The sequence below is a fragment of the Scyliorhinus canicula genome, chromosome 16 (assembly GCF_902713615.1).
Source record: "Scyliorhinus canicula chromosome 16, sScyCan1.1, whole genome shotgun sequence".
Taxonomy (NCBI): Eukaryota; Metazoa; Chordata; class Chondrichthyes; order Carcharhiniformes; family Scyliorhinidae; genus Scyliorhinus; species Scyliorhinus canicula.
The window spans coordinates 89,256,448-89,328,536 of NC_052161.1; the positions used below are offsets into that span (position 1 = coordinate 89,256,448).

Genomic DNA, 72,089 nt, shown 5'->3' on the forward strand with positions numbered 1-72,089 from the left:
TTCCGCCGCCGCCACGGCCTCCACCATGGTGGAGGCGGAAGTGAATCCCCCAGCGCGCATGTGCCGGTGATGACGTCAGCGGAAGCTGACGCACCAGCGCATGCACGAACCGGCAAAGGCCTTTCGGCCAGCCCCAGCTCTGGGCGACGGGCGTCAAAGGCCGCTGGAGCTGGTTTGGGCGCCAGTCGGTGTGGTGCCAACCGCTCCGGCACGGGCCTAGCCCCTCAATGTGAGGACTTGGCCTCTAAAGGTGCGGAAGGCCCGACACCGGAGTGGTGGGCGCCACTCCGCTACGCCGGAACCCCCCCCCCCCCCCCCCCCCCCCCGGGTAGGGGAGAATCCCGCCCAATGTCTGCAAATCCCTGCCAGAATCCCCTCAACTTCAGACATGCCCAGAACATCTGCACATGGTTAGCTGGAGTACCCCCGCACTGCCACATCCCTCCTCCACCTCCTCAAAGAACCTGCTCATCCGGGCTACCGTCATGTGAGCCCTCTGGACCACTTTGAACTGGTTCAGACTAAGTCTGACACAGGCCGTAGATGAATTAACTCTTTTCAAGCTTTTTCCCACTTTTCCATTTCCACCTCTCTTCCGAGCTCCTCTTCCCATTCCGCTTCACCTCCCTGATTGGGTCCCCTCCTACTCCATCAATTCCTTGTATATCTCCGAAATCCTCCCCTCTCCAACCCCCGTTTTTGACATCACCTTATCCTGTAGTTCCCTCAGGGGAAGGCGAGGGAAGCTTGGAACCTGCCTCCGGACAAAGTCCCGGATCTGAAGATATCGAAACCCATTCCCACCCAGTAGCTCAAACTCCTCCTCTAGTGCCTCCAGGGTCGGAAAGCCCTCATGGATAAATAAATCCCCAAATCTCTCAATCCCTGCCTGTTGCTACCTCCTGAAACCCCTATCTCGCCTCCCCAGGATAAACAGGTGATTGTTACAGATCGGAGACCACATTGACACCCCCTCCAATCCCATGTGCTGCCTCCATTGCCCCCACACCCTTAGGGCTGCCACCGCCACAGGGCTTGTAGAGTACCGAGCCAGCGAAAACAGCAGGGGCGCCGATATAAAAGCCTCCAAACCCGTGCCCTTACAGGATGCCGCTTCCACTTGCTCCCAGGCCTCCCCATCCCCCACTTCCTGACCATCGATATGTTGGCCGCCCAGTAATAATTAATAAAGCTCGGGACGGCCAGGCACCACTCCACGCGACCCCGTTCCAGGAGTGCCCTCTTTACTCTCGGGGTCTTCCCCGCCCACACAAAACCTGTAATCGTCACATTTATTTTTCTAAAAAAAGCCTTCGGGACAAAAATCAGAAGGCATTGAACAAAGAAAAGCAGTCTTGTGAGGACTGTCATCTTCACCGTCTGGACCCTTCCCACCAGGGTCAGCAGGACCATGTCCCATCTATGGAAGTCCTTTTTCATTTGGTCGACCGCTTTGCCCAGATTTAACTTGTGGACCTGCCCACACTCTTTAGGCAATTGAATCCCTAAATATCTGAAACTCCACGCCACCACTTGAAAAAGTACCTCCCTCAGTCTCCTTTCCTGTTCCCGGATCACAAACAACTCGCTCTTTCCCATATTTAGCTTGTTACCTGAAAATCGGCCAAATTCTCTCAGTACCTCCATGATTTTGGTCATCACCCCCCCCCCCCCCCCCCCCCCTCCCCCCCGGAACCAGGTCTATAACATAAAGCAGCACATCATCCGCATAAGGAGAAACCCTGTGCTCCACCCACCCCCTCACTATTCCCCGCCACGCACTCGATGCTCTAAGGGCCTCTGCTAAAGGCTCTATGGCAAAGGCAAACAGCAATGGGGAGAGTGGGCATCCCTGCCTTGTCCCTCTCCCGAGATTAAAATATTCTGATCGGACTCGGTTGGTTCTCACATTTGCCACCGGAGCCTGATATAACAGCCAGACCCAGTTCACAATTCCCTGCCCGAACCCAAACCTGCCTAAAATATCCCATTGGTGCTTCCACTCCATCCGGTGGAAAGCCTTCTCCGCGTCCATGGCTACTACCACCTCAGCCACACGCCCCTCAGCTGGCATCATTATAACATTGAGAAGCCATCTAATATTAGACGTCAGGTGCCTGCCCTTCACAAACCCCGTCTGATCCTCACCTATTACCTTCGGAACACAATCCTCTATTCTGGTGGCCAAGATCTTTGCCAGTAATTTAGCATCTACATTTAAAAGGGAAATTGATCTGTACGATCCACAGCCCTCCGGGTCCTTGTCTCGCTTCAGGATGAAAGAGATTGATGCCTGTGATAGCGTTGGGGGAAGCACTCCCAGCTCCTTGGATTCATTGAAAACCTTGACGAATAGCGGTTCCACGAGCCCTAAAAACTTTTTATAAAATTCCACTGGGAATCCGTCAGGTCCCGGAGCCTTACCCGATTGCATTGCCCCCAATCTGTCTAACACTACACCAAGCCCAATTGGCCCCCCCAAGACTTCCACCAGCTCCTCATCTACCTTCGGTTACTCTAGCCTCTCCAGGAATTGGTTTGTTCCCTCCTCCCCCACAAGGGGTTCCGACTCGTATAAACGGCTATAAAATTCACGGAACACGTCATTAACCACCCCCCGGGTCCCTCACTACTTTCCCCCTCACATCCTTAATTTTTCCTTTCTCTCTCGTCGCCTCCTGCTTCCTCAGCTGATGCGCTAACATCCTGCCAGCTTTCTCCCCATATTCGGACACTGCCCCTTTTACCCTCCTCAGCAGTCCCTCCACCTTGCCTGTGGAAAGGAGCCCAAAATCCATTTGAAGTCTCTGACGCTCCTTCGGGAGGTCCTCATTCCGAGACTCCGCATATCTCCTACCCACATGCAAGATTTCTCCTACTAGCCTGTTAAGCTCCGCCCGTTCAGCCCTCTCCCTCTGGGCCCCGAATCGGAATATATTCCCCTCTGATGACCGCTTTCAATGCCTCCCACACCACCCCAGCTGCAGTCTCTCCCGTGTCGTTGGTTTTTATATACGCCCGAATGGCCATCCCCACTTGCTCACATATCTTATCGTCTGCTAACAGCCCTGCATCTAGCCTCCACTGTGGACGCTGAGAGTTTCCCGTGTTCACCTGTAGGTCTAGCCAATGTGGCGCATGGTCCGATACTACGATTGCTGAAAACTCTGTGTCCACTACCCCCGCTAATAATGTTTTGTCCATTATTTAAAAAATCGATCCTGGAGTGCACCTTGTGCACATGAGAGTAGAATGAATATTCCTGGAACTCGACCGGTCCATCCTAGGATCTAAGACCATGTTAAAATCACCCCCCATGATCAACCAGTGCGAGTCGAGGTCCGGGATTTTTCCCAGCATCTTCTTAACAAGCACGACGTTGTCCCAGTTTGGGACATATATATTCACCAGCACCACCGCCATTCCCTCCAGTTTCCCACTCACCATGATAAATCTGCCTCCCGGGTCTGTCTCCATTTTCCCCACCTCAAACGCCACTCTTTTGTTAATCAGGATGGCCACCCCCTTTGTTTTAAAGTCCAATCCTGAATGAAACACCTGCCCGACCCATCCCTTTTTCAGTCTAAATTGATCCCCCAGCTTCAAATGTGTCTCCTTTAACATGGCCACGTCTGCCTTTAACTGTCTCAAGTGTGCAAACACACGGGCCCTCTTGGCCGGCCCACTCAGGCCACGAACATTCCACGTAGCCAGTCTGGTCGGGGGGAGCTCTTGCCCCCCATCCCCTGTTGATCAGCCATGACTTTTCTCAGCCAGCCCTCAGCCCATGGCCCGCACCTCCCCAGATCCGCCCCTCGGCGGCAACCGCCATCTAGTCTCCACCTCCAGCCTGCTGGAAGTTCCCTCATTGTCAGCAGTACCTCCCTCCCCCCACCTCGTCACTTTTCAGCTCACCCCCTACTTTGCATCCATGAGCCAGCCTTACCAGCTAGCCTAGCAGCTCCACCCCAATGCCTAAAAGTCTACCGGCTGCTGGATCTTTACATCCCAGCTCTTAACATAAGTTTTCACTACAATAGCAACAAGCGCAAAAAGCAACCACACCATTCACTTAAGGTCCAAGCTCAACGGCCCACCCCTCCCCCTTTACAGCATCTTATCAACCCTATCCCCTTCAAACAGAGCCCCAAACAATAGAAGTGTAAACAAACAGGATAAATGGAGAGACAGAAAAAATTATGCATGCAAAAACTCAAACAGATGTCTTTCCTTCCTAGACCATCTTAATTTGAAAGCTTTTCTTCATTCCCCGCCATTCTTTTTTTTTTATTTTTCCTTTTTTACAAACACAAACAAAAAGGAAGAAACTGTACCTTAGTACATACACTGAAAGGTCAAAGTTAGATAACTCAAAAAAAAACCTTCTCTTCCCGGTCATCGCAACTCAAGTTACAGTGCACCACAGAACCTTTTGATTTAAATCGCTACTGACCAGTTTTCTCTTTTTATTAAGTCCTTATGGGTCCCCCAGGTTGTTGTCTTTCATAAAGCCCGCCACTTCTTCCGGCGAGCCAAAGTATAGTTCCTGTTCCTCGTACGTTACCCAAAGACGGACCGGGTATAGTAGTCCAAATTTTATTCCCTTCGCATTCAGTGCCGCTTTAACTTTACTAAAACTCACCCTCCTCTCAGCAAATTCTGCTCCCAAGTCTTGGTAGACCCGGATATCAACTTCTTCCCATGTGAACCATTTTGTCTCCCAAGCCCATCTCATGATGCGTTCTTTGTCCCGGATTCGGTGTAGCCTCACCACCAACGCCCTCGGGGGCCCACGACCCTGGGGCTTAGGCATAAGTGCCCTGTGAGCCCGGTCCACCTCCAACGGCCTGTCGAACGCCTCTGCCCCCATCATTTTTTCGAACATCTTCACAACATACGCACCGGCATCCGATCCTTCCTTTCCCTCTGGGAGACCGATGATCCGAACGTTCTGACTGCAGGAATGATTCTCCAGGTCCTCCAACTTTTCCAGCAGCCACTTTTGCCGATCCTGTAAAATGCCAATTTGCAATGCCATCCCAGTGGACTACTCTTCTTGTTCCGTCGCCTGCTCCTGTAGCTTCTGGATTGACTGTCCTTGGGCCATCACTGTCACCTCCATCCGGTCGACAGCATCCTTAATCGAGGCTACCACCTTGGTCAGGTCCTCCGCACACTCCAGGGTAGCATGGTGGTTAGCATAAATGCTTCACAGCTCCAGGGTCCCAGGTTCAATTCCCGGCTGGGTCACTGTCTGTGTGGAGTCTGCACGTCCTCCCCCTGTGTGCGTGGGTTTCCTCCGGGTGCTCCGGTTTCCTCCCACAGTCCAAAGATGTGCGGGTTAGGTGGATTGGCCATGCTAAATTGCCCGTAGTGTCCTAATAAAAGTAAGGTTAAGGGGGGGATTGTTGGGTTACGGGTATAGGGTGGATGAGTAGGGTGATCATTGTTCGGCACAACATTGAGGGCCGAAGGGCCTGTTCTGTGCTGTACTGTTCTATGCTCCTTACGATGCAAGGCGAACTTCTCATCCAGGTATGTACCCAACTGATCCATCAACCATTGAGCCGGCGGGGCCGGATCTCACTTTTCTCCATTGCAGCCATCAAGCTCAGATCCTCACTTCCAACCAACTTTTGATTCCTTCCTTTACGATTATTTTTTGAGGGTAATTCCAACGGCCTTCTCCTCCTCTCACTTTTATCTACTTAAGTAAGAAAATATTTCCGCGTAAATCCAGCTTAAAAGCCATCAAAAAACCACCAAGAGCAAGAGCTGCTAAATGTCCGACTGTTCACAGCCTAGTCGCTACTGGAAGTCCCCTCAATCTTCCTTCTGTACAGCAGTCCAGCCAGGTAAAATTGCGAAAGGTGAACAGTGACTAAGAATCTATCCTCTCTAATGATCCACAGCTGTGACTGGGACCTGCAACTCAAAGTGCCTCAGAGTTTCAGTTAAACCCTGTGATACCAACAACAAGACAATGAATGGGTTTATCACAACCAACTATTTCTGAACATCAAATTTGTGACTCCAGTATTATGGTAAATAGAAGAGATTTGCTCCAATGTGGCTAACATCCAGATTTGTCCCTCAAACAACATCACTCATATACAATCGCTTAATCCAGAATTCACACTCAGTTACAGAAACTATTCTGTTCAGCTGATTGTTATTTATTGATTTTGACCTTTAGAGTCGTTCCTCTGACAAATTTACTCAATCCTGACTCCACCTTTAATTGGAGAAAAGATCCTAGATTGATTTAACCTGTAGCTTTCCAAACCATTTACACACCCAGAATACACAGCAGGAATCCACGGTTATATTTATTGTGTAGTCCCTGTTTCTCTGATGAACCGGACATCAGGAGACACTAAAACAGAACCAGGCCAGTGGAGTACACAGTGTCCATGTCTCAGTTCTGATTGGTGATCCTGATGTGAACATTACGTGAGCTTTAGGATTAATCTTACTTCTCAGTATATTATTGATTTGGGTGGTATGGGAGGTGAATTTCTCCCTCAGCCGGAGTGCTAAAGGGTGATAGATGATAGGACACACATCACAATTCCTGCCTCATGGTTCTCTCTATGAATTTCACGGCAACGGAAATGTATTAAGGGCCTAAAACAGGCAGGGCATTCCATTAACACCCATTTCCTATCCCAAGGAAAAAATGATTTTCATTGCTAAAGTATTTTTATTCCTGATCTCATGTTAACAATCCCAGCGTCTACACAATTCCGATCCAGCTCATACCAGCACACACAACCAGTTCTGATAATACCAGTGCTATCCTCAATCTTCCTTCTGGACAGCAGTCCAGTCAGGTTCATTGCAAAAGGTGAACAGTCACCAAGAATCTATCTTCGCTAATGATCCAGAGCTGTGACTGGGAGCTGCAACTGAAAGTGGCTCAGAGTTTGAGTTAAACCCTGTGATACCAACAACCAAACAATGAACAGGTTTAAACACAACCAACTATTTCTGAACATTAATTCGGTGACTCCAGTATTGTAGTAAATAGAAGAGAATTGCTCCAATGTGTAAATAATTTGTCCACTGGTATTCACACGCTCAGAATGACAAATCATTCAACAAGATAACACAATAGAGAAAGAAACTGATGGGATTCAATGGACATTTTGAAGAATGCGCTGGATGGAGATTTTTAATGAGGGAAGATTGTGGTAAACAGAGATATTAACAATGTAGCTTGAAATCCTAAAGCCGATGTTGGGAGAGTGAATGTTAGAAATAACAGCCAGACCCGGCCTTAGTGTGCTGGATTTAAAGTGTGAAATGTCTGTTCTTTCTTCTTCTCAAACACCTTTCTCCGCGTGTTCTATCCATAGACTACGCCTATGAACCAGCTAAAGGTAAGGATTATGGTTTGTAGAGATATTAACAACGTAGCTTGAAATTCTGCAGTTGATATTTTCAGAGTGAATGTTACAAGCAGCAAGCAGACCCAGCCTCAGCGTGCTGAATTTAAAGTATTAAATGGTTTTTTCATTGTTGTTTCAAACACCTTTTTCCTTTTTTTCTATCAGTAGACTACGGCTATAAACATACTAAAGGTAACAATTTCTAATCTATTCAGATAACGTTGTAAAGAACCTCCCCACACACCACATGACCCACAATAGTACAGTCTGCACACCTGTTTCATTCTATATTTAATGGTCCTGGCAAAGGAAGATATGGTGGATCAGCTAAATTGTGGAAACTGTTTGATCCGGGTCAACAGTATCAACCATGGCTCAGAGGTAGCTTCTCACTTCTCAGTCAGAGTATGTTTAAGGCCACAAACGGAACTCTGAGCACAACATGAAGGCTGACACTGCAGTAAGTGCTGAGTGAGAACTCAGCTCTGGGATTACATCTAATTCCCTCAAAGGAAGGATGTTTGTGTATGATATACATTACTGGCTCAGACTAACTTTGATTCATTTTTCACTGGTCGTAGTATTGATGCTTTTGTTTCTGAAGTTAAACATCCAGATTTGCCCCTCAAACAACATCACACATATACAATCGCTTAATCCAGGATTCACACTGAGTTACAGAAACTATTCTGTTCGGCTGATTGTTATTTATTGATTTTGACCTTTAGAGTCGTTCCTCTGACAAATTTACTCAATCCTGACTCCACCTTTAATTGGAGAAAAGATCCGAGATTGATTTAACCTGTAACTTTCCAAACCATTTACACACCCAGAATACACAGCAGGAATCCACAGTTATATTTATTGTGTAGTCCCTGTTTCTCTGATGAACCGTACATCAGGAGACACTAAAACAGAACCAGGCCAGTGGAGTACAGACAGTGTCCATGTCTCAGTTCTGATTGGTGATCCTGATGTGAACATTACGTGAGCTTTAGGATTAATCTTACTTCTCAGTATATTATTGATTTGGGTGGCATTGGAGGTGAATTTCTCCCTCAGCCGGAGTGCTAAAGGGTGATAGATGATAGGACACACATCACAACTCCTGCCTCATGGGTCTCTCTATGAATTTCACGGCAACGGAAATTTATTAAGGGCCTAAAACAGGCAGGGCATTCCATTATCACCCATTTCCTATCCCTGGGAAAAAATGATTTTCATTGCCAAAGTGTTTTTTATTCCTGATCTCATGTTAACAATCCCAGCGTCTACACAATTCCGCTCCAGCTCATACCAGCACACACAACCAGTTCTGATAATACCAGTGCTATCCACAATCTTCCTTCTGGACAGCAGTCCAGCCAGGTTCATTGCAAAAGGTGAACAGTCACCAAGAATCTATCTTCGCTAATGATCCAGAGCTGTGACTGGGAGCTGCAACTGAAAGTGGCTCAGAGTTTGAGTTAAACCCTGTGATACCAACAACCAAACAATGAACGGGTTTAAACACATCCAACTATTTCTGAACATTAATTCGGTGACTCCAGTATTGTAGTAAATAGAAGAGAATTGCTCCAATGTGTAAATAATTTGTCCACTGGTATTCACACTCTCAGAATGACAAATCATTCAACAAGATAACACAATAGAGAAATAAACTGATGGGATTCAATGGACACTTTGAAGGATGTGCTGGATGGAGATTTTTAATGAGGGAAGATTGTGGTAAACAGAGATATTAACAATGTAGCTTGAAATTCTAAAGCTGATGTTGGGAGTGTGAATGGTAGAAATAACAGCCAAACCCGGCCTTGGTGTGCTGGATTTAAAGTGTTAAATATCTTTTCTTCCTTCTTCTCAAACACCTTTCTCCACGTATTCTATCCATAGACTACGCCTATGAACCAGCAAAAGGTAAGGATTATGGTTTATAGCGATATTAACAACGTAGCTTGAAATTCTGCAGTTGATATTTTCAGAGTGAATGTTAGAAGCAACAAGCAGACCCAGCCTCAGCGTGCTGAATTTAATGTATTATATGTTTTGTTCACTGTTGTTTCAAACATCTTTTTCCTTTTTTTCTATCAGTAGACTACGGCTATAAACATACTAAAGGTAACAATTTCCAATATATTCAGATAACGTTGTCAAGCACCTCCCCACACACCACATGACCCACAATAGTACAGTCTGCACACCTGTTTCATTCTATATTTAATGGTCCTGGCAAAGGAAGATATGGTGGATCAGCTAAATTGTGGAAACTGTTTGATCCGGGTCAACAACATCAACCATGGCTCAGAGGTAGCTTCTCACTTCTCAGTCAGAGTATGTTCAAGGCCACAAACGGAACTCTGAGCACAACATGAAGGATGAAACTGCATTAAATGCTGAGTGAGTACTCAGCTCTGGGATTACATCTAATTCCCTCTCCGACATTGTAACAATACAAAGGAATGATGTTTGTGTATGATATACATTACTGGCTCAGACTAACTTTGATTCATTTTTCACTGGTCGTAGTATTAATGCTTTTGTTTCTGAGGTTAAACATCCAGATTTGCCCCTCAAACAACATCACACATATACAATCGCTTAATCCAGGATTCACACCGAGTTACAGAAACTATTCTGTTCGGCTGATTGTTATTTATTGATTTTGACCTTTAGAGTCGTTCCTCTGACAAATTTACTCAATCCTGACTCCACCTTTAATTGGAGAAAAGATCCGAGATTGATTTAACCTGTAACTTTCCAAACCATTTTCATACTCAGAATACACAGCAGGAATCCACGGTTATATTTATTGTGTAGTCCCTGTTTCTCTGATGAACCGTACATCAGGAGACACTAAAACAGAACCAGGCCAGTGGAGTACAAACAGTGTCCATGTCTCAGTTCTGATTGGTGATCCTGATTTGAACATTACGTGAGCTTTAAGATTAATCTTACTTCTCAGTATATTATTGATTTGGGTGGTATGGGAGGTGAATTTCTCCCTCAGCCGGAGTGCTAAAGGGTGATAGATGATAGGACACACATCACAATTCCTCGACATGTCCGCAAGCTACCACTCAGTCTTCGGGGGCTTTGAGTCCCTCCACGCCAATAGTATTCGTCGCCGGGCTATCAGGGAAGCAAAGGCCAAAACATCGGCCTCTTTCTCCCCCTGGACCCCCGGGTCTTCAGAAACCCCAAAAATTGCCACCCCTGGACTCATCACCACCCTTGTTTTTAGCACCCGGGACATGACCCCCGCAAAACCCTCCCAGTACCCCTCAGCTTAGGGCATGCTCAAAACATGTGAACGTGGTTCGCTGGTCCTCCCGCACACCTAGCACATTTGTCCTCTATCCCGAAGAATTTTCTCATCCGAGCCACCGTCATGTGGGCCCGGTGAACGACCTTAAATTGAATCAGCCCGAGCCTAGCACATGTCGTGATCGAATTTACCCTACTCAGGGCCTCTGCCCACAGCCCATCCTCCATTTCCCCGCCTAGCTCCTCCTCCCATTTAAGTTTCAGTTCCTCTGTCTGGGACCCTTCCTCCCTCATGAGCACCTTATAAATACCCGAGACTCTACCCTCCCCTTCTTCCCTCCCAGAGACTACTCTGTCTAGGATCCCCATTGGCGGGAGGCGTGGGAAAGATGGGACCTGTCTCCGAACAAAGTCCCGCAACTGTAGATATCTAAAGTCATTTCCCCTTACCAACCCAAATTTCTCCTCCAAGCTCCTCAAACTCACAAAGCTCCCTTCCAGGAACATATCACCCACCCTTCCCGCCCCCGCCCGCCGCCATACTCGGAACCCCCCATCCATACTCCCGGGGGCAAACTGATGGTTGTCGCAGGTTGGCGCCCAGACAGACGCCCCTATCTCCCCCACATGCCTCCTCCACTGGCCCCATATCCGCAGGGTCGCCACCACTACCGGGCTGGTGGTGTACTTGGCAGGCGGCAGCGGTAGAGGAGCCGTGACCAGGGCTGCCAAGCTGGAGCCCCTGCATGAAGCCGACTCCACCCGCTCCCAAATAGACCCCGTACCCACCATCTACTTCCTTATCATAGCGATGTTGGCCGCCCAGTAATAATTAATCAGACTCGGCAAAGCCAGCCCTCCCTCGCTGCGGTTCCTCTCCAACATCGCCTTCTTCACCCGCGGGGATTTTCCCGCCCAGACAAAGCTCATCATCATCCCATTAACTCTTTTGAAGAAGGACTGTGGGATAAAGATCGGGAGGCACTAAAAAATAAACAGAAATCGAGGGAGGATTGTCATCTTTATAGTCTGCACCCTCCCTGCCAACGACAGCGGGAGTGCATCCCATCTCCGAAACTCTCCCTTCATTTGCTCCACCACCCTGGCCAAATTTAACTTATGCAGCCTGCCCCAGTCTCGTGCCACCTGGATTCCCAAATACCGGAAATTTTCCTCAACCAGCCTAAACGGTAGCCCTCTCAATCTGTTCTCCTGGCCCCTTGCCTGGACCACAAACATTTCACTCTTGACCGTATTTAATTTGTATCCTGAGAACTGGCCGAACTTCCTCAGCATTCCCAGTATACTTCCCATCCCGGCCACTGGGTCCGACACATACAGGAGCAGGTCGTCTGCATAAAGAGAGACCCTATGTTCAACCCCGCCCCTCACCATCCCCTTCCATTCCTCTGCGGCTCTCAGCGCAATCGCCAGCGGCTCTATGGCCAGCGCAAACAGCAGCGGGGAGAGCGGGCAGCCCTGTCTGGTCCCTCGGTACAACCTAAAGTACTCCGACACTTCTATGTTGGTCCTGAAGCTGGCCCACGGGGCCTGATATAATAATTTGATCCAAACCACCAATCACTCCCCGAACCAAAACCGTCCGAGCACCTCCCATAGATAGTCCCACTCCACCCGGTCAAAGGCCTTCTCGGCGTCCATTGCCAACACTACCTCCACCTCCCTACCCACTGGGGGCATCATTATCACATTAAGTAATCTTCTCAGGTTGGCTGCCAGCTATCTACCTTTCACGAACCCAGTTTGATCCTCCCCAATCACCTCCAGTACGCAGTCCTCCATTCTACCCGCCAGTACCTTTGCCAGGAGCTTGGCGTCTACATTAATCAGGGAGATTGGCCTGTAGGATCCGGCATGCCTCCGGGTCTTTACCCCGCTTCAATATCAGTGATATAGTGGATTGTGACATTGTCGGCGGCAGGGTCCCTCTGTCCCTTGCCTCATTGAAAACCCTTGCCAAGACCGGGCCCACCAGCTCAGAGAACTTCCTGTAGAACTCTACTGGGTATCCATCCGGCCCCGGGGACTTCGCCGACTGCATGGCCTTTAGACCCCCCCCCCAATACCTCCTCTACTCTAATCGGGGCCCCCAGCTCTTCCACTCGCCCCCCACCTACTGTTGGGAAGGTTAACCCGTCCAGAAACCTTTTCATCCCCTCCGGTTCTTCCGGCTGCTCCGAAGTATACAGCTTACGATAGAAGTCCCGGAATACCTTATTCAATTCTGCTGGGTCCTCCACTTTGCGCCCCCCCCGTCCCTCACTCTACCTATTTCCCTGGCCGCCTCCCTCCTCCTGAGTTGCTGCGCTAACAGTCTGCTAGCCTTTTCCCCATGCTCGTACACCACTCCCCTCGCCTTCCTAAGCTGTTCCACGGCCCTACTCGTGGATAGTGCCCCCAGTTCCGCCTGTAGTCTCTGCCTCTCCCTGAGTAAAACCTCCCCCGGGGACTCCGCGTGCTCTTCATCTATCCGACCCATTTCCCTGACCAATCTATCCATCGCTGCCCGGTCTGCCTTGGCTCTGTGGGCCCCAATTGAAATCAGCTCCCCCTGCACTACTGCCTTTAGCGCCTCCCACAGGGTCGCCGCTGAGACCTCCCCCGTGTCATTCACCTGCAGGTAATTTTTTATACATCTCCGAAGCCTCTCGCAGATCCCCTCCTCCGACAGCAGTCCCACGTCTAACCTCCATTGCGGGCGTTGGTAGCTCGCTCCCCCGATCTGCAGGTCCACCCAATGTGGGGCATGGTCTGAGATAGTAATTGCCGAATATTCCATGTTCTTTACCTCCCCCATACAGTCCCTGCTTAGTACAAAGAAATCTATCCTAGAATATACTTTATGGACGTGCGAGTAAAATGAGTAGCCCCTTCCTGTTGCCTGTCTATCTCTCCAGGGGTCCACTGCCCCCATTTGCTCCATAAACCCTTTCAGCTCCCTTGCCATTGCTGAGAGTCTACCCGTTCTGGGACACAACCGATCCAAAGTCGGGTCAAGGACCATGTTAAAGTCCCCTCCCATTATTAGCCTGCGAGAATCCAGGTCCGGGATCTTCCCCAGCACTCTTTTAATCAAGTCCACGTCATCCCAGTTCGGGGCATATATATTCACCAGCACCACTCTTGTCCCCTCCAGTCTGCCCCGTACCATCAGGTATCTGCCCCCCCCCCGTCTGCGGATATGCCCTCTGCCTCAAATTGCACGCGCTTGTTGATCACGATTGCCACCCCTCTGGACTTCGAGTCCAAGTCCGAGTGGAAGACCTGGCTAATCCAGCCCTTCCTTAGCCTGGTCTGGTCAGACACTTTCAGATGTGTCTCCTGCAACATAATTACGTCCGCCCTCAGAGCCCGCAAGTGCGCGAACACCCGCGCCCTCTTAACCGGCCCATTCAGTCCCTTGACGTTCCAGGTGATCAGCCTGGTCGGGGGGCACAACCCACCCCCCCCCCCCCCCCCCACCCCGCCGGTCAGCCATAGCCTTTCTCGGGCCGGCCCCCGGCCCGTGCGTCGCGCCATTCCTGGCCCGCCCTTTGGTTGCCTCCGCCCTCGACCTCCTCTCCAGTGCCTATTTCAAGTCCCTCCCACGTCAGCAGAACAACCCCCCCCCCCCCCCTAACCACATCCCCCGATACCCCCACCCCTGCCATCTACTGGCTGTGACCTCCCGTCCCACCTGACACCCTTGACTAGCCAATCTGCTAGCCCGGTTACTCAACACTCCGGCGCCTTCCTGTCTCATTCCCATTGTTTACCCGTCCTCCTCCCCATTCCCTGGCGCCCCAACCCCCTCTCCAACCCACTGGGCCAAGCCGGCTCCAGTGTCTTCCGCAAGCTGCACCAAAAAGTACAAATCAGCCCAAACAGGAAAAAATAGAAAAAAGTGGAAAAAGCACAACAAAGAAAACCCAAAAAAACCCACAACCCCCCCCATAAGAAACGAGAGAGACAACAGAAAAAAAAAAATGGGGGGGGGGGTTAACCCCCCAAACCAATGTCCATGAGCAAAGGAAAGAGTCCCAAATGTTCCACCTGGCCCCTTTGGCCCAGCAAACCATTCAGCAGCAGTCCAGGCCCATTCGGCGGACCTTCCCATGGTAATCCACGGGCCCTAATTCGCGTCCTTGGGGCCTCCTTTCGGGACCAGCCCCTGGTCCCTCACAAAATCCATCGCTTCTTCGGGCTCGGAGAAGTAGTGGTGTTGACCCTGGTGCGTGACCCATAGGCGAGCTGGGAACAGCAGACCAAACTTCACGTGCTTCTTGAACAGCACCTCCTTGACATTCTTAAAGGCTGCTCGCCGCCGAGCCACCTCTTGGCGTAGGTCCTGGTAAATGCGGATAACATTGTTGTTCCACGTGCTGCTCCTGGCGCTCTTTGCCCACCGCAGCACCCGCTCCTTGTCCACGAACCTGTGGAACCTAATCACCATCGGGCGGGGGGGGGTCAGCCCGGCCGCCCCTGCCTTGCCTGCACTCTGTGCGCCCCCTCCAGCTCCGGCGGTCACGGAAAGGCTTCGACCCCCATCAGCTGCTTCAGCAGGTCTACTACAAACGCTGCAGCATCAGCTCCCTCAGCCCCCTCTGGGAGGCCGACCGTCCTCAGGTTGTTCCTGCGGACTCTATTCTCCAGCTCCTCCACTCTGTCCAGCAGTCTTCTCTGCCGCTCTTTCAGGCCGTCAACTTCTAGCGCTGCAACAGTCTGCGCATCCGCCTGCTCCTCCATCGCCTCTCCCAGCTCCTTAACTTTAACATCCTGCGCATCCAGCCTCTGGTTCAGCTGATCCACCGCTTTCTGGATTGGGTCCAAGCTGTCCCGCTTCAGCGCTTCAAAACTGGACTTCATTACCTGGAGCATGTTATCCAGCGCCTGCTGGATTGCTGAGTCCGGGGTCCGGGTGTCCGCCATCTTAGGTCCCAGGTAATTTTCTTCAGGTCCTTGTCTCTGTCCCTTTTTCTACTTCATTTTCTGCCTTCTGGTCTCCCGCTGTTCCATGTGCCGCAGCCCGCTCCTCAGCACTTTCGCTGCCGCCCTCCTTCACCAAGCTCCTTAAATTTTTCCTTCTGGGCATCTGAAGTGGGTCCCAGTTGTCCTGCTTCAGTGACTCCAAAACTTTTTTTCTTTTTCTCCTGGAGGAAGGAAGGTCCGTGGGTCCGCCATCTTACATTCCAGGTAAGTTTCCTCTGCTCCTTGCCTCCGTCTCTCTCTCTCTTCCCCTACCTGCTGGCCTCCCACGATTCCATCAGCTGCAGCCCGCTCTCCAGCTTTTTAGCGGCAGCCTTTTTGCCGCCCCCGTGGCCCGCTATCGCGGGGAATCAGCTCCAAAGCCCCGCCGGAGTGACAGCCCGGCGAATGTGCGGCTCACTCGAACATCGCCGCCACCGGAAGTCCAACGGAAATTTATTAAGGGCCTAAAACAGGCAGGGCATTCCATTATCACCCATTTCCTATCCCAGTGAAAAAATGATTTTCATTGCCAGAGTGTTTTTTATTCCTGATCTCATGTTAACAATCCCAGCGTCTACACAATTCCGATCCAGCTCATACCAGCACATACAACCAGTTCAGATAATACCAGTGCTATCCACAATCTTCCTTCTGGACAGCAGTCCAGCCAGGTTCATTGCAAAAGGTGGACAGTCACCAAGAATCTATCTTCGCTAATGATCCAGAGCTGTGAATGGGAGCTGCAACTGAAAGTGGCTCAGAGTTTGAGTTAAACCCTGTGGTACCACCAACCAAACAATGAACAGGTTTAAACACAACCAACTATTTCTGAACATTAATTCGGTGACTCCAGTATTGTAGTAAATAGAAGAGATTTGCTCCAATGTGTAAATAATTTGTCCACTGGTATTCACACGCTCAGAATGACAAATCATTCAACAAGATAACACAATAGAGAAAGAAACTGATGGGATTCAATGGACATTTTGAAGGATGCGCTGGATGGAGATTTTTAATGAGGGAAGATTGTGGTAAACAGAGATATTAACAATTTAGCTTGAAATTCTAAAGCTAATGTTGGGAGAGTGAATGTTAGAAATAACAGCCAGACCCGGCCTTAGTGTGCTGGATTTAAAGTGTTAAATGTCTTTTCTTCCTTCTTCTCAAACACTTTTCTCCACGTGTTCTATCCATAGACTACGCCTATGAACCAGTTAAAGGTAAGGATTATGGTTTGTAGAGATATTAACAACGTAGCTTGAAATTCTGCAGTTGATATTTTCAGAGTGAATGTTAGAAGCAACAAGCAGACCCAGCCTCAGCGTGCTGAATTTAAAGTATTAAATGGTTTTTTCATTGTTGTTTCAAACATCTTTTTCCTTTTTTTCTATCAGTAGACTACGGCTATAAACATACTAAAGGTAACAATTTCTAATCTATTCAGATAACGCCGTAAAGCTCCTCCCCACACACCACATGACCCACAATAGGACAGTGTGCACACCTGTTTCATTCTATATTTAATGGTCCTGGCAAAGGAAGATATGGTGGATCAGCTAAATTGTGGAAACTGTTTAATCCGGGTCAACAATATCAACCATGGCTCAGAGGTAGCTTCTCACTTCTCAGTCAGAGTATGTTCAAGGCCACAAACGGAACTCTGAGCACAACATGAAGGCTCACACTGCAGTAAATCCTGAGTGAGAACTCAGCTCTGGGATTACATCTAATTCCCTCTCCGACATTGTAACAATACAAAGGAATGATGTTTGTGTATGATATACATTACTGGCTCAGACTAACTTTGATTCATTTTTCATTGGTCGTAGTATTGATGCTTTTGTTTCTGAAGTTAAACATCCAGATTTGCCCCTCAAACAACATCACACATATACAATCGCTTAATCCAGGATTCACACTGAGTTACAGAAACTATTCTGTTCGGCTGATTGTTATTTATTGATTTTGACCTTTAGAGTCGTTCCTCTGACAAATTTACTCAATCCTGACTCCACCTTTAATTGGAGAAAAGATCCGAGATTGATTTAACCTGTAACTTTCCAAACCATTTTCATACTCAGAATACACAGCAGGAATCCACGGTTATATTTATTGTGTAGTCCCTGTTTCTCTGATGAACCGTACATCAGGAGACACTAAAACAGAACCAGGCCAGTGGAGTACAGACAGTGTCCATGTCTCAGTTCTGATTGGTGATCCTGATGTGAACATTACGTGAGCTTTAAGATTAATCTTACTTCTCAGTATATTATTGATTTGGGTGGTATGGGAGGTGAATTTCTCCCTCAGCCGGAGTGCTAAAGGGTGATAGATGATAGGACACACATCACAATTCCTGCCTCATGGTTCTCTCTATGAATTTCATGGCAACGGAAATTTATTAAGGGCCTAAAACAGGTAGGGCACTCCATTATCACCCGTTTCCTATCCCAGGGAAAAAATGATTTTCATTGCCAAAGTGTTTTTTATTCCTGATCTCATGTTAACAATCCCAGCGTCTACACAATTCCGATCCAGCACATACCAGCACACACAACCAGTTCTGATAATACCAGTGCTATCCACAATCTTCCTTCTGGACAGCAGTCCAGCCAGGTTCATTGCAAAAGGTGAACAGTCACCAAGAATCTATCTTCGCTAATGATCCAGAGCTGTGACTGGGAGCTGCAACTGAAAGTGGCTCAGAGTTTGAGTTAAACCCTGTGGTACCAACAACCAAACAATGAACGGGTTTAAACACATCCAACTATTTCTGAACATTAATTCGGTGAATCCAGTATTGTAGTAAATAGAAGAGAATTGCTCCAATGTGTAAATAATTTGTCCACTGGTATTCACACGCTCAGAATGACAAATCATTCAACAAGATAACACAATAGAGAAAGAAACTGATGGGATTCAATGGACACTTTGAAGGATGTGCTGGATGGAGATTTTTAATGAGGGAAGATTGTGGTAAACAGAGATATTAACAATGTAGCTTGAAATTCTAAAGCTGATGTTGGGAGAGTGAATGTTAGAAATAACAGCCAGACCCGGCCTTAGTGTGCTGGATTTAAAGTGTTAAATGTCTTTTCTTCCTTCTTCTCAAACACCTTTCTCCACGTGTTCTATCCATAGACTACGCCTATGAACCAGTTAAAGGTAAGGATTATGGTTTATAGCGATATTAACAACGTAGCTTGAAATTCTGCAGTTGATATTTTCAGAGTGAATGTTACAAGCAACAAGCAGACCCAGCCTCAGCGTGCTGAATTTAAAGTATTAAATGTTTTTTTCATTGTTGTTTCAAACACCTTTTTCCTTTTTTTCCATCAGTAGACTACGGCTATAAACACACTAAAGGTAACAATTTCTAATCTATTCAGATAACGTTGTAAAGAACCTCCCCACACACCACATGACCCACAATAGTACAGTCTGCACACCTGTTTCATTCTATATTTAATGGTCCTGGCAAAGGAAGATATGGTGGATCAGCTAAATTGTGGAAACTGTTTGATTCGGGTCAACAATATCAACCATGGCTCAGAGGTAGCTTCTCACTTCTCAGTCAGAGTATGTTCAAGGCCACTAACGGAACTCTGAGCACAACATAAAGGCTGACACTGCAGTCAGTGCTGAGTGAGAACTCAGCTCTGGGATTACATCTAATTCCCTCAAACGAATGATGTTTGTGTATGATATACATTACAGGCTCAGACTAACTTTGATTCATTTTTGACTGGTCGTAGTATTGATGCTTTTGTTCCAGAGGTTAAACATCCAGATTTTCCCCTCAAACAACATCACACATATACAATCGCTTAATCCAGGATTCACGCTGAGTTACAGAAACTATTCTGTTCGGCTGATTGTTATTTATTGATTTTGACCTTTAGAGTCGTTCCTCTGACAAATTTACTCAATCCAGACTCCATCTTTAATTGGAGAAAAGATCCGAGATTGATTTAACCTGTAACTTTCCAAACCATTTACACACCCAGAATACACAGCAGGAATCCACGGTTATATTTATTGTGTAGTCCCTGTTTCTCTGATGAACCGTACATCAGGAGACACTAAAACAGAACCAGGCCAGTGGAGTACGGAGAGTGTCCATGTCTCAGTTCTGATTGGTGATCCTGATGTGAACATTACGTGATCTTTAGGATTAATCTTACTTCTCAGTATATTATTGAATTGGGTGGTTTGGGAAATGAATTTCTCCCTCAGCCGGAGTGCTGAATGGTGATAGATGATAGGACATACATCACAATTCCTGCCAAATGGTTATTTCTATGAATTTCACGGCAACGAAAATTTATTAAGGACCTAAAACAGGCAGGGCATTCCATTAACACCCATTTCCTATCCCAGGGAAAAAGTGATTTTCATTGCCAAAGTGTTTTTTATTCCTGATCTCATGTTAACAATCCCAGCGTCTACACAATTCCGATCCAGCTCACACCATCACACATAACAAATGCTGATAATACCAGTGCTATCCTCAATCTTCCTTCTGGACAGCAGTCCAGACAGGTTCATTGCAAAAGGTGAACAGTCACCAAGAATCTATCTTCGCTAATGATCCAGAGCTGTGACTGGGAGCTGCAACTGAAAGTGGCTCAGAGTTTGAGTTATACCCTGTGATACCAACAACCAAACAATGAACGGGTTTAAACACAACCAACTATTTCTGAACTTTAATTCGGTGATTCCAGTATTGTAGTAAATAGAAGAGATTTGCTCCAATGTGTAAATAATTTGTCCACTGGTATTCACACGCTCAGAATGACAAATCATTCAACAAGATAACACAATCGAGAAAGAAACTGATGGGATTCAATGGACACTTTGAAGGATGTGCTGAATGGAGCTTTTTAATGAGGGAAGATTGTGGTAAACAGAGATATTAACAATGTAGCTTGAAATTCTAAAGCTAATGTTGGGAGAGTGAATGTTAGAAATAACAGCCAGACCCGGCCTTAGTGTGCTGGATTTAAAGTGGGAAATGTCTTTTCTTCCTTCTTCTCAAACACTTTTCTCCACGTGTTCTATCCATAGACTACGCCTATGAACCAGTTAAAGGTAAGGATTATGGTTTATAGAGATATTAACAACGTAGCGTAAAATTCTGCAGTTGATATTTTCAGAGTGAATGTTAGAAGCAACAAGCAGATCCAGCCTCAGCGTGCTGAATTTAAAGTATTAAATGTTTTTTTCATCGTTGTTTCAAACATCTTTTTCCTTTTTATCTATCCGTAGACTACGACTGTCAACATACTAAAGATAACGATTTCCAATCCATTCAGATAATGTTGTAAAGCACCTCCCCACACACCACATTACCCACAATAGTACAGTCTGCACACCTGTTTCATTCTATATTTAATGGTCTTGGCAAAGGAAGGGATGGTGGATTAACTAAATTGTGGAAACTGTTTGATCCTGTCAACAATATCAACCATGGTGTGGTGATCTGCATCACTGTAAATACACAAGGGGTTAATGTAAATACATGTAGACTAGCTAGACACTAGAGGGAGCACCAGAGACATGACACACACACACTCAACCAATAGATCAGTTGGATAGGACACGACCAATGTGCATCCACGATACACACGGTGGTGACACGACCACCCGAGGGCATTACACCAACCCATATATAAAGGACACCACACACATGATCTACCTCTTTCCAGTGGAGACAGTCAGTGAGTACAGGGTTGATTCAATATCATTCCCACCACGTGGATTGTAGCAGTCTGGTTAGTCAGTCTGAGTAGCTGTAGTAGGATTAACAGTAGTGTCAAACCCAAGTTATAGAAGTGTATATAGTTTAATAAACGTGTTGAAGTTATCTCCACGTCTGATCCTTCCTTTGTCGAGTGCACCACAAGGAAGCTGCTTATGCTACACCTAGAGCATAACAAGACACATGACTCAGAGGTAGCATCTCCCCTCTCAGTCAGAAGAGTGAGTACTGAGCTCTGGGATTACATCTGATTCCCTCAGACATTTTAATAATACAAAGGAATGATGTTTGTGTCTGATATAGGGGCTGGTTTAGCTCACCAGGCTAAATCGCTGGCTTTTAAAGCAGGCCAGCAGCACGGTTCGATTCCCGTACCAGCTTCCCCGGACAGGCGCCGGAATGTGGCGACTAGGGGCTTTTCACAGTAACTTCATTGAAGCCTACTCGTGACAATAAGAGATTTTCATTTTCATTTCATTTTTCATATACATCACTGGCTCAGACTAACTTTGATTCATTTTTGACCGGTCGTCATATTGATGCTTTTGTTCCGAAGGTTAAACATCCAGATTTGCCCCTCAAACAACATCACTCATATACATTCGCTTAATCCAGGATTTACGCTGACTTACAGAAACTATTCTGTTTGGCTGATTGTTATTTATTGATTTTGACCTTCAGAGTAAACATTCAGACTTGTTCCTCTGACAGCTTCACTCAATCCTGACTCCTTGAATCCAGAAGCTTGAAATTCACCAGCTGATATTTTAAGAGTGAATGTTAGAAGCAAGAAGCAGACCCACCCTCAGCGTGCTGAATTTTAAATGTTTTTTTCATCGTTGTTTCAAACATCTTTTTCCTTTTTTGCTATCCGTAGACTATGGCTATCAACATACTAAAGGTAACGATTTCTAATCCATTCAGATAAGGTTGTTAAGCACCTCCCCACACATCACACCACCCACAATAGTACAGTCTGCACACCAGTTTCATTCTATATTTAATTGTCTTCGCAAAGGAAGGGATGGTGGATTAGCTACATTGTGGAAACTGTTTGATCCTGGTCAGCAATACCAACCATGGCTCAGAGGTAGCATCTCACCTCTCAGTCAGAAGAATGTTTGTTCAAGGCCACAACATGAAGGCTGACACTGTAGTAAGTGCTGAGTGAGTACTCAGCTCTGGGATTACATCTGATTCCCTCTCAGACTGCTCGTAGTATTGATGCTTTTGTTCCTGAGGTTAAACATCCAATTTGCCCCTCAAACAACATCACTCATATACATTCGCTTAATCCAGGATTCACGCTGAGTTACAGAAACTCTACTGTTTGACTGATTGTGTATTTATTGATTTTGACCTTCAGAGTAAACATTCAGACTTGTTCCTCTGACAACTTCACTCAATCCTGACTCCACCTTTTAGTTATAGAAAAGATCCTAGATTGATTTAACCTGCATCTTTCCAAAACATTTACACACCCTGAATACACAGCAGGAATCCATATATTTATATTTAAATAATATATTTATTGTCCAATCCCTGTTTCTCAGATGAACCGTACATCAGAAGTCACTAAAACAGAACCAGGCAGGTGGAGGACTGGCAGTACCTGTTCCTCAGTTCGAATTGGTGATCCTGTTATGATCTGACAGCTCTTGGGTCAATTTTATTTCCCACAATTTATTACTGAATTTGGCCGATACAGGAGAACTTTACCTTCAGCCAGAGTGCTAAAGGCTGGCAGATGATTGGACACACATCACAATTCTCTGTGAATTTCACTGGAATGGAAATTAAGGCAGGGTCTGTAACAGGTGGCCTTTCTGTTATCACCCATTTCCTCTCCCACGGAAAAAATTATTTTCCTTCCCAATGTTTTTATTCCTGATCTCATATTAATTACAATCCAGTTCACAACAGCACACATAAGAAATGCTGATAATATCAGTGCTTTCCTCAATCTTCCTCCTGTACAGCAGTCTAGCCACGTTCATTGCAAAACATCAACGATCACCGAAGAATCTACCTTCTCTAATGATCCAGAGCTGTGACTGGGGAGCTGTAACTGAAAATGGTTCAGGCTGGGTCACTGTCCGTCTGGATTTTGCACATTCTCTCAGTGTTTGCATGAGTTTCGCCCCCACAACCCAAAGATGTGCAGGCTGGATTGGCCATGTTAAATTGACACTCAATTGGAAAAAATGAATTGGGTACTCTAAATTAAAAAAAAAAAGAAAATGGTACAGGGATTGAATTAATCCTTGTGATACCAACCACCAAACAATGTGTAAAGAATTTTTCCACGGGTATTCATATACTCAGAATGACAAATCATTCAGCAAGATAACACAACAGAGAAATAAACTGATGGAAGTAAATGGACACTTTGAAGGATGTGCTGGATGGATATTTTTAATGAGGGAAGATTGTGGTAAACAGAGATATTAATAATGTAGCTTGAAATTCGAAAGCTGATGTTGGGAGAGCGAATGTTAGAAATAGCAGCCAGACCCGGCCTTAGTGTGCTGAATGGTCTTTTAATTCTTGTTCTCAAAAACCTTTTTCCATGTGTTCTATCCATAGACTACGTCTATCAACCTGCTAAAGGTATGGATTTCCAATCCTGTCAGGATAAAATTGAAAGCAGCTCACAACAATTCAAAACCAGTAAACACAGCAACATCCCATCACCCACAATATCACAGATTGCATACCCATTTCATCTCACTTTTCATGGTCTTGGCAAAAGAAGGGATGGTGGATTAGCTAAATTGTGGAAATTGTTTGGTCCTGGCCAACAATGCCAACCATGGCTCAGAGGTAGCATCTCACCTCTCAGTCAGAAGGATGTGTCTTCAAGGCCCAGAACAGACTCCAATCCCATCACCAACAATATCACAGATTGCACATCCGTTTTAGCCAGACCCGGCCTTAGTGTGCTGGGTTTAATGTGTTAAATGTTCTTTTCATCCTTGTTCTCAAACACCTTTCTCCATGTTTTCTATCCACAGACGACTACGTCTATCAACCTGTTAAAGGTAAGAATTTCTAATCTCTTCTAATTTGCACGGGTCTCAGAGAGTGGGAATGATTAACTACCCGTAGACCTTGCAGGATACGAACTCCCCCATTAGGGGCCGGGCGACCTCTAACAATGTCTGGCTCTGTATGAAAAGAGTAGGCCAGTAAGACACCGACTTGTGAAGACCCAGTAGGGAACTACTGGAGCTGTGTATAATAATAGTTGTAAAATCCACACAATCTAGGTCTCTCTACATTCGATCAGTTTCAATGAGATCCCCCTCATCCTTTTAAACCCAAATGAGTACAGACTCAAAGACCTCAACTGCTCCTTGCATGACAAGCCCTTCATTCCTGGAATCATTCTTGTGAACCTCCTCTGGACACCCTCCAAGGCCAGCATATCCTTCCATACATACAGGGCCCAAAACTGCTCACAATATTCCAAATGGGGTACATCCCTGCTCTTGTATCTAGCCCTCTTGAAATGTATGCTAACATTGCATTTTCATTCCTAACTGCCAAATGAACCTGCAGGTTAACTTTCAGAGAATCCTGAACTCTGAGTCCTGAGTCTCTTTGTGCTTCAGATTTCCAAAGCCTTTCCCCATTTAGAAAATAGTCCATGCCCCTATTCTTCCTCCCAAAATGTATAACACTGAACCTTTACACATTGTATTCCATCTGCCACTTCTTTGCTGACCCTCCTAGTCTGTCTAAGTCCTTCTGCAGCCTTCCAGCTTCCTCAATACTACCTGTCTTTCTACATATCATCTGCAAACTTAGAAATTAAGCCCTCAGTTCCTTCTTCCAGGTCGTTGATGTATATTGTGAATAGTTGCAGAACACCACTAGTCACCAGCTGCGATCCTGAAAAGGACCCCTTTATCCCCACGTTCTGCCTTCTATCAGTAAGCCAATCCTCTATCTAGGCTAGTAGCTTGCCCCTAACACCATTGGCTCTTATCTTATTTTTTAGCCTTGTGTATGGCACCTTGTCAAAGGCTTCTGGAAATCCAAATGGACCATATCCACTTGCTAACCTTTGTAAAACTTCCTCATTTCCTCCTCAAAGAATTCTAACAGAATTGTCAGGAATGACCTCCCCTTGACCAAGTTCTACTGACTCAGCCATGCACTTCCAAGTACTCCGCAATCTCATCCTTTTTTTCTCGAAATTTAGAGTGCCCAATTCATTTTTTCTAATTAACGGGCAATTTAGCATGGCCAATCCACCTAACCTGCACATCTTTTGGGTTGTGGGGCGAAACCCACGCAAACATGGGAGAATGTGCAAACTCCACACGAACAGTGACCCAGAGCCAGGAAAGAACCTGGGACCTTGGTGCCATGAGGTAGCAGTGCTAACCACTGTGCCACCCTGCTGCCCTCTCAACCTTAATAATGTAATTTAAATATGGGTGGTATGGAGCTAACCACGACCAGGGAATTTTCTTTCTTTCATCTGCATATAATGATACCCTGTGTTCCTCCCCCTGGCGAGCCGAATAAAGGTGGATTTAGTGTGGAATAGTGGTGGGATAATGTCCCATTATCTTTGGCAGGCCGGGTCCAATCGGTTATGATGAATATCTTGCCGGGACTTTTGTTTTTATTTGTGTTTTTCGGTGCTCCTGCCCAGGTTTCTTTTCCACAGGGTCAAGCCGCTTACTTCAGCTTTATTTGGGCGGATTTAGCCCCAAAGACTCAGAGGGTGGGCCCTTCAGAGTGAGAGGGAAGCATGAGGTCTAGCACTGCAAACTTGTTTTATTACTGGTCAGCCAACGTGGAGCGGGTGTTGGGGTGGTGCGTGGATCCGGGGGCTTTCTGGGTTCACGTGTAGAGGGACAAGCTTGTTAGCATTGGTAATGGCACCAATTCCATTGGCTCGCTGGTACTCGGTGAACCCATTGGTGGTATCCACGTGACAAATATGGAGGAAGCTCCGCTAGAATTTTAAAATGGAGCAGCCTCAAGGCTGGCTCCCATTTGTGTCAACCGCCTGTTTCAGCCAGCAAGGCTAGATGCCACATTTGGTGCATCGAGTGAGAATTGCTGGAGAGAGTGAGAAATTTATTCCCGGAGGAGTGGTTTGCCAGCCTGGTGGAATTGAAGGAGAAATTTGGGCTGTCAGGCTCGGACATGTTTAGGTACCTGCAAGTTTAGGTTCTACGGGAGATGGCAGCCAGTTATATTGTATTTCAGAGAGTTGGTCACTGTTAGATGGGGTGGGGGAGAAGGTACAAATGGGGGGGGAGTGAGTGAGTAAGGGGGGGCTTTTATTTCTTGGATGGATGAGTCATTTTCGGGATATGCGTTTGTTTGAGGATTATTATTTGAATTTCTTGTAATTTTGTATAAAATGTTAAAACTTAAAAAACAAATGGACTCCAAAATCTTACCAACCACCCAAGTGAGGCAAACCGGCCGATAATCCCGTCTCCCGCCTCCCTCTCTTCTTAAACAGGTGTGTTACATTAGCCATTTTCCAGTCTTTTGGGACCCTCCCTGACTCCAGTGATTCCTGAAAGATCACCACCAATGCCTCCACAATCTCCTCAGGTTTATCTTTCAGAACCTTGGTGTGTAGTCCATCTGGTCCAGGTGATTTATCCACCATCAGATTTTTCAGTTTCCCCAGCATCTTCTCCTTAATAATGGCCACTAGACTCACCTCTGCCCCCTGATTCTCTTGAGGTTCTGGTATCCCACTGGTGTCTTCCACCATGAAGACTGATGCAAAGTACCTATTCAGTTCCTCTACATTTCTTTGTTCCCCATTACCACTTCTGTAGCCTCATTTTCCAGTGGTCCAATGTCCATTCTTGCTCCTCTTTCACCTTTTATACATCAAAAAAACCTTGCAATCTTCTTATATATTACTAGCTAGCTTACACTCAAATTTCATCTTGATTCCCCTTGTTAGCGGAGTTAAATGAGTTGAGTTCTTGAGACCGTATGGAACTTTAACAAAATGTATTTTAATAACATTTGCAATGCTTGGGGGGGGGGGGGGAAGCCTGTGGGTGGGGGGGGGGGGGTTCCTTCACCAGGGCGGGCCTCCGATGTGGTTCGGCCCACGATCGGGGCCCACCAATCGGCGGGCCGGACTTTGCCCCCCCCCCAGGCCTACTTCCTGGCGCGACCAACCCCTGAACACCGACCCCATGTTGAGTCGGGGTCGGTGCGCCTAAGAAGTTCCCCACGCATGTGCAGGAAGGTGCGGCCCAACTGCGCATGCGCAGGATTGAGCTGCCCCAACTGCGCATACGTGGGTTGGCGCGGCGCCCATTTGGCACCGTGTAAGGAGGCTGGAACAGCATGAACCACTCCAGCACCGTGCTGGCTCCCTGTGGTGCCAGATTAGGTTGTGCCCGGCCCTATTCGCGCCGCCGTGAAATGCGACAGTTTTCATGACGGCATTCACACTTGGCCTCAATATCAGAGAATCGCCCCCCTATTGTCCATCTGCATTACAATGCAAAAGAATATTCTTCAGACAGTCAGTAATGAGATGGTGAGTGTCCTATCTCCCTGATACTTGCGTAAGGGTATGTGCACAATGCCCCTTCCAGACATGCCGGAGCCAGGCTGAATGTTTTCAATTAGTCCCTTTTGCTAAGGCTTGGAAATGTGTTACCTGAGATATACCTGCTTGTACTATGCTAATTTGTGTTTGTCCACATTTGGGTTTGGAGACTGTCTCATGTGCACCGCAGATTTTCCATTTTTCCTACTATACCCCTTATTGCTTTCTTTATATGTCCTCTATTAGCACCCATTTCCTACACAAAGGAAAACATGATTTCACTCCCAAAGTGTTTTTTAATTCTTGATCACATGTTAACAAGCCCCAGTGTCGGCGAAATTCCAATCTGGCTCACAGAAGCACACATAAGCAGTATTGATAATATCAGTGTTATCCTCAATCTTCCTTCTGTACAGCAGTCCAACCAGGTTCATTGGGAAAGGCCGACAGTCATCAAGAATCTACCTTCTCTAATAATCCAAGCTGTGACTGGTGAGCTGTAACTGAAAGTGGCTCAGAGTTTGAATTAAACCCTGTGATATCAATCACCAAACTAACGGGTTCACCTCAACCAACTATTTCTGAGCATCAATTTAGTGACTTCAGTAAAATAGTAAATAGAAGAGATTAGCTCCAATGCGTAAATAATTTGTCCACTGGTATCCACACGTTCAGAATAACAAATCCTTCAACAATCTAACACAACAGAGGAAGAAACTGATGGGAGTGAATGGATACTTTGAAGGATGTGCTGGACGGATATTGTTAATGAGGGAAGGTTAATGAGGTATATAGATGGGTTGGCCATGCTAAATTACCCTTTAATTGGGAAAAAAAAAGTATTGGGTTCTCTAAATTTATAAAATAAATATGAAACAATGTAGCCTGAAATTCTACAACTGATGTTGGGAGAGTGAATGTTAGAAACAACAGCCAGACCCGGCCTTAGTGTGCTGGATTTAAAGTGTTAAAAGGTCTTTTCATCCTTGTCCTTTCTCCATGTTTTCTGTCCACAGATTATGACTACAGCTATCAACCTGCTAAAGGTAAGAATTTCCAATCCAGATAATGTTGTAAACTACCTCCTCACACATCGAAACCACTAAAGACCGGTACACGCAGCAACATTTGGCACAGAGATCACCCGCTATAGGGCAAACTGCACACCTGTTTAATTTCATTTTTCATGATCTTGGCAAAAGAAGAAATGGTGGATTCACAAACATGGAGAAACTGATGCTGGTCAATAATACCAACCATGTCTTAGAGATAACAGGCTGGATTCTCTTGTCTCCCAGCCACGAGTTTCTAGCCGTTTGTCAATGAGATTTTTTTATTTATTTAGTGTAACCGATTCATTTTATCCAATTAAGGGCCAATTTAGTATGGCCCTTACCCTGCACATCTTTGGGTTGGGAGGGCGAAACCCACGCAAACTCTGGGAGAATGTGCAATTATCAATGGGATTTAACACTGAAACTACCCCACACCGCCACGAAACCCGCGGTGTGCACTGCAAGCAGGAAAAGAGAATCTCAATGTCCGGAGAATTCGGGCCAACATCTCACCTCTCAGTCAGAAGGACGTGTGTTCAAGGCCTAAGGTTGGGATTATCCTGCTGCATGTTTCTCAGCAGTGAGAGGAAGTGCACTGTTCGCTGGTGGCGGGATTGTCTGCTCCGGCTGCTGTCAATAGGAAATCCCACTGAGGCCACCCCACTCCGCCAGGAAACTCACAGATGGGGAGCATAGAATCCCCCTGCAAGGCTGAAGAATTCCAAGTTATATCTGATACCCTCTTATGTGATGTAACGCTCCAAAGGAATTACTTCAGTAATCTAACTTCCAGCTTCACAATTTTTGCTGGTTGTATCATTGATGCTTTTGTTCCTCACAGTAAAAAAAATGAGACTCGTTCCTCTCACATCTTCACTCAATCGAATTCACCCTGAGTTACAGAGAACATTCTGGATTGATTTAACCTGCACTTTTCGAATACATTAACACACCCAGAATATGCAGCAGGAATCCACCATTTTATTTATTGTCCAGTCTCTGTTTCTCTGTTGATCCGTACGTCAGGAGGCACTAAAAACACAGACCTGGAAAGAAGTGTCCAGTGAGACAGTTGATGCATTGGTTTTTAATCTTAGTTCCCTTGATACAGGAAAGCTTGCATTAGTTTGGAAGATAGAAAATGTAACTCCAAAAAGGGAGTGAGAAATCAGAACAGTTAGTCAGTTAACCTAACATATGTCACAGAGTAAATATTAGAAGCCATTATTAAAGATGTTATAGCAGTACACTTGGAAAAATTCAAGACAATCAGACAGAGTCAATATGGTTTTGTGAAAGGGAAATGATGTTTAATCAATTTATTGGAGTTCTTTGAAGGAGTCACATGTATTGTGGATAAAGGGGAAAACGGTGGATGTACTGTACTTAGCTTTGCAGAAGGAATTTGGCAGAGAGCCACATTAAAGGTCATATAGGAAAATAAAAACCCATGGTTTGGGAGGTAACATACTGGCACGGATTGAAAAAACTGAAGGGGCTGCTAAATTGGCCGACCGCTCAAAAATAGGTAGGAAAGTAAATGGTGAAGAGGGCAGAAGCAGGCTACAATAGGATAAAGATAGGTTAAGTGACTGGGGCAAAGACCTGGCAAATGTAGTATAATATGAGCAACTGTGAAATTCTACATTTCAACAAGGAGATTAAAAAAGCTTATTATCTAAATGGTGAGAAGGTTGTTGAGCTCTGAGATGCAGAGGAATCCGAGTGTCCTTATGCATGAATTACAAAAGGCATAGGTACACATAGGTTCAGCAATAATTAGGAAAACTAATTAAAGTTATAATTTATTGTGAACAGAATTTAAGACAAACATGGGGGAGTATGCTTCAGTTGTACAGGGCACTGATGAGACCACATTTGGATTATTGGTATAATTTTCCCAAAATATGGCAAACTATCATTTTTGGTGAGAAAATTGGTTCATTCCCATCGGACCCGGCGGCGCGACCCTGATTGTAATCTTTAGGCACTTCGAATAATTATTTTCCCCCACATGAAAAATGCCATGCCTGAGGCACGAAGTGGAGTTGCTGGCATTGGACTGGGGTGAGCACAGTAAGAAGTCTTACAACACCAGGTTAAAGTCCAACAGGTTTGTTTCAAACACGAGCTTTCGGAGCACTGCTCCTTCCTCAGGTGAATGGAGAGGTATGTTCCAGAAACATTTATACGGACAAAGTCAGAGATGCCAGGCAATGCTTGGAATGCGAGCATTTGCGGGTAATCAAAACATTACAGATTCATGTCGCATTACATTCACCCCCCACCATCTGGCCTGGATCTGCAAAATCCTACCAACTGTCCTGGCTTGAGACAATTCATACCTCTTTAACCTGGGATTACCCCCAATCTCTGGATCTGTAATGTTTTGATGTACTTCAGATGAAGGATCAGACAGTCGGAGGTCTGCTGGATCGAAGGACAAAACTGTGCCCAGACAGGTGCCGTGCCTCTGGACACGTTCATTCCTCGGCTGTTTCAGTCACAATGGCAGAACCAGGAAATCCAGGAGGGGTTCTCAGTGACATTCTGCGACGACAAGGCCGAATGGAGGAGTCCCAAAACCTTCAATTGCAGGAGATTGTGCCAGCGCTGTGCGGCACTCAGGCAACACTGTATGGGTGGCGACTGCAGTGGAAAACTTGGGGGGCAAGATGCCAGATCCATAACCGCTGAACTCCGAAGCATGGCTCAGTCCCTGAGGACCATGGCCGAGGAATCCAACACTGTTAAACCTCACGAAAAACATGGCGACTCACCAACTCACCCTCCCTTGGGACTCGTGGGATACGAGCACCCAGTTAGTGGGTGGAGTCCCATCAGTTAGAGCTCATAAAAATAGTCTCACAAAAGCCAGCCCAGACTGGGACACACAGGAGCAATAGTACCCGATTGGGACCTTGGGACTGTAAGCCGCGTTGTGGTCTTTACTTTTGTTGTCGAATTAGACTTCTTTTTGGGTTTACCTTTTCGGGCCTCCTGAGCTTTTATAAACACCATGATCCACACGAAGGGAGTCTCCAGGACTGGCAGCGCCAAATGACATTCAGGCTTCTGGAGCACAGTCCAGCTGCCCCTCTGTCCCATGGAGTAACCCAGGGGCCCATGAGCATCCGGAGAAAGGAGGAACAGCTGGAGCACCTCGCGGGGCATTCCACCCAGGAGAACCTAGGAGTGACCTGCCCTTCTGAATTCCCCCTTCCTGATACCGGCACAACTCAGGGGCAGCGGGCCGAACAATGATGCAGAAACATCAGGCGACAGAGCGTGGAAGGCAGCAGGCTGCCTCCATTGCTGATGTGCATCCTGGGAATACACCTAGACATAGTGGGAAGGTTAGCAACGCAATGGAATTGTAGGATCAGAGAGTGGGCACGGGTGAAGTTAGGCACAGATAGCTGGGGTCTTTATCAGATGTCACAAATGCACATATTACGAGAATATTGCAGAATTGCCAGCTCAACTAGTTCCATACCGATCTCAATCGATAAGCTGAGAGATGAACAGAGAGAAAGGATGAGGTTGGTGTCGCAGCTGCTTAGCTTCAGTGCCTCCCCACACCCTTTATTCTCCTGGTCCTGGTAGTAGCCAGAACTTCACCTTTTCTGGTGGCTACCACTCACTCACATCTCAGGTGCCCTTCTATCTCCATTGCTTGCCCGGCCCCGACTAATATCCTCGCTCCGTCAGAATTGCCTCTGGCCTCCTGCCTAGTAGTCCGCTTCTTTGATCTCTACATCCCTGGGTGTTCCGACAGGAGGTTTCAATGGTCACCCATCCTTCATGGACAGGGTCAACTGAACGGTTCTGTCCACCTTGAGGGCTACTGGTTGCTCAGTGGCAGGTGCTGCGGTCTGACACTTATGCAGTTACAGTCCCTCTCTGTTGTTTTCACCCAAAGGGTTATCCTTGAACCATGAATTATTACCCCTGTCCTTAATAACTTTGAGAATGTGGGCAGCTGACATTGTTCAGGGTTAACTCATGAGGTTCAATTAGTTTGACGGTCATGTGTCTCAGGAATGTTAGAGGGCACAATTAATAAATAAAAATAAATAATCTTTATTGTCACAAATAGCCTTACGTTAACACTGCAATGAAGTTACTGTGAAAAGCCCCTAGTCGCCACATTCCAGCACCTGTTCGGGTACACAGAAGGAGAATTCAGAATTGCCAAATGACCTAACAGCGCATCTTTCGGGATTTGTGGAGGAAACCGGAGCACCCGGAGGAAACCCACATAGGCGCAGAGAAAACATGCAGACTCCACACAGTGACCCAAGCCGGGAATCGAACCTGGGACCCTGGAGCTGTGAAGCATCAGTGCTAACCACTGTGAATTACTTTCTGCTTCAGGGTTAGGCACTTTTCTTACTCAGGCTGTATCAAGGCTGCATCAAGGCTAACAGGTGGCCATTCCCTTTCAGAGTCACATCCACACAGCCCCTTAGGCATTATTCATTCAGTCTCATCACACCCTTCCCCCACCATCTCATGAGTCCTGCACCCATAGGCATCCCATACCCCGGTGCCACTAACAGCTGACTACCACAGAGCTCATTAAACTTTAATAACCCTTCAGACTGAATGGAATACTCCAAAAAATATTAAAACGACACAGGCAACTGGCTTAAGAGCAACGCACAACAGCCACAACCCCCAACCCAGAGGACACCCCCAACCACCCCGAGCACTCCAACACTACTGAACGCACCCCCCTTGCAACCTCGCTCCCCCTCTTGATACTCTGCAGCTGGCTCTGCCCCTTGAACTCTCTGGTACTAGATGGGGAAGTGGTGCTCATCTCCTTCCTCCCACTTGGAGGTCATTCACGTTTTTAAAAAACGTTGGAGAGATTTGGTTTGTATCCAATCGAGTTTAGAAGAGTAAGAGATTATTTTACTGGAAACGTAAAGATCCTGAGAGGTATTGACAGGGTAGATGTTGAAAGGGTGTTTCCACTAGTTGGAGAATCTAGAACTACAGGTCAATATTTAACAACAAGGTGTCACCCATTAAAGACAGAGGCAAATAAATTATTTCACTCAGTATCATGAGCCTCTGGAACTCTCTTCCTGATGAGGCAGTGGAAGAATAGTTTTTGAATTCTTTGAAATCAGAGCTAGATAGATTCTTGATTAACAAAGGGATGAAAGGTTTTCACACTGGGCAGGAATGTGGGGTTGAGGTTACAATCAGATCAGCCATGATTAGGAGAAGGTTCGAGGGGCCAAAAGGCCTACTCCTGTGCCTAATTCGTATGTGTGTATCTGCCAATGCTCCTGTGTAACCAGGCCAGTGGTGGGCTGGCAGTGGTCATTCCTTCCGATTGCTGATCTTGCTATGATCTGGCAGCTTTGGGGTCACTTTTATTTCCCACAATTTATTATTGAATGTGAGCGAGAAGGCAGGTGAATTTCACCTTCAGCCAGAGTGCTAAAGGGTGATCAATGATTGGACACACATCACAATTCCTGCCTAATGATTATATTAACATCACTACAATGCAAATTGAGGCAGGGTAGATATCAGGCGGCCTTTCCATTATCACCCATTTCTTCACCAGAGAAAAAGCTATTTCACTGCCAAAATGTATTTTATTCCTAGTCTCATATTAACAAGTCCAGGGTCTACACAATTCCAATCCAGTTCACAGCTGTTCACATAAGCAGTGCCGATAATATCAGTGCTATCCTCAACCTTCTGGACAGCAGTCCAGCCAGGTTCATTGAAAAGGTGAACAGTCACCAAGAATCTACCTTCTCTAATGATCCAGAGCTGTGACTGGAGTGCTGAAATTGAAAGTGAAAGTGGGTCATGGTTTGAATTAAACCTTGTGTTACCAACAACCAAAAACTCGTATTTACACACTCATAATGACAAATCCTTGAACAAAATTACACAACAAAGAAACCGATAGGATTGATTGGACACTTTGAAAGATGTGCTGGATGGATATTTTTAATGAGGGAAGATTGTGGTTTACAGAGATATTAACAATGTAGCTTGAAATTCTAAAGCTCATGTTGGGAGAGTGAATGTTAGAAACAACAGCCAGACACGGCCTTAGTGTGCTGGATTTAGTGTTAAATTATCTTTTCATCCTTGTTCACAAACACCTTTCTCCATGGTTTCTATCTATAGTGGACGACTACGGCTATCAACCTATTAAGGGTAAGGATTTACAATCCTTTCAAATAAAGCACCTCCCCACACATCAGAACCACCCAAGACTGGTGAATACAGCAACATTTGGTGCAGAGATCGCCCACCATAGCACAGTTTACACACCCACTTTTCATGATCTAGGGAAATGAAGGGATGGTCGGTTAGTAAAAGTGGGGAAACTGGTTGATCCTGATCAACAATACCAACCGTAACTCCGAGGTAGCAGCTCACCTCTCCATCAGAAGGTTGTGTGTTACGCAAAGTCTCTCCCTGCATTTACATGGGTCTCACCCCCACAACCCAAAGATGTGCAGGGTTGGTGGATTGACCACGCTAAATTGATCCTTAATTGCAAAAATTAAAAAAGGATGTTTATTCAAGGCCTAGAACAGAGCTTTGAGCACAAGCCTGGGTTAAACTATATACTTGTTGCAATAACATTGTTAAAGAACCTAGGTTAAGGTATCTAGACTGTGTGTCCACTAAAGCTGTAATTAAGAAGTCGCAAAAGCTGTGGTCATAATTGATTCCAGCCATTTACTTCTTTACATATAGAGGGCTAATTGAACATTGCTATAATTGCTAGAGATTCCTTGGAGAGTAGATAATTAATGAGGGGTTGTATTTAGTCTGAGCTAAGCAGGTCATGTGACATCATAGTGGATAAAGATGATGTAATTAATGGGAGGAGCCAGGTCTGTCTGCAGTTTTACAGTTTTACGTAGGATTTGAATATGACAAGACAGGAGGATTTTAAGTTGAACAGCATTTTTGCCAAATACTATGAGGTTAAGCAGAAGTGCACTGGTTCTGCTCCTGAAAGTGTCTCTCTCTCTCTCTCTCTCTCTCCAAAAATCTCTACATATCTAAGCAAGGAATTTATTTGTTAACTTTATTTATAAATGATATTTGAACCGTACTGGATTGCTGGATTAGAGTTAATAGCAGATATACATACTAAATTTAAGTTTTTCCTTTTAAGAACTGTTTAACTAATAATGATTCTCGTCAATGTGGTTAATTCTGTGTTTAACTTAGTTATTTTCAACATAAAAGATACCTACTGGTCAGAGTCATCACTCATTGAGTGAAGTAGCCTTTCCTTGTAGTTTTATAAATTAAAAAAAATTGTTTGGGGTTCTTGTCCGGTATCCTAACAAATGTTGGGGTCTGGTCCTGTATCTCAGTGGATGATTGGCCACACATCACAATCCCTGCCTGATGGCTCTCTCTATTAATGTTGGTACAATGGTAATTCTAACAGGTGGCCATTCTGTTCCTACTCATTTCCTAACTCCAGTAAAAAATGAATATCACTCCCAAAGAATTAAACATTCCTGATCTCATATTACAAGTCCAGTGTCCATACACTTCTTTTAATATTCCAATTCCAACCCTGCAGCACCCATAAACAGTGCTGATTATACCAGCACTATCATCAATGTTCCAGCAGTATAGCTGATAACCCCGGTCCATTTGAAGAGGCCAACAGGCACCAAGAAGCTACTGTAACTGATAGCAATAATGTGTGTCCAATCACACAACATTTGAATTAGAACAAGTCATAACAATGATAAAACATCATATGGGTTCACTGCCACGTAACATTTCTGATCATCAATTCGGAGACTTCAGTCCTTAGTGTGCTGGCTTTAAAGTATTAAATGGTCCTTTTATCCTTGTTCTAAAACACCTTTCTCCACGTGTTCTATCCCTAGACCACAGCTTTCAACCGGCTATAGGCAAGGATTTCCAATCCTTTCAGAAAAAGTTGTAAAGCACCTCCCACAAATCAAACCCACTAAAAATTGGTAAACATAGCAACATTTGGCATAAAGATCCCATCACCCATAATAGCACAGCCGTTTCATCTAATTTTTCATGGTCTTGTCAAAACAAGGGATGGTGGATTAGCTGATGTTGTCGGAGTGAATGTTAGAAACTACAGCCAGTGGCCGGGATGGGAGGTATACTGGGAATGTTGAGGAAGTTCGGCCAGTTTTCAGGATACAAATTAAATACGGCAAAGAGTGAAATGTTTGTGGTACAGGCAAGGGGCCAGGGTAACAGATTGAGAGGGCTACCGTTTAGGCTGGTTGAGGAAAATTTCCGGTATTTGGGAATCCAGGTGGCACGAGACTGGGGCAGGCTGCACAAGTTAAATTTGGCCAGGGTGATGGAGCAAATGAAGGGAGAGTTTCGGAGATGGGATGCACCCCCGCTGTCTCTGGCAGGGAGGGTGCAGACTGTAAAGATGACAATCCTCCCTCGATTTCTGTTTATTTTTCAGTGCCTCCCGATCTTTATCCCACAGTCCTTCTTCAAAAGAGTTAATGGGATGATGATGAGCTTTGTCTGGGCGGGAAAATCCCCGCGGGTGAAGAAGGCGATGTTGGAGAGGAACCGCAGCGAGGGAGGGCTGGCTTTGCCGAGTCTGATTAATTATTACTGGGCGGCCAACATCGCTATGATAAGGAAGTAGATGGTGGGTACGGGAGCGGGTGGAGTCGGCTTCATGCAGGGGCTCCAGCTTGGCAGCCCTGGTCACGGCTCCTCTACCGCTGCCGCCGGCCAAGTACACCACCAGCCCGGTAGTGGTGGCGATCCTGCGGATATGGGGCCAGTGGAGGAGGTATGTCGGGGAGGAGGCATGTCGGGGAGACGGGGGCGTCGGTTTGGGCGCCAATCTGCGACAACATCGGTTTGCCCCCGGGAGTATGGATAGGGGGTTTCGAGTATGGCGGCGGGCGGGGGCGGGAAGGGTGGGCGATATGTTCCTGGAAGGGAGCTTTGCGAGTTTGAGGAGCTTGGAGGAGAAATTTGGGCTGGAAAGGGGAAATTATTTTAGGTACCTGCAGTTGCGGGACTTTGTTCGTAGACAGGTCCCATCTTTCCCACGCCTCCCGCCAATGGGGATCCGAGACAGAATAGTCTCTAGGGGGGAAGAAGGGGAGGGTAGAGTCTCGGGTATTTATAAGGTGCTCATGAGGGAGGAAGGGTCCCAGACAGAGGAACTGAAACTTAAATGGGAGGAGGAGCTAGGCGGGGAAATGGAGGACGGGCTGTGGGCAGAGGCCCCGAGAAGGGTAAATTCGACCGCGACATGTGCTAGGCTCGGGCTGATTCAATTTAAGGTCATTCACCGGGTCCATATGACGGTGGCTCGGATGAGCAAATTCTTTGGGATAGAGGCCAAATGCGCGAGGTGCGTGGGAGGGCCAGCGAACCACGTTCACATGTTTTGGGCATGCCCTAAGCTGAGGGGGTACTGGGAGGGATTTGCGGACGTCATGTCCCGGGTGCTAAAAACAAGGGTGGCGATGGGTCCAGGGGTGGCAATTTTTGGGGTTTCGGAAGACCCGGGAGTCCAGGGGGAGAAAGAGGCCGATGTTTTGGCCTTTGCTTCCCTGATAGCACGGCGACGAATACTATTGGCGTGGAGGGACTCAAAGCCCCCGAAGACTGAGTTGTGGCTTGCGGACATGTCGAGTTTCCTGGGTTTGGAAAAAATTAAGTTTGCCTTGAGGGGATCTGTACAGGGGTTCGCCCAGAGGTGGCAACCATTTATTGACTTCTTTGCGGGAGAGTGAGCGTCAGCAGGGGTTGGGGGGGGGGTAGAGTAGAGTAGAGTAGGAGGGAAAAAAACGGCGGGTAGTACCAGTGGGAGAGGAGCGGGCTTGTGCAGTATGTTACGATTGAAGTATTGAAAGTACATGGATGTTTGCACATTTTTGTCTTTTTTGCTTTCTTTCTGTTGATGTCTAACTGTTTACAAAGCCAAAAACTACCTCAATAAAATTGTTTATTAAAAAAAAACTAGCCAGACCCAGCCTTAGTCTGCTGGATTTAAAGTGTGAAGTGGTCTTTTCATCCTTGTTCTCAAACACCTTTTCCCACTTTTTCTATCCTTAGGAGACGATTACTACGACTATGGAAAAGGTGACGGTACGAATTTACAATCTTTTGAAATAATGTTCGAAAGTACTTCCCCACACATTAGCCCACTCTGAAAATGAAACATTAACACAACAATATTACTGCATAAAACATAGATAGACCACCTCGGACACAGGTGGCTTAATCCGGAGCACAGAATGAAGGTGAACACATCAGCGCTGTGCAACTGCTGAACTCTCTGAAATTCCATCTTTCTGAATCCCTCCCTGATGGTGAACAAAATCCAATGGAATTGTTTCCAAGGAGAGGAGAAGGTGACTTCTTCCCATGTTCTGACCACTATGTAACATAAATCCTTCAACAATGACCAAAAATCATTGCTTCCAACCGTAAACACATTGCTGTTTGTGTTTTCTTCCTGTCTGTTTTCCACATGCCAAAAGTAAGAGCATCAGCTCCAGAGTTTCTCCAGCTAGTACTGGGGAAGGAATTGCACACCATACTAGATTGTCTGTGACAGATGGAAAGAGCTGAGTCTCCTTTTCTTCTTGTCAACTTTCTGGCAATCATACATATTCCTGTATTAAAATGTTGTTTTTCGAAGAATATAACATTCTGCTGCAAAATAAGACTTTGATAAAGATTCACAATGATCTTTTGTTCAACTCTCGGGAATTTCCGTGGAGTAAGCATGAGTGTAGAACTCCCACTGTGGTCTATTCCTATCAAAGATCCATTCCTCCCTGTTATTTTGCGTCACATACGGTTTACTAAGATATCTCAATTGCATTAAGGAACCGCCGGTGTTCAGCTCCCAATTCTGTGGCTGGAGTTGCAGAGTAAAACGTTGAAGAAAAAGATTGGAGATCAGTAAAGGAAGTTTAATCTAATAAAATGCAAGGGGCCCAACAACGAATAGACTGTTCATTTCAGGAGAAGAATTCAAACAGCTCGAAATTGTCTTGTCCAGTTATGTTTAACAGTTGGTATTGGATCAGCCTCCCCTGTTACACAAAATACCTGATGCTCAGTTACATTGTGGTCAATAGAATCCTGATCTCATGTTCACAAACCCGGAGTCCAAACACTGCTATTAATATTCCAATTCCAATCCAGTACACAGCAGCATACATAAACAGGTCTGAGAATTAATATTATCCTCAGTCTTCCTGCTGTACAGCTGTCTACCCTGACCCATTTTAAGAGGTCAACAGGCACCAAGAAACTACGAGATTTGATGGTAGCTCATGTGGAACAATCTGATAGTATCGGAATTAAATAGTGTGATACTGTTGACCACGAACTGGGTTAACTGCAGCCTAAAATTTCTGAACATCAATTTGGTGACTACAGTGAAACAGTAAATGGAAGAAATTTGCTCCAATGTGTAAAGAATTTGTCCACTGGTATTCACATACTCAGAATGACAAAGCCTTCAACAAGCTAACGCAACAAAGAAACTGATGGGAGTTAATGGACATTTTGAAAGATGTGTTAGATGAATATTTTTAATGAGGGAAGATTGTGTTTTACAGAGATATTCTCCAGTCCCCAGTCGTGTGTTTTTATCGGCCGTGCGCCGTTCGCTGGCGGCAGGATTCTGTTTTCCTGCCTGTCAATGGGATTTCTTAATTGAAACCACTCCATGCTGCCGCAAAACCCGATGGCGGGGGTGCAATGTCAGCAGGAAAAGTGAATCCCGACAACCGGAAAATTCCGGCCATCAACAACATAGCTTGAAATTCTACAGCTGATGTTGGGAGAGTGAATGTTAGAAACAACAGCCAGACCTGGCCTGAGTGTGCTGGATTAAACGTGTTAAATGGTCTTTTCATCCTTGTTCTCACACACCGTTCTCCATGTTTTCTATCCACAGGGGGAGATTACTATGACTATGGACCACCTGAAGGTACCAATTTACAATCTTTTAAAATAATGTTCGAAAGTACATTAACCCAGCCTGAAAATGAAACGTAAACACAACAACATTTCTGCATAAAACATAGATAGGCCCCATTGGACACAGGTTACTTAATCCTGAGCACAGAATCGAGGTTAATACTTCAAAGCTGTGCGAGTGCTGAACTCTCTGAAATTCCATCTTTCTCATTCATTCCCTGATGGTGAACAAAATCCAATGGAATTGTTTCCAAGGAGAGAAGGCGACTTGTCCCCTATATTCTGACCACCATGTAACATAAATCCTTTAAAATGACCAAATATAATTGTGTCCAATCGTAAACACATTGCTGTTTGTGTTTTCTTCCTGTCTGTGAATTGCTTGCCACATTTTCCACTGGCTTAAAGCAAGAACATCAGCTCCAGAGTTTCCCCAGATGGTACTGCGGAAGGAATTGGACACAATAATACCAAGATTGTCTGTGACAGATGGAAAGAGCTGAATCTCCTTTCCTCCTTGTCAACTTTCTTACAATTATACACATTCCTGTATTAAAATGCTGGGCGCGATTCTCCGCCCCCCACGCCGGGTGGGAGAATAGCGGGAGGGCCTCCCGCTATTCTCCCCTTTCCCCCCCCCCCCACGCCCAACCCACGCCACGAATCGGCGATTCTCCGAGGCCGATGGGCCGAGCCTTCACGCCCGTTTCAACACGGCAGCAAACACACCTGCTCGCTGCCGTCGTGAAACGGGTGCCAGATGCCCGTTTGGAGCATCTGGGAGCCCGATTGGCACGGCAGTACCATGGCCGTGCCAAGGGGGGCATAGGCCCGCGATCGGTGGGCACCGATCGCGGGCCGTGCGTCCGTAACGGACACACTCTTTTCCCTCCGCCGCCCCGCAAGATCAAGCCGCCACGTTTTGCGGGGCGGCTGAGGGAAAAGACGGCAACTGCGCATGCGCGGGTTGGCGTTGTCCAACCTGCGTACGGGCGGCTGACGTCATCGGCCGCGTCTGCCGGCGTGACGCTTGACGTGCGGCCTTGATAACCTTGACCTCGACAACCCAGACTGATCATTTCAGGAGAAGAATTCAATCAGCTCGAATGTGAATTGTGCAGTTGTGCTTAACGGTTGATATCGGATCGACCGCCCCTGTTATAACACCTGATCCTCAGTTACACTGTGGTCAATGGAATTAAACATCAGACACTGGGTACAACTTGCGGCTCACCTGAAAGCACACAATGTACACCATTGCTTCACATTTTTTGCTGGTCATATTATTGATTCTTTTGTCCCTCAGACTGGTTCCTCTAACAATATCACGCGATCCAGATTCCGCCCCAAGTTACAGAAAAGATTTTGGATTGATTTATCCTGCATCTTTCCAATACATTTACACACCCAAAATACACCACCATTATATTTATTGTCCTGTGTCTGTTTCTCTGATGAACCGTACATCAGGAGACACTAAAACAGAACCAGGCCAGGATTGGTGAAACTAAAACTAGGGGGCTCAGCCTCAAAATAAGTGGAAGCAGATTTCGGACTGAGTTGAGGAGGAACTTATTCACCCAAAGGGTTGTAAATCTGTTGAATTCCCTGTCCAGTTGAAGCAGTTCAGGCTACCACGTTGTGTGTTTTTAAGGCACAAAAAGATCAGCCATGATCTTCTCCTGCTCCGAGTTCTTATGTTTTTAGGACTGGCAGTGTCGATTCCTCTGATTGCTGATCCTGTTGTGATCTGACAGCTTACGATCAATTTTAGTTCCCTTTAACTGAATTTGTGATGTACGGGATGTGAATTTCACCTTCAGCCAGAGTGTTAAAGGAATTGGACACACATCACAATTCCTGCCGATGGTTTTCTTTTTTAGCATCACAACAATGGAAATTCAGGCAGTGTCCATAGCACGGCCCAGAGTTTAACATTTTTAACCGCCTGCACCCAGCCCGCCAACGACAGAGGGAGGCTTTCTCACCTTGACAAATCAGGCTTCACCCTCCCCACCAGGTAAAAGTATACCTTCAGAGCCCATCCCTATCCTGCGCCACCTGCACCAAGTAGCTAAAGTGGTTGACGGCAGACAAACCTCTCCCCGTCCCCGTCCCCACACTCCCGGCTGGGAAACCATAAAATACTCGCTTTTGCCTACGTTTGATTTATAGCCCGAGAACAACCCAAATCTTTGGAGCAACCCATTATATTCCCCACGGATGCGATCTGCTCTGAAATGTACAGTAACAGATTATCAGCATATAAGTATATCTATGTTCCACCTCCCTCTCCCCTCACACTATCCCCTTGTACAACCCCAAACTCCTTTGCGCGATGGCCAAAGGCTCTATAGCCAATGCAAATAACAGGGGAGACAGAGGGCACCCCTGCCTCATACCCCAGTGCAGAGCAAAGTACTCCAAATTTATATTATGAGTGTGAACACTCGCCATCGGCTCCCTATATAGCAGTCGCATCCACATCGTTAACCTCAGCCCGATTCCATATTTTTCCAATACTGCCATCAAGTAACCCCACTCTAGCCAATCAGGCACCTTCTCTGCATTTAGTTCCACCACCACCCGGATCCGTCTCCTTTCCCTCTGCCGGCAACTTGATCACATTTAACAATCTTCTTGCATTCAAAAACAGCTGCCGTCCCTTCACGAACCCTGTCTAATCCTCTCCTATCACCTTGGGGAGACACTCCTCCAACCTCACCACCAGCATCTTTGCCAATATTTTGGCATTGACATTTAGCAGACATATGGACCTATATGACCCACACTCCACCGGATCCTTATGCTTCTTTAACAGCAGGGAAATTGATACCTGCCCCAATGTTTGTGGCAAGAACACCCTACCTAGTGCCTCCTCAAACATTCCCACCATCAGCGGCGCCAACTTGACCTTAAACTTCAAATAATATTCCACTGGGAACCCAACTGGTCCCGTTGCCTTCCCTGACTGCATAATCCCAATTGCCTCCTTTACCTCCTGCTCTCCCACCGACACCTCTAGTCCTGCCCTGTCCTCTTCCCCTAACCTCAGGTACTGGGCAGCACGGTAGCATTGTGGATAGCACAATCGCTTCACAGCTCCAGGGTCCCAGGTTCGATTCCGGCTTGGGTCACTGTCTGTGCGGAGTCTGCACATCCTCCCCGCGTATGCGTGGGTTTCCGCCGGGTGCTCCGGTTTCCTCCCACAGTCCAAAGATGTGCAAGTTAGGTGGATTGGACATGATAAATTGCCCTTAGTGTTGGGTGGGGTTACTGGGTTATGGGGATAGGGTAGAGGTGTTAACTTTGGGTGCGGTGCTCTTTCCGGGAGCCGGTGCAGACTCGATGGGCCAAATGGCCTCCTTCTGCACTGTAAATTCTATGTAATACTCCTCTCCCAGTGGCTCCGATCTATACAATGTCTCATAGAGCTCTTCAAAAGGTTTATTGATCTGCTCCGAGGCCACCACTAGCTTCTCCATCTTATCCCGCACTTGGATTATCTCTCTTGCTGCTGCCTCCCTCCAGAGCTGGCCAGCACGAAACCCAGATATGATCGAAGGAAATTCATCAAAGATGCCAAAAGACAGTACCGGACCAAGCCCGAGTCCTAGGCTAGCCACACGGACCCCACAAACTATGGCAAGGTCTGCAAGACATAACGGGCTACAAGATGAAGGCATGTCACACAGGAAAAAGACGATGTTGTTGAGGAGAATACCGAGATAGAAGCTACTAGACGAGACGGGATTGAGGTTCATAAGGAGACGGTGTTAGCAATTCTGGAAAGTGTGAAAATAGATAAGTCCCCTGGGCTGGATGAGATTTATCCTAGGATTCTCTGGGAAGCTAGGGAGGAGATTGCAGAGCCTTTGGCTTTGACCTTTATGTCGCCATTGTCTACAGGAATAGTGCCAGAAGACTGGAGGATAGCAAATGTTGTCCCCTTGTTCAAGATGGGGAGTAGAGACAACCCCGGTAACTATAGACCAGTGAACCTTACTTCTGTTGTGGGCAAAGTCTTGGAAAGGATTAAAAGAGATAATCATCTCGAAAGGAATAATTTGATTAGGGATAGTCAACACGGTTTTGTGAAGGGTAGGTCGTGCCTCACAAACCTTATTGAGTTCTTTGAGAAGATGACCAACCAGGTGGACGAGGGGAAAGCAGTTGATGTGGTGTATATGGATTTCAGTAAAGCGTTTGATAAGGTTGCCCATGGTAGGTTATTGCAGAAAATACGGAGGCATGGGATTGAGGGTGATTTAGCGGTTTGGATCAGAAATTGGATAGCTGTAAGAAGACAGAGGATGGTGGTTGATGGGAAACGTTCAGCCTGGAGTTCAGTTACTAGTGGTGTACCACAAGGATCTGTTTTGGGGCAACTGCTGTTTGTCATTTTTATAAATGACCTGGAAGAGGGCGTAGAAGGATGGGTGAGTAAATGTGCGGATGACACTAAATTTGGTGGAGTTGTGGACAGTGCGAAAGGATGTTGCAGGTTATAGAGGGACATAGATAAGCTGCAGAGCTGGGCTGAGAAGTGGCAAATGGAGTTTAATGCAGAAAAGTGTGAGGTGATTCATTTTGGAAGGAGTAACAGGAATACAGAGTACTGGGATAATGGTAAGATTCTTGGTAGTGTGGATGAGCAGAGAGATCTCAGTGTCCATGCACACAGATCCCTGAAAGTTGCCACCCAGGTAGATAGGGTTGTTAAGAAGGCGTATGGTGCGTTAGCTTTTATTGGTAAAGGGATTGAGTTTCGGAGCCTTGAGGTCATGTTGCAGCTGTACAAATCTCTAGTGCGGCCGCATTTGGAGTATTGCGTGCAGTTCTGGTCGCCGCATTATAGGAAGGATGTGGAAGCATCGGAAAGGGTGCAGAGGAGATTTACCAGAATGTTGCCTGGTATGGAGGGAAGATCTTATGAGGAAAGGCTGAGGGACTTGAGGCTGTTTTCATTAGAGAGAAGAAGGTTAAGTGACTTAATAGAGGCATACAAGATGATCAGAGGATTAGATAGGGTGGACAGTGAGAGCCTTTTTCCTTGGATGGTGATGGGTAGCACAAGGGGACATAACTTTAAATTGAGGGGAGATAGATACAGGACAGATGTCAGAGGTAGGTTCTTTACTCAGGGAGTAGCAAGGGCGTGGAATGCCCTGCCTGCAACAGTAGTGGACTCGCCAACATTAAGGGCATTTAAATGGTCATTGGACAAACATATGGATGATAATGGAATAGTGTAGATGGGCTTTAGATTGGTTTCACAGGTCGGCGCAACATCAAGGGCCGAAGGGCCTGAACTGCGCTGTAATGTTCTATTGTTCTATGTTCGATGTCAAAATCACCGGCTCCAACGCACCTTTCCCTGATGAGCTCAACACATTCTATGCCCGCTTTGAGCAAGGGGTCAGCAAGAGCGCGCCCTCCACCCTGGAAGCCTCGGATGAACTTGTATCCGAGGTCACCATTGCAGATGTCAGAGCAGTCTTCTCGAAGGTCAACCCACGGAAAGCCACTGCCCCGGATGGGGTACCCTGACGAGCACTCAGCTCTTGCACGGATCAGCCGGCGGGGGTATTCGCAGACATCTTCAACCTCTCTTTACAGCAATCGGAGGTCCCCATCTGCTTCAAGAAGACGACCATCATCCCTGTACCAAAGAAAAGCCAAGCAGCGTGCCTTAATGACTATCATCCAGTGGCTCTGACATCCATCATTATGGAGTGCTTCGAAAGGTTCGTCATGGCACTAATCAACTCCAACCTCCCAGATTGCCTTGATCCACTACAGTTAGCCTACCGCTGCAACAGGTCCACAGCAGACGCCATCTCCCTGGCCCTGCACTCAACATTGGAACACCTAGATAACAAAGACACCTATGTCAGACTCCTATTCATTGACTACAGCTCAGCTTTCAACACTATTATTCCGACGAAACTCGTATCCAAACTCCATGGCCTGGGCCTCGGCTCTTCCTTCTTCGACTGGATCCTGAACTTCCTAACCCACAGACCACAATCAGTCACGATAGGCAACAACACCTCTTCCACGATCATCCTCAATACCAGTGCCCCACAAGGCTAAGTCCTCAGCCCCCTACTATACTCCGTATACACCTATAACCGTGTGGCTAAATTCCCCTCCAACTTGATTCTCAAATTTGCTGTAGTGGGTCAGATTTCAAACAATGACGAGACAGAGTACAGGAATGAGATAGAGAATCTGGTGAACTGGTGCGACGACAATAATCTCTCCCTCAATGTCAAGAAAACGAAGGAGATTGTCATCGACTTCAGAAAGCATAGAGGAGAACATGCCCCTGTCTCTATCAATGGGAACAAAGTAAAAAGGGTCGAGAGCTTCAAGATTTTAGATGTCCAGATTACCAACAACTTGTCCTGGTGTCCCCATGCCGACAATATAGTTAAGAAAGCCCACCAACGACTCTACTTTCTCAGAAGACTAAGGAAATTTGGCATATGTCAGGTACGACTCTCACCAACTTTTACAGATGCATAATTGAAAGCATTCTTTCTGGTTCTATCACAACTTTGTATGGTTCCTGCTCTGCCCAAGACCGCAGGAAACTACAAAAGGTTGTGAATGTAGCCCACTCCATCACGCAAACCAGCTTCCCATCCATTAACTCTATCTACAATTCCCACTGCCTCGGAAAGGCAACCAGCATAATTAAGGACCCCACTCACCCTGGATATACTCTCTTCCACCTTCCCTATGTACGGTATGCGTTGTCTGTGTAGCATGCAATAAACAATACTTTTCACTGTATACTAATATATGTGACAATAATAAATCAAATCAAAAAAATCAAGCCAACATACGCCTTCTCCCCATGTTCATAGACTGCCCCCTTCCCCTTCTCAACTGGCACACCGCTTTCCCTGTGGACAACCGGTCAAACTTTGCCTGAAGCTCCTTCCTCCTGGCCAAAAGGGCTGCACCCAGGACCCCCATCTACCTTCTATTCACCTCCAGCAGCTCTTCTAGAAATTGCCTTGAATGTTAGGATGTACTAAGTGCTCCTCCAGGTACTTTTTAAAGGTCGGCTGGCAACCTGCCTGTACCACCCTCCCAGATAGAGCATTCTAGACCGTCATCACCCCTGGGTAAAAACAATGTTCCTCAAATCCATCCTAAATCTCCTGCCCCTCACCTTTAACTGACCCTTCAACTAAGTGAAACAGCTGCTCCCTTTCCACCCTGTCCATGCTCCTCAGTAAAATAGTAAATAGAAGAGATTTGCTCCTATGTATAAATAATTTGTCCACTGGTATTCACACGCTCAGAATGACAAATTCTTCAGCAAAATAACAGAACAGAGAAAGAAACTGATGGGAGTAAATGGACACTTTGAAGGAGGTGCTGGATGGATATTTTTAATGAGGAAAGATTGTCATTTACAGCGATATTAACAATGGAGCTTAAAATTCTACAGCTGATGTTGAATGTTAGAAACAACAGCCAGACCCGGCCTTGGTGTGCAGGATTTAAAGTATTAAATGGTCTTTTCATCCTAGTTCTCAAACACTTTCTGCATCTTTTCTATTCATAGGGGATGACTACAGCAAGTACGAACCTTCTAAAGGTACGATTTGCAATCCTTTCAAATTACACTCAATGCACTTCTCCACATTTTAAGCACATTTTATAATGACAGGTTAACACAGCAATATTTTTGCACCATAGTAATTGTTTTATTTGATTTTTTTATGTCATTAGTTATGCAGTGTTAATGTAAGCCTATTTGTGACAGTAATAAAGATTATTTTTCTAATGTAGAGGTAGTGGACAGGGAACTTGGGGAAACTGTCTGATCTAGGTGCACACTGTCAGCCGTGATTCAGAAGTAGCACCTCCCCTCTGTCAAAAGGACGTGTGTTCAAACCCTCAGTGTTCTGTGCACAGGATCGAGGGTGACATTCCAGTGAATTGCTGAGCGAGTGCTGAACTTGCGGAGGCTCCATCCTTCAGATTTCCTCATTCATATACTTCCTGTCAATTGCAGAAACCAATCATTGGGATTTGGCTGCCAGTTCTCCCATTGGACATGTGGATTTGTGGGTGCGTTCCTGTTCTTGAGTAGCTACAGCTTTGCTGTGGTGAATGATAGACCAAAGACGAGACAGTTGGGATTCTAAAAGTGCAGTCCTAAGTGGAGAGAGGTATATTTGACCAGGGACAGAGGCAAAAGCGGGGTTCACTGAATAGATTTGCGGCAGCGGTAGGTGGATTCTTGTTGAGCAAGGGGATCAAAGGTGATCAGGGGTAAATGTGGAATGTGGAACTTGACACAAACAGGTCAGCCACAATCTTATTGAATGACAGAGTAGGCTCGAGGGGCCGAATAGTCTACTTACGCTCCTGTTTGTTATGTTCATGAAGTTGAGGTTGATGGTGAGTAATGCAGAAATGTGCTTACCGCTGGCATTATCTGTAACTGGTGTGCGATGGTAATGGCAAAAGAGTGGGTTTGAATATGGATTGGAGAATTTATGTGGAGGCAGAGATTGAGGCAGGAATTGTTTGGCCCCATCCGCCGGCGGAATCATCCAGTCCCACCTAAGTCCACCGACTTCTGATGGCTCGCAGTAACAGCCCGGAAAATTGTGCCCTTAGGGAGGGTAAGGCTGCAATGAAGATGGAGAAGTGAGAGGGCATGAAAGATTGAGATGGAGGTTAAAATCACCAAGGATGAGAACTTTTGCCGTGCAGAGGACGAAGAAGCAAAGCAGTAAAAATATCCAATTTTTAAGAAGTTGTGATTAAATTTTTTACATCAGGCTGTATACCAAGTAAACAATGGCAACGCTTTCAAACAGTCTCAGAATTCCGTACATTCTCCCAGCCCTACAGTGAAGTTTGGACTTAGAAACTTCTGGCTCCGAAAAGCATCTATTGAAGTGAGCTGCCACTCATTCGATTTAAAGATTGCAATGATGAATTTGTTACTGATCTGTTAAAGATCATCTGCTGATCTTTAGGTTGACTCAGATATAATGGAGGAATCTCAAGTGCTGAACCTCCAATGAAAGCAAGGCCCGGTCATTAATCTTCTGCCACTCTAGAGTTCACAAATATATCTCAATGAAATGCAGAAAGGACTCATCAGCGTTTAGCTCCCGGCTACACGGCTGAAAGTGTTGACTTAAAATTGAAGGAAATGGTTGATAATTCATGAAGTTTGTTTGATCCAATCAAGTCCAGATTTCATCGACCATCATAAAACAGTCAAAGCACTTGTCCACAAATGAGTATCCTTTTCCTGCTGTCCTGTTAGCTTCACTCAGCAACTATTTTGCAAAGCCCTTCAACCTGAAACATTGGGCGCGATTCTCCGAGCCCCGCGCCGGGCGGAGAATCGCCACAACCGTGCCACGATGCCCCTAACTAACCAGAAACAGACTAACTGATCACTTTTATGTTTTTTGAGCCCACAGGGACATAACTTCTTTCCCTACTTTTTCCACATTTTTGTACATCCGTTTTCAGGAAGTGGCATTTCTGGTAATTTATTGTCCATTCCCCATGTCACTTAAACACAATTTAAACTTCTCTGATTTTCTCACACTCTGCCCGTCTGTGAGCAAAAAGGTGTTTCTAAAATTCTGATTCTCCCTTTATAAATGGTGGTGTATTTTCCCCAACCCTTACATTTGGAAAGGTTTCAATCCTCTATTAGTAACTTGCACAGCAAACACGAGATAGAGTAAAAGGGTTGGGTTAATTTCAACACACACACAACCCACACACACATGGGTTCACACTGTCCACCCCTTTTTGCACGTAAAATAGTCCAGCTCATGAAATATATAACATTTTTTATCTTTCACGCCTCCATCGTGACACTTGTTAGCCTCCGAGAAGCAGATGGGGAAGTTTCTTCTTGAGTCGCTGCAGTTTGTGTGGAAAATTTTCCCCCCCCACATGACATAAGAGTGCTCCACAAATGTCATACATTAGCTGTGAATCATTAGTCTGGCCTTTGAGTGCCGAGTGTTTCAGGAATGTAAGATGTGCCTACTTGTGCTACCAAAGGAAAGCATTCCCTTACACATTGATTCAAAGGGAGAAATAATTGTGGCACCACTGATTGAAAAGTGTGAAATGTAACACAAGAAGTTACTTGGCTGCACAGTCTCACAACAGCCAGCACTATTTAAATCTTATGCCAGCAATGGTTTGAACCATGAGGAGAGGAGAGAGGTAGTTTCAATGAGGGAAACACACAAGTCAGCTGAGGGAAATGGTTTCAATATGAAGACATCTAACATGTTCGTTTAATGATTTTCAGATCCCAAAGACTATTGAATCCCAACACCCAGCTTCAGCTATGTATGTTCTTTCTGGATGGGCTCTGGTGAACATCGTAGCTCCTCGTTCAACTCTTTTCATATTCAGCTGAAAGGAAAATCGCAATCCTTCATCTCACAATTAAAACCCACCTGCAAGTGGTGGCGTGCTTGACTCTGCTTCAATGCTTGTTTTAACATCAAGTCCACCATTCCTTGAAAGGCAGCGGCTGTTCGTCATTAAATAAGTACCAGGAATGGCAAGGTGATGATACCAGAACTCAATGATGCCCGTCTCTGTCAATGACATTGAAAACATCACAACTTAGCTCAAATTACAGAAACCCTTTGAGGGAACGAATAACAATTAAAGAGTTAGTGGAGCAGTTTGAAAATCTGCCAATAAGAGAACTATCTAGAATGATATATTCTTTGTATGTAAAGTTTTTGTGTCCTGCAATCTACTTCCCTTAGGCTAATGAGATCTCAGAAAGAACCTGGCCCTCTCATTCCCAGTCAAGCAGGTTCAGCTGCTTTGGATTCCCTGGGGCTAAGATGATTTTGATTGGGTTAAATTCAGTCCCAGTTGAGTTGGATCAAATTTGGTTTAATTTGGATGGGTTAAGTTTCATTCAAAGTGGGTAAACTGGGTCGGGCCTCGGTCATAGAGTACTTGGTTAAGGTTGGGTTTGGGTCTGTATTGCACAACACTGAATTGGGGTCAGGTTTGAGTTACATGCGGATACACTTGACTGAGTTGTTAGGTTTAGTTCAGGCTCTGGGTCACATTTGATGGGTTCAATTTCAGTTGGTGAGCGAGTGATTCCTTTTCAAGGTTGCTCTCGAGTAATTGGCTGAAATAAGTTGAAGTGGTCTTGCATGCAGTCACTGGCTTGCAATGTAGCTGTGCAATTAATTGTACAATAAAAGCTAGATTAGTTCACTAAAATACTGCATCCTCCTTTTCTTTGGGAAGTCACCTCTCATCGATCCTCTCAAATGTAAGAAACACATGCACGACAGCCAAATGAAAGAAACACAAGCAGCATAGCTCGGTGTAAACCCATGCATGACAGCTCAATGTAAGACGCTCAATGTAAGACACTCATGCTGCTCAATGTAAGAAACTCATGCACGACAGCCAAATGTAAGAATCACATGCACGATAGCTCGATGTAAGAAACACCTGCATGGCAACCCAATGTAAGAAACACGTACACGAAAGCCTAATGTAAAAAAAACCCACGCATGACAGCTCAATGTAAGAAATTCATGCATCTCAGCTCAATGTAAGAAACACATGCACGACAGCCAAATGTAAAAATCAAATGCACGGCAACCCAATGCAAGAAACACATGCACGATAGCTCGATGCAAGGAGCACAAGCATGACAGCCCAATGTAAGAAACACGTGCTCAACAGCGCAATGTAAGAAACTCATGCATGACAGCTCAACGTAAGAACCATGTGTAGGATAGCCCAACCTAACAAACACATGCATGACAGCCCAATTAAGAAACACTCGACAGCCAAATGCCCGTGCACGAGAGCCCAATGTAAGAAGCTCATGCACGAGAGCCCAATGTAAGAAGCTCATGCATGACAGCCCAATCTAAGAAATAAATGCAAGACAGCCCAATGTAAGAAATGTATGCAAGACAGCCCAACATGAGAAACCCGTGCACTGCAGCCCAATTTAAGAAAACATGCATAACAGCCCAATCTGAGAAACACGGACACGACAGCCCAATGTGAGGAACATGTGCATGACAGCTCAAGGTGAGAAATTTGTACATAACAACTCAACGTGAGAAACCCAAGCATGACAGCCCAATGTGAGAAACCCGAGCACGACAGCCCAATGTAATAAACACGGGCACGACAGCCCAATGTAATAAACACGGGCACGACAGCCCAATGTAAGAACCATGCGCACGGTGGCCCAATGTCAGAAACTCATACCTACAGCTCAATGCAAGAACCATGAGCACAACAGCCAATATAAGAAACACGTTCACGACAGCTCAATGTATGAAACACGTGCAGGACAGCTCAATGTATGAAACACGTGCAGGACAGCTCAATGTATGAAACACGTGCAGGACAGCTCAATGTATGAAACACGTGCAGGACAGCTCAATGTATGAAATACGTGCAGGACAGCTCAATGTAAGAAACACATGCACGACAGCCCAATGTAAGAAACATGTGCTCGACACCGAATGTAAGAAACATGTGCTCGACACCGAATGTAAGAAACATGTGCACAACAGCCCAATGTAAGAGACACATACACAACAGCCCAATGTAAGAACCACATGCATGACAGCTCAATCTAAGAAACTCATGCGTGACTGCTCAATCTAAGAAACTCATGCATATCAGCTCAATGTAAGAAACACATGCACGACAGCCAAATGTAAGAAACGCATGCACGATAGCTCGATGCAAGGAACACGTGCAGGGCATCCCAATGTAAGAAACACGTGCAATGCAGCCCAATGTAAAACTCATGCATGACAGCTCAATGCAAGAACCATGTGCAAGACAGCTCAATGTACCAAATACATGCAAGACAGCCAAATGTAAGAAACACATGCAAGATAGCTCGATGTAAGGAACAAGTGCACGACAGCCCAATGTACCAATGTAAGAAACGCATGCATGACAGCTCAATGTAAGAACCATGTGCAAGACAGCTCAATGTAACAAACATGTGCACGGCAGCCCAAGGCAAGAAACACGTGCACAACAGCCCAATGTAAGAAACTCATGCATGACAGCTCAATGTAAGAAACTCATGCATCTCAGCTCAACGTAAGAAAAACATGCACGACAGCCAAATGTAAGAAACACGCGCACACTAGCTCGATGTAAGGAACTTATGCATGATAGCTCAATGTAAGAAACACATGCACAACAGCCCAATGTAAGAAACACGTACTCGACAGCCGAATGTAAGAAACACATGCACAACAGCCCAATGTAAGAAACTTATGCATGATAGCTCAATGTAAGAAACACATGCACAACAGCCCAATGTAAGAACGTCATGCATGACAGCTCAATGTAAGAAACTCATGCGTGACTGCTCAATGTAAGAAACTCATGCATCTCAGCTCAATGTAAGAAACACATGCACGACAGCCAAATGTAAGAAACACATGTGTAAGAAACACATGCACGATAGCTCGATGTAAGGAACACGTGCATGGCAGCCCAATGTAAGAAATACGTGCACGGCAGCCCAATGTAAGAAATATGTGCATGGCAGCCCAATGTAAGAAATACGTGCACGGCAGCCCAATGTAAGAAACTCGTGCATAACAGCTCAACGTAAGAACCATGTGCACGACAGCTTAATGGCACAAACATATGCACGATAGCTCGATGTAAGGAACAAGTGCACGGCAGCCCAATGTCAGAAACACGTGCACAACAGCCCAATGTATGAAGCTCATGGACGACAGCCCAATGTATGAAGCTCATTCACGGCAGTCCAATTTAAGAAACACATGCCCAACAGCCCAATGTGACAAACACGTGCACGACAGCCAATGTGACAAACAAATGCATGACAGCCCAATGTGAGAAACAAAGGCACAACAGCTCAAGGTGAGAAACCCGAGCATGACAGCCCATTGTGAGAAACCCGAGCACGACAACCCAATGTAATAAACACGGGCACGACAGCCCAATATAAGAAACACATGCACGACCACCCAATGTAAGAACCATGCGCACGGTGGCCCAATATAAGAAACATGTGCACAACAGCTCAATGTAAGAATCGAGGGCATGTTGGCCCAATGTAAGAAACTCATGCAAGACAGCTCAATGTAAGAAACACGTGCACGATAGTCGAATGTAAGAAACATATGCACGATAGCCTGATGTGAGATACACATGCACAACAGTTCAACGTAAGAACCATGTGCATGATTGTCCAATGTAAGAAAATATTGCACGACAGCCCAATTAAGAAACATGTACTCGACAGCTCAATGTAAGAAACCCATGCATAACAGCCAATGTAAGAAACTCGTGCACGACAACCGAATGTGAGAAACACATGCATGACAGACCAATGTGAGAAACACATGCACGACAGCCCAATGTGAGAAACACATGCACGACAGCCCAATGTGAGAAACTAGAGCACAACAGGCCAATATAAAAAACAAGGGCACGACAGCGTAATCTGATAAATATGTGCACGACAGCCAAATGTAAGAAACACGTGCAAGACAACCCAACGTAAGAAACACGTGCACTACAACACGTGCACTACAGCACGGCAGCCCAATATAATAACAGCATGCACAAAGGCCCAATGTAAGAGACATCTGCACGATAGTTCAATGCAAGAAATAAATGCACGACAATCCAATGTGAGAAACCCGTGCACGACAGCCCAATATAAGAAACACTTGAATGACAGCGCAATGTGAGAAACCTGTACAAAACAGCCCAAAGTAAGAAACACTTGCACCACAGCCCAAAGTGAGAAACCTGTGCAGGACAGCTCAATGTGTGAAACATGCACGACAGCTCAATGTAAGTAACTTATGCATGACAGCCCAAAGTAAGAAACGCATGCACAACTGCCCAATGTAAAAACCGTATGCACGACAGCCCAATGTAAGAAAGACATGCACAACAACCCAATTGTGAGAAACTCGGGCATGACAGCCCAATGTAATTAACACGGGCACGACAGCCCAATGTAAGAAACACGTACACGACAACCCAATTTGAGAAACTTGTGCACGACAGCCCAATGTAGGAAACATGGGCACGACGGCTCAGTGAAAGAAAAATGTGGACGACAGCCCAATGTGCGAAACTCATGCATGACAACCCAATGTCAGAAAAATGTGCACGACAACCCAATGTGAGACGTGACTACTCCAATGTTTCCGGTTGAATTGAATGGCATGTGATCAATTCAGCAGCAGAGTGGAGTTAAGACAGTAAAAATGATTGCAGTAAGAGATCCAGCTGATCTGACAAGGAAAACACATGAAGAACAAGAGGGAACAATTGAATTCACAATTCAACACACACCCCTACTATCCCCTTACATTACCCCCAATGCCTTGCAGAGATAAGTGAACAGTTGCAGGAGTGAAACACCATCAGTCCCATTCCCCAACTCGCTCTGCCACATCTATACCTCAATCCCAACATTTGCCGCTGTTTGGTGTTTCAATTTGAGGACTTACCCACTGGGCTGAGTGGGATCGTTCTCTGCCACAGCTGCTTTGTTTGATTACTGGTGACCGAGGCAAGGTGCAATGCAGGCGCAGTCTTTTAGTGCCATTCTCAGGGGCTCTGTCCATCACCCTCCATCCCATCCGACGTCCAACCCTCTCTCTCCGACATACATCCAGCCCCCTCAGTTCCTACCTCAGCCCCGTTTCCCCCACCCCCGCCCATCAGGCTGGCCATCTTCCCCCAATGCCCATTCCCCCCTACCCCCACACCCAGCCCCCTCACATCCATCCCACTCCAATATACATCACAGTCATTCCCAACATGCCTGCCTCCATCTGTCACCACTCTCCCCTCCTTCATCCCATCCTCAGCACCATATCCTCTCTTCCCTCCAAAACTCCATCTGGCATAGTGGTTAGCACTGCTGCTTCACAGGGCCAGGAACCCGGGTTCAATTCCGGTCTCGGGCTACTGTCTGTCTGGAGTTTGCACATTCTCCTCATACCTGCGTGGGTTTTCTCCGGGTGCACCGGTTTCCTCCCACAGTCCAAAAATGTAAAGTCTGGGTGGATTGGCCATGCTGAATTACCCCATGGTGTCCAGGGGTGTGTAGGTTGGAAGGGGTTGCAGGAATGGGGCGAGGGAGTGATCTTCGGCTGGGTTCTCTTTTAGAGGGTACCTGCAATTCAAAGGGCTGAATGGCTTCCTTTTGCACTGTAGGGCTTGTATGATTCCCTCCCCTCAGCTGCCTCTCCTACCAGCAGATGCACGCTCGCTCCCACCCTCCCTACCTCGGCTAAGTTGCTGCTGGCGGGCCACCCACGGCTTTATCGAGGACGTTTTTGGTCCCGAATTGGAATGGAGTGCCGCACGAGCCCGAACAGGAGACCGTTGGCGGTCGCTTCCTCTCATTGGGCGGGAGGCTCGCGGCGTCGAGAGGGCTCGTGCTCGAACAGATGGCCGTTGGCGGTCGCTTCCTCTCATTGGGCTGGAGGCTCGCGGCGCCGAGAGGGCTCGTGCTCGAACAGATGGCCGTTGGCGGTCGCTTCCTCTCATTGGGCTGGAGGCTCGCGGCGCCGAGAGGGCTCGTGCTCGAACAGATGGCCGTTGGCGGTCGCTTCCTCTCATTGGGCGGGGGGCTCGCGGCGCCGAGCGGGTATCGGACTCGCGCCGGACTGGCGTTTGGAGAGGAACAAACTAAAGCAATACTCCCCGACCCCCCCCCCCCCACCCCAAACTGACCTATTCCACGCCCTAACTGACCCCCCCCCCCCCATGACTCTTTCTCCTAAACTGACCCATCCCATAATCTGATTTATTCCCCCCCCCCAAAACTGACCTATTCCATGCACAAACTAACCATCCCCCACAAATTTACCCATCCCACCATAACTGACCCCCCCCCAACTGACCCATCCTCCCAAAACTGACCTGTCCACACCCAAACTAACCCTTCTCCAGACAAATTTACCCTTCCCTGCCAAAACTGACCCACCTCCCTCAAACTGACCCACCCCACAACTGACCCATTTCCCATCAAACTGACGCATCCACCCACACTTACCCATCTCCCCAAAACTGAGCCAACCCCCCAAATGACCCATCCCTCCAAACGGACCCACCTCCCATCAAAATGACCCATTTCACTCAAGCTGACCCATCCTACCCAAACTGACCCATCCTCTCCAAACTAACCAATCCTACCCAAAATTATCCATCCCCCAAACTGACCCATCACCCACAAACTGACCCACCCCCCCCAAATACCTAAAATGACCAAGCCCCACACTGATGCATCCCCTCCCAAACTGGCTCACCCCCAAACTGACCCAACCCCGAACTAACCCATCACCCACAAAGTGATACATTCTCCCAAACTGATCTATCCCCCCAAATGGATGGACCCCCTTAAAATAAATCTGCCCGGAACATATCCCCTCCCAAACTGACCCATCCTCCCAAACTGACCCATCCTCCCCAAACTGACCCATCCTCCCCAAACTGACCCATTCTCCCAAACTGACCCATCCTCACCAAACTGACCCATCACCCACAAACAGATACATTCTCCCAAACTGACCATCCCCCCCCCAAATGAACAGATCCCCTTAAAATAAACCTACCCCAAACCAGTGCATCCCTTCCCAAACTGACCCATCCTCTCAAACTGACCCAATTCTCCTCCAAATCGACCCATCCCCTCTCCCCAAATGGGACCCTCAATCATTACCCCAGAGAACCATTATCCAAACTGACACTCCCCTCCCCCATTCCTGACCCATCTACGACTCAAACTGATTGATCCCTCAAACTGACCCATCTACTTGTCCTAAATGACCATTCCCCCTCCCAACAAACTGACCCAAACCCCCAAACTGAGACACATTCAAACCCATCACCCAAACCTACCCCCCCCCCCCCCCCCCAATCAAACAGACCCATTCATAAACTGGTCCAGCGATTAGATCAGCATGGTAGCATGGTGGTTAGCATAAATGCTTCACAGCTCCAGGGTCCCAGGTTCGATTCCCGGCTGGATCACTGTCTGTGCGGAGTCTGCACGTCCTCCCCATGTGTGCGTGGGTTTCCTCCGGGTGCTCCGGTTTCCTTCCACAGTCCAAAGATGTGCGGGTTAGGTGGATTGGCTATGCTAAATTGCCCTTAGTGTCCTAAAAAATAAGGTTAATTGGGGGGGGGGGGGGGGTGTATGGTATAGGGTGGATACGTGGGTTTGAGTAGGGTGATCATTGCTCGGCACAACATCGAGGGCCGAAGGGCCTGTTCTGTGCTGTACTGTTCTATGTTCTATCAAGCAGTATTGACCCCCAGACAGTCCAGCACTCCCTCAATACTGACCCTCAGACAGTGTGACACTCCTTCAGTACTGACCCTCTGAGGCACTCCAACAGTACTTTAAAAAAAATTATTTCACGGGATGTGGGCGTCGCATGCAGCAGGGCCAGCATTTGTTGCCTGTCCCTAATTGCCCTCAAACTGAGTGACATATTTTAAGAAGTAACCACATTGCTGTCGATCTGGAGTCACATGTAGGCCAGACCAAGGGCAGATTTAGTTCCCAAAAGGATATTAGAAAATCTGATGGGTTTTTACCACATGATTAGACTTTTAATGTATTCAAAATTCACCATCTGCCGTGGCAGGATTTTAAACTGGGTCCCCTTAGGTGTCTGGATTATTAATCCAGTGACAATACCACTGCACCACTTCCTTTCCTTGATACTGATCCTTCAAAAGTGTGTTGTTCCCTCAATATTAGCACTCTGACAGTGTGGCACTCACTCAGTGCTGACCCTCCAACAGTGCGCCTTTCCCTCATTACTGACCCTTCCACAGTGCAGGGTTCTCTAATTCCTGCCCCTCAAAGTTTCAGTACCCCCTTAGCACAGACCCTCCAACAGTGCTGCACTCCGTCAGTATTGACCCTTTGACAGTGCAGCACTCCCTCAGTACTAACACTGTGAGAGTGCAGCATTCCTTCACTACTAACCCTCCGACAGTGCGGCTCTCCCTCAATATCCACCATCTTGACAGTCCATTAGGAGTAACCATCTATTACAATACCAGACCAGACTCCAACAGTGGCTAGGATACCAGACCAAAACCCCAATATTTTAGTTTATTTTATGACTGTACGCAAAAGAATGATTCACTCCGGGAGAGATTGCATGAAAAATGTGGTTTTGGTATTTCTGAACAAAACCTTATTATGAATACAATATTAAACATGTAACTTGACAGCCGAAAAGAACAACTTACAATTACCCCTAAACATAATTTAGAGCATCTTCAGAGATTAAGTATTGAACTGACTTTTACGTGGGGAATTTCCCCTCTTAATTATGGCTCAGCTAACACAAAGTCTTGTGGAGACAGCAACGGTGGTTAAGACAGCTTGGTCAATGTACGGGGGAAGTGATTTGGGTCAGTGCCAAAACCAACTCTGGTTTACATTGATTTTGGTTCAACAATTATACAATGCCAATAATCAGTAACCCTGCCTCAACTGAACTTGGTCTAATCCTTGTAGCTATAAATTATACCTTGACCAATGAATTTTACTTGAGGCAGCACGGTAAATGCATGATAAGCTTATGGGGTAGTCAACTTCATGCCTCCTTGCCAACTGTTGTTTTTTAAGACCCCCTATCCGCGTTCTTTGCTCTCCGCATTCCAAGTTCCCCCTATCATAGTTTGGTTCTCAGCTGTACCATTGTCTGACAATGTCTGAGGTTGCTGATAAGAGCTGCTTTCTCTGGATGTGTTTCTGCTGACCACATTATTTCTGTGTGAATCTATCTTTCTCAGGAATGTGGTCAAATTGTGGTCAATGTGGTTAAATCCCACTATACATTGCAGCCACTACTATTAGCAAGAATTTAAATGCTTGTTACTGTTATGTTTTAAGAATACATGTTTAATGGTAATAATGATGACTGGATATATTTTCTATGATAGTTCCAGTCCTTAATAAACTAACTTATGGCGAGCTATTCTAGTGTTTTCCAAGTTATCTAGTTCTAAGGGGTATCCCTCTCCCTTTCGTAACTATACAATTTCCCTGCGCAGGCTGAAAAAGAACACAACTCCCCAGGGGCTATCCCAGGCAAACCACATTCCATTAGCCTCCACTAAAAACACATTCCTTCATCAATTTCACCTTGTGTTTCCTAGAAGCAAAGTAAAATCATTTTAAAATGCTATACTCCTGTGCTTTTTACCCATAAATTGACCAATATTTCGGATCCAATATTCTTAAAGTCTTCCAATAATCACACCTCCCCTCTTAAAACAAATGAACCAGCAATGTAAACTGATGGCCCAATTTTTCTAAAAACCTATTAATGTTAAACATTTCTTCAGATGACACACAGCTTATATTCTATACAAGATATCATTTTACATTTTTAGACAGGCAAACATCAACATCAATATAGTCCATTTAAGTCTTTACACATGTCCCAATAGTTATCAGAAATGTATCCTTCAAGCAAGAAAAATTTCCAAAGACCCGGGCGGCCTCCAAGATTACCCCCATATGGTTACACAACAAAAGCTTCATCAACAATTCAGTTATATGCAGTTGCTTGGCCCTCACAGCAGAATTCTCCTGACAGTAAGAGAGTTTGTTGATCGATGCTGCAGCATTCAACATCAGTTCTTCACATTTATCAACTATTTTGTAGGTTGCTTCCTTTGGTGTCTGTTGAGGGTAGCCAAAAATAATTGGTCACAGCTGGTGCATTCGGATAATGCAAGACAACAGTCATTGTATGATGAAGGTTTGCTGAACATTCTGGCTACATTTATACCAGCTCTGTAGCCTCTGAATTCAGTATTCCACCACTGAAGATGCTCTCTCTGAAACGGTGAGATAGTTCTGATCCTTCACCTGACCCTCTTGACCAGATACAAGTATCATCACCTCTTTTGTCACGACCATGACATGAATTTGACTGCTCTTGCAGCTCCACAGTTCCTGCATTTTCTTTCATTGCAAGCTGTTGTCTTGTGTGAATTCCCTCCCTTGTTGAGGTTGTTGTTGCTCCTCTTCTCGCTCTTGCAGCTGACTAGGTATACTGCGGTTCCTATGCATTTTGATGCTCAATCTCAGTTTTCTCCTGAATCTGCCTTTCCAAGCTAACTTTCTCTTCTGTGTAACTATCGCTGAAACCTTTTGCTTGATGAGGCTCCAATGCCAGCTTCTCTCTCGCTCTTCATTGACTCTATCAAGGGGTTCTGCTGGGTATTTACGTAAATCAGTCTTCTTTGTTTGCACCTGAGCTAACTTTAGTGGATTGCGCCTGTATGGACGTTGTTTAATGGGAATTGCATTTCCTATTTCCACATTATGCATAATTACTTTTGTCCTTCCAAATTTAATCCCACAAACAGCTCTATGTTACTGTAATAGTTCTTTTCGGTCATTTTAGTTCCCCTCCAGAAGGTAACTCAATAATGTATCCCAATTTTTTAATTCCTCATTATTCAATTTAATTTGAGGAATGTCAAAATCAGAACCATCTAGATTTTCTCTTCTCCCTGAGCAAAAATGACTAACACTTCCTCCTTCTTTCCTTCTCTATCAAAATACGTTTTGAGTATATTAACATGACACACTCTTTGAGTTTTCCTTCTGTCTGGCATTTTTATCAAATAATTCACCTCACTCAATTTCCTTTCAATTTGATAAGGCTCACTAAATCTTGATTTTAATGCTTCACCTACCATTGGTACTTTCAAGTACTAGCACTTTCTCCTCACTAACAAAACTCAGTAGTTTTGATTTCTTATTTGTCTCTTTTTTCATCACAATTTTAGGTGTTTCGTTATATGTTTCCTTGACAGGTTGTCCAAAAACATTGTCTCTTTGATCAATTTAAGTGGTCCTTTTACCTCATGACCAAAAAATCAATGAGAACAAACTGAATTTAGTTGATTCATTAGGAGTGTCCCTAATTGGAGGACTTCCGGTCAGCAAGCGGAGCGGTCGCAAGGTGAGGGGCTCCCGTAGCGGTGGAGAACAGGGAAGGAAAGGGAAAGGACGCGCACCCCCCCCCCCCCCACAAAACAAACCGGTCACCGAGAGATCCTCGGCGGCGGCGGCGGCAGCGGGAGAGGCCCAAGCGGCGGCGGCGGCGGCAGCAGCTGCGGGAGGGGCCCCGGCGGCGGCGGCGGCGGCAGCAGCAGGAGTAGCGGCAGGAGAGGCCCGGGCGGCGGCAGAGCGGAGCGGCGTCTACATCCCCCCCCCCCCCCCCCAGGGGCCGGAGCGGAGCAGCGTCCAAACCCCCCCCCAAGGAGCGGAGCGGCGTCCATACCCCCCCCCCCAAGGAGCGGAGCGGAGCGGCGTCCATAACCCCCCCCCCCCAAGGAGCGGAGCGGAGCGGCGTCCATAACCCCCCCCCCCCCAAGGAGCGGAGCGGCGTCCATACCCCCCCCCCCAAGGAGCGGAGCGGAGCGGCGTCCATGACCCCCCCCCACCAAGGAGCGGAGCGGCGTCCATACCCTCCCCCCCAAGGAGCAGAGCGGCGTCCATACCCCCCCCCCCCCCCAAGGAGCAGAGCGGCGTCCATAACCCCCCCCCCCCAAGGAGCGGAGCGGCGTCCATAACCCCCCCCCCGCGGAGCGGAGCGGCGTCCATACCACCTCCCCCCCAAGGAGCGGAGCGGCGTCCATACCCCCCCTCCCCCCAAAGGAGCGGAGCGGCGCCCATAACCCCCCCCCCCAAGGACCAGAGCGGAGTTTACCCTCCCCCTCCCCCCAAGGGCCGGAGCGGAGCGGCGTCCATACCCCCCCCCCCCAGGGCCGGAGCGGCGTCCGTCCCCCCCCCCCAAGGGCCGGAGCGGCGTCTACCCCCCCAAGGGCCGGAGCGGCGTCTACCCCCCCCCCCCCCAGGGCCGGAGCGGAGTCTACCCCCCCCCCCCCAGGGCCGGAGCGGAGTCTCCCCCCCCCCCCCCCAAACAGGCCCGGAGCGGCGTTCCCCCCCCCCCCCCCAGCAGGCCCGGAGCGGAGTCTCCACATACACACCCCCCCCCCCCACACCCCAAAAAAAAAAACCGGCAGCAGCCACCACGTGGCAAGAACAAAGGACTGGACAGACTCCTCTCACTCTCTCTCTCTCTCCTGCGTGAGAGAGGTAGGGGAAAAGTGAGGGGGGGAGAAAAAAAAAGGACTTTTATTTTAAAAAAAGTACATTGTTAAAGAGAAAGGGGGAGGGATATATATTATCTTCTCTTTCTCTACACCCACTCCCATCAAAGCAAGCCCACCTGAGGGGAGTTGCATAAAAGGAGGTGGGAGAAAATAATTAATAAACAAATAAATAAAATAAAAATCGGGCATCGAAAAAGGGGGAACAGAAAAACAAGGGGAGAAGAAAAGATGAAAGGGAAGGGGGAGAAAAAAACGCCAGAAGGGAGCCAAGGGAAAGGGGGCACCAAAAGCAGGCGGGACAAAAGGCAAGCCAGCTCACGCGAGCGGATTAGCACACGAAGCAGCGGGACGGATGTACCGCCGCATCAAAAAGAGCCGGACAGCCAGGTGCCCTCTCCCCTGGGGTTAGAGGGGGGCGTGAATTGGAAGGAAGCCTTTACTGAGGTGGTGAGGGAGCAGCTGCAGGCAATCAAGGCAGAGTTGAAAGCAGACGCAGAGGCCGCAGCACAGGCAGCAGTGGCCAGGGCCATGTCAGGGGTGCAGCAGGCTCTGACCAGATTGGAGGAGAAAGTGGAAGCTCAAGGGAAGAAACTGGAAGCTCAAGGGGGGAAACTGGAAGCCCATGAGGCAACCATTAAGGAGCTAGAGAAAGCAGCGACAGACATGAGCGACCGGGTCACGGCCCTAGAAAGGGAAGTGGCGAGTCTGGGCGCAACGCAGGGGAGCCTGAAGGGCAGGGTAGACGACCAAGAAAACAGCTCGAGAAGGCAAAATGTTAGGATAGTGGGCCTGCCAGAGGGGACCGAGGGTAGAAACCCCACAAAATACGTGGCTGCAATGCTGGGCAACTTAGTGGGCAGGAAAGCTTTCCCCACCCCACCGGATCTGGACAGAGCACATCGGTCGCTGCGCCCGAAGCCCAAGGAAGGGGATCAACCGAGAGCAGTCATAGCCAAACTGCACCGGTACCGGGATAGGGAGGCAATCCTGCGCTGGGCCAAGGAAAATAGAGCCAGCAAATGGGACGGGCACACCATCCGAATATATGAAGACCTTGGAGTGGATATATCTAAGAAACGGGCTGAGTTTAACAGAGCGAAAGCGGCTCTCTACAGGAACAAAGTGCGTTTTGGTATGCTGTACCCAGCGAAGCTGTGGGTCACATACCAAAACAAGGAATATTTCTTTACAGCCCCTGCTGAGGCGAATAGATTCGTCGAGGAGCACGGGCTGGAAGAACAGCAAGGGAGGTAGGGACGAGAGGCCCCTGGCAAGGAGCAACGACACGCCAATGGGTAGGATGAGGGAAGAGCGGGCAGAAAACCGTAGAGGCCAGGTAGAGGAGAAGCGAGACAACAATCTCCGAGAGGGGAGCCACCGTAATAGCAGGAAAGCTAGCGCCGGGGGCACGCAACAAAGCAGGGCCGCTGCGCACCCCCAACAGGGGGGAAGGCGCCAGGCAGGGGAGGGGGGAGATCACCCACCAAAGTCGGGAGAGCAAACGGGGACAGGAATAGGGTATAGAGGAGCAAAGGAGGGGTATACAGGGGAGGAGGGTAGAGGGAGAGACCAGGGGGGGGCACACAGGGAGGGGAAAGGTAGGGTCAAAGGGACAAACGAGGCCAGAAAAGGAACAGGGCTACAAAGTACCACAACCAAGGGCTCGGAACAAGGAACCGCTGCGAGCACCCACCCAGTACGGTCTGTGGGCAAAGGGGCCCCCCAGAGTGCAGGGGACTACCCGCGTGGCGGACACACAGTGGACGGCCATGGCGGGTGCCCCCAAGACAAGGGGAAACCCCGGAGCGCAGAGACCCAAACGCATGGGGAGAGCAGTGGTAGCGGCCATCCTGGACGGCCCCCTAACAAAGGGAAACCCCGGAGGGCAGGGGCTCGTCCACCAGACAAACATGGTTAATCCCACAGGAACGAGGGGGCAGAAGCCCCCCACCAGGATAATCACCTGGAACGTAAGGGGACTTAACGGCCCAGTGAAGAGATCCAGAGTCCTCACCCACCTCAGAAATATGAGGGCCGACATAGTCTTCCTCCAAGAGACGCATCTGAGGGAGCAGGACCAACTGCGGGTAAGAAAGGGCTGGGTGGGACAAACCTACCATTCCTGCTATGGGACAAGGGCCAGGGGGGTGGCGATACTGATCGGCAAGAGGACAATGTTTAGGGCGACAAAGACGGTTACAGACCCAGGGGGGCGATATGTCATGGTCAGCGGGGCCCTGGATGGGGCGCCGGTAGTCCTAGTCAACGTGTACGCGCCCAACTGGGACGACACGAGCTTCATCCAAAAGACCATGGCAGAAATCCCGGACATAGCGACGCATCGACTAATCATGGGGGGGGACTTCAACTGTGTACAGGACCCAAAGACGGACAGATCAAACCCCAAAACGGGGAAAACCTCAAACATGGCAAGGGAACTCGGTCACTTTATGGAGCAGATGGGAGCTGTGGACCCCTGGAGGTTCGCCCACCCGGGGGAGAAAGAATTCTCCTTCTTCTCCCCAGTACACAACGTGTTCTCCAGAATTGACTTCTTTGTGGTGGGGAAAACGGTGCTTCCAGGGATAGACAAGGTGGAATACTCCGCAATTGTGATATCAGACCACGCCCCACACTACATGGACGTGCGGCTGGAGACGGGAAGGGCCCAGCGCCCCACATGGAGGTTGGACGGTGCCTTACTAGCTGACAAGGCCTTCAGCGAAAGGATAGCGCGGGCCATAGCGGAGTACACGGAGAACAACCAAAACGGGGAGGTATCATCCTCCACGTTCTGGGAAGCGCTTCAGGCCGTAATAAGAGGGGAAATCATTGCCTTCAAAGCGCAAAGAGATAGGGAGGAAAGGGTGGCTGGGCAGAAGCTGGTCGACTCCATACTGGAGGTAGACCCTAAATACTCCGAGGCCCCGACCGTAGAGCTCCTGGCGGAGAGAAAAGAACTACAAAGGAACTTTGACCTGCTCTCCACCAGGAAAGCAGTGCACCAACTCCGCCAGGCACGCGGGACCCTGTACGAACACGGAGACAAAGCCAGCCGCCTGTTGGCACACCAGCTGAGAAAGCAGGCAGCCACCAGAGAAATTGGGCAAATCAGGGGTACCAGAGGCATGTTGGAAACAGAACCAGAGAGGATTAACAAAACCTTCAAGGCCTTCTACCAAGAGCTGTACACCTCAGAGCCCCCAACGGGGAAGGCTGGGATGAACCGGTTCCTTGATGGACTGGTCATACCAGTCGTGGGAGAGGGAAGGAAACGGGACCTGGAAGCACCACTAGCACTGGGAGAGATCATGGACAGTATCAGCTCCATGCAGACGGGGAAGGCGCCGGGACCGGACGGATTCCCGGCGGACTTCCACAAAAAATTTGCGACAGCGCTGGCCCCGCACCTGCGGGAGATGTTCACAGACTCGCTAGCTAGGGGCACACTGCCACCCACGTTAGCACAGGCCTCAATCTCGCTGATACCTAAGAAAGACAAAGACCCAACGGAATGTGGGTCATACAGACCCATATCTCTGCTGAACGCAGACGCCAAAATACTGGCCAAAATCCTAGCCAAAAGGCTAGAAAACTGTGTACCTGAGGTGGTCACAGAGGACCAGACGGGCTTCGTCAAAGGTAGACAGCTCACCTCGAACATCAGGCGCCTGCTGAACGTGATAATGACCCCCTCCGGGGAGAGAACACAAGAGGTGATCGTCTCCCTGGACGCAGAAAAGGCCTTCGACAGAGTCGAATGGAAATACCTCATAGAGGTACTGGAGCGGTTCGGGCTTGGAACAGGGTTCACCGCGTGGGTAAAACTCCTATACAACGCCCCCATGGCGAGTGTACGGCCCAACAATACCAACTCCCAATACTTCCAGCTGCACAGGGGCACCAGACAAGGATGCCCACTGTCCCCACTGCTGTTTGCACTAGCAATCGCTCCGCTAGCAATTGCGCTCAGGGCAGCAAAAAATTGGAGGGGGATCCGAAGGGGAGGCAGAGAGCACAGAGTCTCACTCTATGCAGACGATCTGCTCCTCTACATCTCGGACCCACAAAGCAGCATGGACGGAATCATCGCGCTCCTGAAAGAGTTTGGAGCCTTCTCGGGCTACAAACTCAACATGAGCAAAAGCGAGATCTTCCCAGTACACCAGCAAGGGGGGGGGGGGGGGGGGGGGGGGGGGGCAGCACTAAAGGGGCTGCCGTTCAAACAAGCCCAACATAAATTCCGCTACCTGGGGATCCAAATAGCCCATGACTGGAAAGGGATCCACAAATGGAACCTCACCAGCCTGGCGGTGGAAGTAAAAAAGGACCTGCAAAGATGGAACACACTCCCACTCTCCCTCGCAGGAAGAGTCCAGACGATCAAAATGAACGTATTGCCCAGGTTCCTCTTCCTGTTTAGATCCATTCCGATCTACATCCCCAAGGCCTTCTTCATAGCGCTGGACAAACTTATCATGGCGTTCGTATGGGGGGGGGGTAAAAATGCTAGGATCCCAAAGAAGGTCCTACAGAAAACAAAATCCAGGGGGGGGCTAGCCCTCCCGAATCTACAATTCTACCACTGGGCGGCAACAGCCGAGCGAGTAAGGGGATGGATCCAGGAGCCAGAAGCCGAGTGGGTGCGTGCGGAGGACGCCTCCTGCATGGGGACCTCCCTCCGGGCCCTCGCCACGGCAGCACTCCCATCCCCACCCAAAAAACACTCCAGCAGCCCAGTGGTGACAGCCACCCTCCAATCCTGGAACCAACTGCGGCAGCAATTTGGCCTGAACAAAATGTCGGACAAGGCTCCCATCTGCAACAACCATAGGTTCAAACCAGCACTGACTGACGCCACCTTCAAAAGGTGGAGACAGGACGGGGGGACACTGACAGTCAGGGACCTATACACGGACGACAGGATCGCAACACTGGACGAACTGACAGAGAAATTTCAGCTAGTTGGGGGGAACGAGCTACGGTACCTGCAACTCAAAAACTTCCTACGAAAGGAGACAAGGACGTACCCACAACCGCCACGACAGACACTACTGGAAGACCTACTGGACGCAAGTATCCTAGAGAAAGGGAACTGTAGTGACATGTATGGCCGACTGGTAGATAGGGACGACACCGTACTGGACGCAACAAGAAGGAAATGGGAGGACGACCTGGGGATGGAGATAGGGTGGGGACTCTGGAGCGAAGCACTGCATAGGGTCAACTCCACCTCCACGTGCGCAAGGCTCAGCCTGACGCAACTAAAAGTGGTACATAGAGCCCACTTAACGAGAAACCGTATGAGTAGGTTCTTCCCGGAGGTGGAGGACAGATGTGAGCGGTGCCAAAGAGGCCCGGCCAACCACGCCCACATGTTCTGGTCTTGCCCCAGACTTGTGGAGTACTGGACAGCCTTCTTCGAGGCTATGTCCAAAGTGGTGGGGGTGAGGGTGGAGCCATGCCCGATAGTGGCGGTCTTCGGGGTTTCAGACCAGCCAGATCTATTCCTGGGGAGGAGGGCGGACGCCCTTGCCTTTGCCTCCCTGATCGCCCGCCGTAGAATCCTGTTTGGCTGGCGGTCAGCAGCACCGCCCAGAGCTGCAGACTGGCTGTCCGACCTCTCGGATTCTCTCCAAATGGAGAAAATCAAATTCGCCATCCGAGGGTCGGACGACGGCTTCCACAGAACGTGGGAGCCATTCATGCAATTGTTCCGGGACCTGTTTGTGGCCAACGTACAAGAGGAAGAATAGTCGGGGGAAGGTAGCCGGCGAGGAGGGGGGGGGGGGCTACGGGCTCGTTACGGGGGTTTGATGGCTAGCTAAGGCCCAAAACCAAACTAAATAAATGCCAATAAACATGTTGGGGAATGTAAAATATGTATGCCGGCAAAGAGGGGGAGGCCACAGTTATTACTACGAAGATACTCACCTGTAAATATATATGTTAATTTTTGCGTGTTTTTTTTTCTCTCTCTAACAATTTGTAATTTGTTCAATATAAAACATGAAAACTGAATAAAAAACATTTATAAAAAAAAGGAGTGTCCCTAATTGCAAATAGTACAAATGTGATTCATTTATCCCAATCCTCTCGATAATCCAGACTATAGGCCCTCAACATTGTCATTAGAGTTTAATGCCATTTTTCTAATGTCCCTTGTGGTTCCAGAGAATGCGCCGTTGAGTTAAATTGCTTTATTCCTAAGCGATCCATAACTTTCTTGAATAACTTCGACCTAAAATTGGATCCTTGGAGACTTCCGGTGGCGGCGATGTTCGAGTGAGCCGCACATTCGGCGGGCTCTCACTCCGGCGGGGCTTAGCAGCTGATTCCCCGCGATAGCGGGACCACGGGGGCGGCAAAAAGGCTGCCGTGAAAGAAGAGGAGAGCAGGCTGCAGCGGATGGAATCGTGGGAGGCTAGCAGGTAGAGGAAGAAAGAGAGAGAGAGAGACGGAGGCAAGGAGGAAACTGACCTGAAGGGTAAGATGGCGGAGCTGGGCGAAGGAAGGCGGCAGCGAAGGTGCTGAGGAGCGGGCTGCGGCACATGGAACAGCGGGATTCCAGAAGGCAGAAGAAGAAGGAGAAAAAGGGACAGAGACAAGGACCTGAAGAAAATTACCTGGGACCTAAGATGGCGGACACACGGACCCCGGACTCAGCAATCCAGCAGGCGCTGGATAACATGCTCCAGGTAATGAAGTCCAGTTTTGAAGCGCTGAAGTGGGACAGCTTGGACCTAATCCAGAAAGCGATGGATCAGCTGAACCAGAGGCTGGACGCCCAGGATGTTAAAGTTAAGGAGCTGGGAGAGGCGGTGGAGGAGCAGGCGGATGCGCAAATGGTTGCAACGCTAGAAGTTGACGGTCTGAAAGAGTGGCAGAGAAGACTGCTGGACAGAGTGGAGGAGCTGGAGAATAGAGTCCGCAGGAACAATCTGAGGATGGTCGGCCTCCCGGAGGGGGCTGAGGGAGCTGATGCCGCAGCGTTTGTAGCAGACCTGCTGAAGCAGCTGATGGGGGCCGAAGCCTTTCCGCGACCACTGGAGCTGGAGGGGGCACACAGAGTGCAGGCAAGGCAGGGGCGGCCGGGCAGACCCCCCCCCCGCCCGATGGTGATTAGGTTCCACAGGTTCGTGGACAAGGAGCGGGTGCTGCAGTGGGCAAAGAGCGCCAGGGGCAGCACGTGGAACAACAGTGTTCTCCGCATTTAACAGGACCTAAGCCAGGAGGTGGCTCGGCGGCGAGCAGCCTTTAAGAATGTCAAGGAGGTGCTGTTCAAGAAGCACGTGAAGTTTGGTCTGCTGTTCCCAGCTCGGCTATGGGTCATGCACCAGGGTCAACACCACTACTTCTCCGAGCCCGAAGAAGCGATGGATTTTGTGAGGGACCTGGGGCTGGTCCCGAAAGGAGGCCCCAAGGACGCGAGTTAGGGCCCGAGGATTTCTGTGGGAAGGAACGCCGAATGTGCCTGGACTGCTGCTCAACGGTTTGCTGGGCCAAAGGGGCCAAGCGGAACATTTGAGACTCTTTCCTTTGTTCATGGACATTTATGTGCTTTTTCTCTTTTTTCTGTGTTTTTTTTTTCCTGTTTGGGCTGGTTTGTGCTTTTTGTGCAGCTCGCGGAAGACACTGGAGCCGGCTTGCCCCAGTGGGTGGGGAGGAGGACGGGGAAACAATGGGAATGAGACAGGAAGGCGCCGGAGTGTTGAGTCACCGGGCTAGCAGATTGGCTAGTCAAGGGAGTCAGATGGGGGGGGAAGTTACAGCCAGTAGATGGCAGGGGTGGGGGTATCGGGGGATGGGGTTAGGGGAGGGGGGGGGTTGTTCTGCTGACGGGAGAGGGACTTGAAATAGGCACTGGAAAGGAGGTCGAGGGTGGAGGCAGCCAAAGGGCG

The 72,089-nt window shown here is 47.5% G+C and overlaps 1 protein-coding gene across 32 annotated transcripts; it reads left to right on the plus strand.

Annotated features, from left to right (window-relative positions):
* The first annotated feature begins 7,601 nt into the window (after nucleotides 1-7,601).
* Nucleotides 7,602-52,248, plus strand: LOC119979521 (uncharacterized secreted protein ARB_06108-like). Of its 32 annotated transcripts, none has more exons than XM_038821859.1 (13): nucleotides 9,475-9,788; nucleotides 16,820-16,843; nucleotides 17,018-17,044; nucleotides 18,765-18,788; nucleotides 18,963-18,989; nucleotides 20,691-20,714; nucleotides 22,262-22,285; nucleotides 24,399-24,425; nucleotides 28,954-28,983; nucleotides 39,094-39,126; nucleotides 40,955-40,987; nucleotides 48,563-48,595; nucleotides 51,302-52,248. In XM_038821859.1, exons 1-13 carry the CDS (start codon nucleotides 9,782-9,784, stop codon nucleotides 51,316-51,318), a joined length of 330 nt encoding a protein of 109 aa, XP_038677787.1. In that variant the 5' UTR covers nucleotides 9,475-9,781; the 3' UTR covers nucleotides 51,319-52,248. The 32 variants fall into 32 exon arrangements, with proteins under 32 accessions (XP_038677808.1, XP_038677787.1, XP_038677789.1 ...); XM_038821861.1 differs by having other exon boundaries at nucleotides 18,966-18,989; XM_038821860.1 differs by lacking the exon at nucleotides 18,765-18,788 and adding an exon at nucleotides 23,971-23,994.
* Nucleotides 52,249-72,089: the final 19,841 nt, after the last annotated feature.

Bases quoted from the DNA above. Each gene is read 5' to 3' on its own strand.
- LOC119979521 (XM_038821856.1), top strand. The intron at 22,286-24,398 runs GTAACGATTTCT...TTCTATCCACAG, and splicing joins TGGCTATCAACATACTAAAG to ACGACTACGTCTATCAACCT. The intron at 39,127-40,954 runs GTACGAATTTAC...TTCTATCCACAG, and splicing joins CGACTATGGAAAAGGTGACG to GGGGAGATTACTATGACTAT.